At 48.1% G+C, this 72089-nt stretch overlaps 1 protein-coding gene across 3 annotated transcripts; it reads right to left on the bottom strand.

Annotated features, from left to right (window-relative positions):
- Window positions 1-31694: 31694 nt before the first annotated feature.
- Window positions 31695-67609, bottom strand: LOC142560505 (serine protease 33-like). 3 transcript variants are annotated; one of them, XM_075672662.1, is made up of 10 exons: window positions 67342-67608; window positions 63061-63242; window positions 57747-57978; window positions 54900-55056; window positions 51906-52082; window positions 48078-48210; window positions 44559-44730; window positions 41563-41705; window positions 40094-40300; window positions 31695-31984 (listed from the first exon to the last, which is right to left on the bottom strand). In XM_075672662.1, exons 1-9 carry the CDS (start codon window positions 67424-67426, stop codon window positions 40142-40144), a joined length of 1440 nt encoding a protein of 479 aa, XP_075528777.1. In that variant the 5' UTR covers window positions 67427-67608; the 3' UTR covers window positions 31695-31984; window positions 40094-40141. The 3 variants fall into 3 exon arrangements, with proteins under 3 accessions (XP_075528777.1, XP_075528779.1, XP_075528776.1); XM_075672664.1 differs by lacking the exon at window positions 31695-31984 and having other exon boundaries at window positions 38881-40300; window positions 51906-52073; window positions 67342-67609; XM_075672661.1 differs by lacking the exon at window positions 31695-31984 and having other exon boundaries at window positions 38881-40300.
- Between the last annotated feature and the right edge of the window lie 4480 nt (window positions 67610-72089).

Here is a 72089-nt window from a genome sequence, read left to right as displayed (position 1 = left end):
ACCAGGGCGCTACGAGAGCCGAAGTTACCTTCTCCTCCCAGTCTTTGTGCCCGACCGGCGGCGCTACGACAGTGTGCGTCACCTTAGCCCATTGTACAATCACGTGCTCGTCTATTGAGGGGTTCCTTCTTGCCCTCAACTGCGAGAGTATAAAAACAGCTGCCCCCGGACGCCAAAAGGAGGGCTCCGATTTCTTCTGTTGAGTAAAGTGCTCTCCCGTCTCTCTACTTCGGTCAACCTGACCACCAACTCTTTGCGATGTTAAAATAAACAAGTTGTTTTGTTGTTACCAGTCGACTCATGCTTTGCCGGGACCTTCGGATGCTTCCAGTTGTACCCCAGGCCGCCAGGCCAACGCTACCCTTGGGGCTTGCGACCCAGGTACAACCACGGGCGTCAGCGCCGAGTTCCCAACCAATCGCGCCATCGGTGCGATCCAAATAGTGCGTGTGTGTGCGTGCGCGATTAATCTTTATGCCAGAAGTTGGCAATTAGCAAGCGACACTCAATGTTATACAAACCTTTACTTCAGTGCGTGGAAATCAAGCAGTTGGCTGCAGGAAAAAAAGGCATTTCCAGTATACTCTATCGCACGTATAGGAGCAACAAAAATTGTAATTGAGTGTTGTTTGCGCTCATATAGCAGCTATCTACAACAAATACCTATGTAAACACGCACGTAACAATACGCGCGTAAGTGTTTATTCTGCATTTTACAGTCTATATTTTAGTTTCAGATTAGAAGTAAAACAGTAATAAAATCAATGCTAAGGCATAATGATGCACAATTAAAGAAAACATTCGCAAGGAGTAAAAATGAGAACTTCAAATTGGAATTGAAACAATCGCAGGACTACTGAAGATAAGAATACTGCACAGAAAGAGTTTTCTAGCTAAATCTGCTCGGCAAAGCAAACCAAACTAACACCTAATGTCGTATGACATTCATCTCTCGTTCGCTGCTTTTCGCCGCTTCTTTTCTTTCTTTTTCTTCTAGAACAAGCTCATTCTTTTCTTTCTTTCTTAGATTGCTGTGGTTATTCAATGGAATGCATGTCGCTGTACACAGTATGTGGGCATCATCAAAGGCTAGGCAAGTCCGCTAGCTGTAGAGGTACAGGTACAGGTAATGTACTAGCTCAAAAGAGACCCTCTTTGGCTTGGCAGCAAATGAAACTACACAACATACTTTTCACGCTTTATCTGATCGAGCACAATTTATGCTTTAATAAGCCCATCGGCAATGCCTGGTTCACAAAATGCTATAAATAATATGCACAGATATTATGGCAGTCTAGAAAATAAATTTTTTTGCATCACTACAGTCTCGTTACGTAGTGTTTTTTGGGGGGGTTTTCTTGAACTCGAGAAAGTGTGCCTTGACCTATACCGCACTCGCGCATTGCACAACGGCACTATAGGAACCGCAAAGGCACGAAATGGCTGAGGAGGAAAGCGGCTGCTGTGGTTTCTCCGTCAGTCGTAGTTGAGTGACGTTACGCGTCGAAAGGAAGGTCGCGGAGAGGCTCTATTGTTTGCACTCCGTTTCACAAGTCGTTCACAGCACTGTGGAAGCTGCTGCATGACTCCTTAGCCAATAGGAAGGTCAAAAGTTCCTCGAGGTGTGTTCAGCCGCGCCGCATCGCCTGCTCTGCTGCTGCTGAATTCCCTGTACACGATTTGCACGCACAAAGGTGCTAACATGTCTCGTATCGCTGTAACATATCATGTATGAAGCAAAAAAAAAAAAAAACCTCTCTAATCCCACCATTAATCAGGCAGCTACGCCGAGAACTGTATTGCGCTAGGCATGGACATTGCCTGTGTACGCCCCGTACATTTGGCAATGCTGCAAACAACATGTAAGATGGAGTTTATGTAGATGGTGTCGGGCCCGGCACACCGACGAAACAGCAGCGTTAGCCCGTGATGGCATGGAAAAGAGACTGAACTATGCCTTCGAAAATAGCCGAATATCTATGGTGTGTGCGCTGCTAACTAAGGTGGCCCACATAGGGACACTGACACCTAAACGCGACACGAACCTTGCGCTTACATACACTGATGTCATATACCAACAAGCCCCCTAAGGAAGCATGCGCTTCTGAACGTTGAATCTCGCTCTTCACGAAGGAGACACGTCGGCGGCAGGAAATCCCTTTCGCCTTCCACGCTATATGTTCTGAATTTATGCCACTGCCTTCTTTTGATTATGTCTGTGTTAACGCTTACGGCGCAATCTTAATGATTCGTACGTTAATGTAATCTTTACGTTGTTGTGGTTCTTCAAATTTCTTGAAATGATGATTGAACATGCCATTTAATGGTCGGCTATCTTAATCATGGTATTATCTTTGTTAACGCTTACCGCGCAATCTTTATCCTCACGTTAATGTAATCTTTACGTTGATGTTCTTGAAATGATGATACTGCTTCAAAACATGCCATTTAACGGTCGGCTGTCTCAGTCATCGTATTATCTGTGTTAACGCTTACGGAGCAATCTTAATTATTCTTACGTCAATGTAATCTTTACGTTGATGTTGTTCTTGAAATGATGATCTTTAGTGCTTACTCTTTAGCGCTTATTTTTTTATCCTTCTCTCTCTCACTTATCGCTTCCCCTTGCCCCTCCCCTAGTACAAGGTAGCCAACCGGAGATAATCTCCCGTTAACCTCCCTGTCTTTCCTTTGCCTTTCTCTCTCTCTCTCTCTCTCTCTCTAGTAACCTGTAAAGTAAGCATGGCGGGAAACCTGCAAGGAGTACAGACATCATGGCGACGGCGGGCCCATGTTCACGCTATGTCAGAGTGATGAGATGGGTCATGATCGAATTGCATGCTAAAGACGAAATATGAGTGCAAGATAACGTCAACCTGGTAGGATCATACGGTTGCGGTATACCGAAGGCAACGAAGGTGAGCACGGTGACGACTTATCAATAGACACACACTCAAGTTGTAAATGAAAGAACTTCACGGTGCTAGAAGAGCGACAAAGCGATTTCAAAGTTGTAAACGCAATGCTGCATTTGTGATGTTGTTGTGGTAACTACATTGCACATGCAGGTAGGTGATACCACGTCGGTCTAAATACTTGGCTCTTAAGTGCATATATTTCGAAGTGGGTTGACGAATCTAGCCTAAGCCATGCAGGCAAAGAGCGGACGCGTGAACTTGTAAAGCCTGAATACCGAGCTCAAATAGTTCGGCAATAATAAATCCCAGGTGAGGAACTTGAAGGAAAGACGCCGAGATTCACGTCGAAATGTGAGCGAATATTCACAAGAAAGGAATTACGAAGACAAGTTTGAACCACCTGTATCACGTCGCACAGCATGTTTGATCACTGTACACACCTCCTTGGTTTTATTCTTTTATCCGCGCGCAAAAGCGACCCGAGTATTTGCTAAGGCTTCTGGTGGTTCTAAAGAAAGGAAAGAAAGAAGAAAAAAAGGAAATCGCTGCACGATGATGGATCTACTCTCTACAACATGATCCGACCTGCGCATAGACGAAAACAAAAACAATGTGAGCGTTCAAAAGACCACGTTAGACTCGTCCCACAACGAACGCAGTGGCCCTCGGCGTCACCAGGCGGCAGACGTCTCAATCTACAGTCGGGACCCGCGGTCATTAGAGGACTGATGCGAGGTGGAGAGGGCACGGTCGTTGCGCGCGGGGGCTAAGGCGAGCGGGAAATGGACGGCGGGGAGGAGCCGACGGAGGAGGAGGACAACAGAAAAATAACGTCCGCACGAATGACCACAGGGTCCGTTGCGCGTGCCCTCTTATTACCGGGGTCGCCCCTTTCAGCGACAACAATGAGTGTGCAGTAGGCACATGGCTCGAGCTCTCGCCGCGTATATGGTGATGTACGCGTGTCTTTTGTGCAAACACTGCCGGCCCCCACAGCGCGCGCGATGAGGTGGCCGAGGCAGCAGCACACCCTCCGCCTCCGCACCATGCAGCCCTCCTCTTCCGCCAACGGAAGCGACGGTCAGTCAGCGTGTGTGCGTTACCGTCCCGGACACCGCAACCGCATGCCCCACGCATGCGGCCACCCAGAGAGGAAGGAGCTCCTTCGACGACGGTCTTGGAGCGACGCACCGCGACGGTGAGGTGTGCAGTACATCGACGCTGTCGCGTCCGCTGTCATCACAGCGGCGTATATGCAAGCTATAGTCCTCCGACTGAATCATCCCTCCCCCCTCTCCACCTTACGGACTGTCAAAGCACGGGGCGCGTATTAGAACACTTGAAACAATTGAATAAACAATGATAATGACGATGATGCTTGAAAAGAATGAAGGCATAAATGAACGTAATCACACAGAAGGCCAAATAACGTTTACGTCGCGATGAAAATTTTCGTTCTCTTTGTAAAAAATTACCTTAATTTTCGTTCATGTTTTTTTGTTTCTTCATAACTTTTTTCTCATTGTACTATTCATATTTTTCATGCCGATGCTAGTTTGACTGTTCTCCATTCCACGTTTCTCCTTGCGTTTTCTTTTTTTGTTTTGTTTTTAGCGGAGTGAAAACTTCACTCACTGCCTGGATGAAATATTGAGCTCGCCTGATTTTTAATTGTTTCTTTTTTTTTTGCAGTTAGGTAGCTCTGCTCATTTGAACTTGTTTTCAGAGCTGAACTAGCTAAGCCGCCTTCACCTTGACTTGAAACTAACTTTGACTCCCGTTAACTCAACCCTTTCAAAACCGTAAGATTTGGTCGCATTATCCGAAAAGTCGAAATAGCAAGTGGCAGCAAAATGAAAGAATGCGATCCTACGTCATTGCTTGAAGTAGTCTGTCACCGTCGACAGACTGTTTCAATGCTCTTTTACAACTATACATGTTATAGTCGGTCATTGGCCCCCAGACGGCAACACTGTCGCTGGCACTGACAAAATCCCGAAAAAGGACATAACCCACGGCACGGCCAGTTTGCCCTTACCGCTGCAGGACAGGTTGCTGCCGTCACCGTAGTCACCTGTAAGAGCAGCAGTACCGTGTGCTAAGTATTGTGCGCTTTCAAACTTTCAGTAACCACTGCTCAGACTCCATCACTTAAGAGAAAAAGGCCATGATATCTCTTTTCAGTGGATACCAGGTCATTGCGGTATCATTGGTAATGATGACGCCGATAAGGCAGCTCGGACGTCAAACCAAGAAGACCGCTGCGTCCCCATTCCGCTCTCAAGGACCGACGCCGCGAGACAACTTGGCATTCTGGCACGCACGATCTCCTTAGCAGAGTGGAATACCGTACATACAGGGCGCACAAGACTGCACCGACTCAACCCATCACTTCAACTGAGACCTCCAGCCGGTGTGCACCGGCGTGAAGCGTCTCTTCTGTGTCGGTTATGGCTTGGAGTGGCCTTCACGAATGTCTACTCAGCACTAATTGGAATGGCTGATAGTCCAGCATGTGATGTTTGCGCATGCGAGGAGAGCATTGACCACATATTGTGCCATTGTCCTCAATTTCAAACACAAAGACAGTATTTGTCCGACACATTGAGGAAACTAGACGATCGTCCTCTGAGTGAACAGACAATATTAGAGCACCGTCCCGACCGATCATCGGCTCAGAAGGCAGTGAACGCACTTTTGTGTTTTCTCAGAACTTCTGGTTTGCTCGAGCGACTTTAACTGAAGTGCTGTCCGTACACGTGTCTACACCTTCTCTCTCCCTTCTTTCTCTTCCCCTTCTCCCTTCCCCCAGTGTAGGGTAGCCAACCAGACTATTGACTGGTTAACATCCCTGCCTTTCTGTATTCTTCTCTCTCTCTCTCTCTCACTGCTCAGACACACACACACACACACACACACACACAAAAGGGGGGGGGGGGGGCTAGTCTAAGGTGGTCGAATTAACCGAAGCGACATGCTTTCGAGTTCGAACTAAACGAGCTTTCCGTCCATAGCAATATGCAGTTTCTCGACGGAGAGAGAGAGAGAGAGAGAGAGACAAAGGGATATAGATTCTTGAATTAAGCTATAAGCCGAATTAACCGAGGTCAAATCAACGACAGTCGGTTGTATACTATACTTTGATGGCGAAAGTGGTTGGGAACTCCGGCAGCTTCAGAGAGGAACGTTACTATCTATGGCGAAATCCTGCTAAAAATCATTTCTTTTGTATATTTATGTAACACTTACTCACAGGAGCGCATTACAATACTCAGCCATGCACGACACTGACAAACGACATTTCTGCCTTCAGTGAGGGGAACGAAAACATTGCCCGTGATGAAACCGAGGATAAATGCAACTAGAGCAGGAGAAGTACACACTCGTACGGTAGGCTAGTTGTCCAAAATCAAGCGAGCACATAACTGTGCTTACAATATGTGGCTACCTTTAACCAAACCTCTCTGCTTTCTATGTTTCGAGGCTTCATCAATTTTTGGAATACGGCAAACGTAGAGTACAGTTAAAGAACAGGTTTCGGTCTACAATGCGACCAATATAGAAGATGACACGTTTTATCATTTCGTGAAACGGTCCTGAGAATGCGTGTAGCTCCACATAGCATAAATTCTGGGAAAATACGGCATTTCTCGAAAATCCGTGCTTAATGTCCTCAGGCACGCCAGCCATGAACCTTGAGGCGCTTCAGTTCACGGAAAGTCGGTAAAGAAAGGTATTTAAAAAAAGTCTAAACTCATCGTTCAGACAATGGGCGTACGCGAATAACGTTACCGAAACGCAGATCATCGGTTTCACCCAAACGGTCTGCAAGAGGGGCAAAATTTACCTCTCACTCGTGCAAGACGGGGAGAAGCGCATTCGTCGCGTGACCTTCAGCCCCGTCGGCTTCACACTAAGACGCAATGTTCCAGAGATCCTCTCCGCACCGACTCCAAAGGCCAAAGACAACGCAGTACGATCTTCCCTTTCCCGTCTTACGCACACTCGGCTATACACGGTCATAACTGCACACTGTACGCACGCTGTTCGGAGAGAAGCTTGCCGCAACGGCTTTCTTCGGGGGTGACCGTGTCTGCCTCGTCGTACTTTCCCATTTTGTCGACGCTTCTCTCTTTTCTTTTCCCCCAGCATTTCTTAGTGCTTTTTCACTCCGCCTATACCATCTACCTCTGAAAGGAGAGGCGAAACCGTCACTTTTACGACCAATGAATGAGACTGGTCGGAAGTTAAACACGCGTGCACCTACGTGCCGGCGAGAGCGTTTCCTGTGGGCCACGGCGGGCAGCATTAGACCGCCTATACGACCCGCGTGAAGCTGCATTTTTTTTTTCTGTTGCTACGTACTTCACACGCGCGCACAGTCAGAGAAGCACACGCACGTGCAGACTCGGCAAGCCGGGACCACACGGCGCGACAGAACGTATACGGTGCCGGTGCGCCAAGTCTGCGCGGACGTACATTACCGCGGCGTAAAGCCGGTCTTCGGCGTCTTCTCCTCCCGTAACATGACGGCTGCCCGGGGGCTTTACGGAACTATTAAGTGAGGCGCCAGCTACACGCTTTCTCTTACTTACTTTCTTTCTTTCTTTCTTTCTTTCTTTCTTTCTTTCTTTCTTTCTTTCTTTCTTTCTTTCTTTCTCGTGGTGGCCGAAGTTAAGCGGCTTTTCCTCGCTCTACAGAGGTGTGTGCGCGTATTCATGTCCTGCCTCGAAGCGCCTTAATAGACGGTAAGTATCGAGAGAGACCAGCAGGTGTCGCGGATGAAGTGCGCGCTCGCTGTAATCTTTGAAGCAGCGTATAGCGCGCATTTTTTACCCGCAGTGATCAAAAGCGCCTGCGGTATACGACGGTTGTGTCTTGTACACAGTTTGCGTGCATCCTTGGAGGTGTAGTATAGTTGTAGTAGCAGCAGTGCAGTAAAACATCAGCGTTGGCAGTAGAAGTATAGGTATATATCGCTGCTTCATTCTGAGAGAAATTGAATAAAGCACAGTATTTTTTTGCCTTTGTATGGAGTGGATTGCCTTCACTACTGAAGCCAGGGCCAATATCTGTATACAGTCTTGCTCAAATAGCTAATGCAGCGGAGAGATAGAATGGTGACAGCGAATTACATCTGTTGTCCATTGGAAGAGCTTTACGCGCCTGTATCCATGTACGCTATCATTGAAACATTTGTGTACAGATTTAAACAAGTATAGACATCCACGCTTGCGTTCTTTGTACTACGGAGAACCTGGCCGATAAGATCCAATGGAACCAACGTCATGCTGTTGTTCAGTCAATCCTATGTTGAACAGCCGGCCCTGGCACAGTGAGAACTTGCCCGTTAAAACGTTACGTGTCTGGAGAGGAGAGGAAGAAAAAGGAAAAGAGAGGGTATAGTCAGTGCAAAGAACAGCTAGCATACCTCATGTTAGGGAAAGTGGTTGAAGGGGACTAACACTATGATGTGAAAGGTAGATAGATGATACAGTGAAACTGTGCAAATGAACGTTATACGTCTTGCAACAATTATCATACAGGTGCCGCCAAGAAGAGGAGCCATGCGTTTAAAGTAAGGGGGGGGGGGGGGGGGAGGTTCGAATAGCGAAATTTTCCAACGAATACGAATACTCCAAAAAGAACACGCTTCGAAAATCCAATCGAATATTTTAACTCATCTAAACAAAGTAAAACATAACATCTCCCATGTTGTGTGTTTGGCAACAAAATGTCTATTTACGTTATTTGATGCATCTAATGCTTTTATCAACAAGGCTGTAGCTCATTTGAAAAGCTTGAAACGAGAACAAAGGAAATGTGACTGTATCCGGCGCGCTATGTCAATGGCAATTATTCAACAAACAAAAAGCACGTCAGAGGAGTAGACGCACGAAGAACTGTATAGAGATCATTGAAGGAGCAAATTAAGCCCAATACCATACAGCACCGCACGTTGTTCTAAAGAGATCAAAGCATGGTGACATTGCCCAAATAATAAGTAGATTTGCCGAAATAGAAGGGGAATCTATAGGCTGCCTAAGGCGAGGCATGAGTGTTTGGCGACTGGAAACTACTGTGCATAAATGATTTCCTCCACATGTTGGCTCACAAACTTGTGCGTCTGCTCAACAGCGGCGACTCTCCTGCAGCAGAATCATTTGGGAGACCGTCGACTTGCATCAGCCTTTCCTCCTGGAGAAATGAAAAAATCTTTGTCTCTCTGTATTCGAACGAAATGAATAGTGGACAATGTCGAATATTGAAGTCTCGAATCGAATACTAATCGAACAGCGCGACCTATTCGATTTGTGTTCGAAATACGAATGTTCGCACATCCCTATAGCTTAAAAGCTCTCTGCGCTAAAGACAGTTTAAACAATGTCCCAGGATTCCTTTCTCCTACAAGGTGCCGATTGTCCAGTTCAGAAAACATCATATGCATGCACATCTTTGAAAGCCAGGATATCTAGATGTCTTCGCATGGCGTGGTCGCGCTTGCAAAGATTATATATGGCAGCGTACAGCTAGCTTGACGCACGGAGCACCGGCAAGCTGGGAAATCGGGTGGTGTGCCTGGGCGGCTGATGCTTCAAGTATACAACACACTGCTGCTGGATTTCCGGCCTTATGAGTCTGAAGCTACATTTTGCAAATGATTACCAAAGCTACGCTCGAGACAGGCCACCACGTCTACGCCACGCGTCAGGCGTGCCCTGGACTAGCGTTCCGTGCGTTACCACTGCAATGAAGCTTTTCGCATTTATTGCCTTCTAAGCAATAGTATTGCCTTCTAAGCAATATAGGAAGCAATGAAATGGCATATAAGTAAACCAGTCTAACGTCTGGTTCTCTAGCCTACGAAAGGGGAAGGGGGATAAGGAAAGACAGGAGAGAGAAAGATCAACTTTATTTTGCAAATGGCTCTTCCCCCGAACCATCGTCGCATCTTATATGTACACGATGTCGTGTGGCGCTTTTGGGTTGGCTCAGGTGACCTAGCGGTGTGACCACGCGGGAATGAGCACCTTCAATGCACCTGATGCGGAACAGGACGTCGCATATGCATGGCGGTTGTAGGCGGGCCTGCGCTGTCAAGGAAATCTGCAAGGACACGCGCACTTCGTCCCAATTGGGATCTATATGCCGATAAACCGCCTGAGGAGAACGAACAAACAGTTGCTTGCAATGCTTGGATTATCGACTAATGCTATTCGCGTGCACGACAGCAAGGCAAAAATTGTCGGGCGGAAGGACGAAGTTCCACGACATATAGGATCCCGAGGCATATTTCCCAAGTTCCTTGCGTGCAAATGCGAGATGTCACAGGGGGATACTGATGGCATTGTGAGAACCGGAGGTGGGCGTCTCTGACGTTGGCACCACGGTCCTCCATCTGTCTCGGCTCTTGCACGAAGAGTAAAGTACCCAGTACTCGAATGAGACTACTGAATAAGGCTACTAAATAACTTCGACCATCACCACCAAGTCTTCACTCTGTGTGCGGTGAAATACGTGGTCAGTCGACAACGCGCTCACACCTCGACGAGCCTTCTGAATAAATTTTGCACCAGGCAGAGGCTGCCCGCCCTTGGTACGTTCTGTGGCAGTATAGATGCGAGGAACCGAGGTTGTTTCCCGTTGAACGAACTATTCCAAACAATGCTTAGTCCCACAGTGGCGTGTAGCCCTTTAACGAGGGTAATAAACACGAACAGCCGTTGCAGCTTAGGCGCACGTATCGAGAAGGGCGAAATCGCATAACCAGTCTGCAATTCTGGTTCACACCAATCGTTCGCTTGTCATTCCGACTCGCTAACCACTCACGGCGGGTCAAGGGGACCGTTCTGGTCGGCGACGTTACCGGTCCGCGCGCGCGCCTCGTCAAAGGGGCCCCCGCGGCATCCGAGACGCCGGAAGTGGTCGGCCGCGGCGGAAACCGCGGCGCGTGACGTCGCCTAATGACGCGTGACCAGCGAGTACACGCACGCGTACACACACAGACACGCACACATACGCGAGCGTACACGCATCGGCGGAACCTTCTGCCGCCGCGACGAGTTCCCATGGCGGGGGAAGGCGGCCGTTCGCATTGTGTTCCGAGCCGTACACCGTGCGTGGCCGATAGATTGCCGACCGAGAAAGCTGCTCGTGGGGAGAGCGGAGTATGTACGGTTAAGACGACGGAGAAACGGATGTGCGGACCTGTATGGCGTGTACTACGGCAACGGCTCAATTAGCGGTCATGAATGAATGAAGGGGACAGGCGGCAGTCGTTTCACCGTCGCCGTTGCTCCTGCTATGGGGTTATGTGTATACTTGTATGCAGTGCTGCAGCTCGGGTGCATACCGACGCTGCTTCGGGCGACGCTCTGCATGCCGAGGGGCCGTTCGTGATCCATTGTTCAGACACAGATCTCGTGGGTCAGTAACGTTTTTGCACTGCAAGGAAGGCGAAATTGGAACAATGTAACGAGGGCAGTTCACGGTCGACGAGGTTTAGTAATTCAGAAACAAGTTAAAAATTTCTCACTAGGGCATGCCAACTTTCTTATTTGCTAACTGTAGTTTTTTACGCGGTAACTTAGCGGCTATGGCGTTGTGCTGCCAAGTTAGAGGTAGCGGGTTCGATCCCGTTCGCGGCGGCCGCATTTTGATTGGGTCAAAATGCAAAAGAACTCTTGTGTACTTAGAGTTAAGTGGACGTTAAAGAGCCCAAGTCGCTGAATATTATTCTTGAGCCTCACCTCCCCTCTAAGGCGTGCCCAAACACTAGATTGTGGTTCTGGCCCGTAACAACCCGTAATTAATTAATTAAGCTTCTACAACTTCGAAAACATGTGTCTGTGCTCCTTTGAAATCCCAGCATCGCTATTAATGTACCTTCATTGTGCACACTGGTCGCGACCAGATACGAACAGCCACTCGAACTTGTTGACCGCTGTGCTCATCGCTTTTCTCCACACCCACGTGCATCGCTAGTATACACCTACTATAGAGCACCTGATTAATTTCGACCGTCTGGCGTTCTTTGACGCGCACCTAAAAGCCGGCAGAGGCCGGCCGATGGTCGATGAGAGAGAGAGAGAAAAAAAATGATTGCATAGAAAGGCCGGGCGGTTAGCCAGAGGCAGTTCCGGTAGGCTACCCTGCTCGGGTGGAAGGGGTAGAATGATAAAAACAGAAAGCGAGCGGAGAGAGAGGCGCGCACAGACAAGGTAAACGCGTCGACTCCGATAGTCGGAGACCCGTCACCGATAGCTTAATCTAAGTTCACGAGCATTTTCGCATTGATCCTCCCATCTAAATGTGGTCGCCGCGGCAGGGAACCGAACCAACGACCTCGGGTTCAGCAACCGAACGTCATAGTGCACTGTACCACATGGGCGGACGGATACAGAGCTTGAAGCCAGCAATTCCTAAGGTTATCTGAATCTCGCTGACCATGCTCCCTCATAACATTTCAAAGCTACGCATGTGTATACTGTGAAGCAGCGCGCGGTTGGGAGTCGAACCCGTGACCTAGAGCTAATCAGCCGAGCACCTTTGCAGTTGAACCACCGCAGCGCAAACAAGCACGTTAACGCCTCCCCATGCCGCTGCTTACAAGCATTTTTCAACAACACAACACCGTGTCTGTATGTTTCCCAGCATTGCACGCATGGTCGGGTTCCCGCATTTCCTAACATCTCGCAAAAGCAAACATTTCCGCCTATATCTTCTCCTCTCCTTTGCGTGCACGTGGATATTGCGAACGAGCTTGTATATAGCGAAACCAAACAGCGCACGAAGGTGATCGTCAGTAGAGGCGGTCAACCGTGTCTGAGCGGGATTCTCACGCACCGGGACGCGCATCCCCCGTTAGCGCGCATGAACTGACGACTGTGGCGGTCCACGACGATGCCTTATGGCGATTCACGAAGGACGCAAAACAAACATCGCAGGTGGCAAAGATGTGCGGTCGTTCCTGCCAATGTATGTATGTCCGTCCAATGGGAAAGGGAAGACCGGATTTGTGTTACAAAGCTGGCAATTTTCCTTGTGTGGTGCTTGAAATGAGGAAATGTTTAACGTGCAGGGTTCTCCAACAGGAGAACGACATAACAAATACCAGTGAGTGATGTTCCGACTCGCATGGATGCAGTAATCACGGTACAAACACAGATGAGGAGTCTTCTTTCATATTTAAGGAGGGCGTACGTACACCCGTGAGCGAAAGTACACGGACCAGAGGCTCGCCAAAAAATAATGATAATTATAGATAGATAGATAGATAGATAGATAGATAGATAGATAGATAGATAGATAGATAGATAGATAGATAGATAGATAGATAGATAGATAGATAGATAGATAGATAGATAGATAGAATTTCTTTGTAATTCAGATGCACAAGCTGAAGTTGCCGAGCGTACTGGAACATTCGCCAATGCCAAGTTTCGACTGCAGTCTTCAGTTTCAAGTTACATACATAGATAGGCGGCGACTATAAATGTCTTCATCGCGGAATTAGATAGATTCGATAGATAGATTACATAGATTAGATAGGTCCGTATATACTTTTGCTGTGGGCATGGATACGCTCTTATCCCAGAAATCTGCATGGGCAGCTAAAGGAGAAAAAGAAGGCACATTAGTTTCTTCTTGCAATATCAAGAATAGATAATCTCGTTGTCGCTCTTGGGGTTGTACGGCCACGTCTTAAAGGGCAAAATATCGCGGGCGAGAGTTTCATTATCTAAATGGCATTTCTCATTGGATCCAAGAAATTAGCAAGCAGGAAGCAACTGGAGAGAGAGAGAGAGAGAGAGAGAGAGAGAGAGAGAGAGAGAGAGAGAGAGAGAGAGAGAGAGAGAGAGAGAGAGAGAGAGAGAGAGAGAGAGAGAGGTCAAGCCAGGGAGGTTAACCAGAGGGGAAGATCCGGTTTGCTACTCTACGCTGGGAAAAGAGGGTAGGGGGGTGTAAAGTGACAGGAAAGTAGACAGAGAAAGACAGGAAGCGCAGATACGCAATCACCGAAGCAACTAAATAATGGGCCCCTAAGATAATGAGGAAACATGCTATGGTTCAATCGGTCGAGCAGGTAAGCTGTTTCCAAAATAAAAACATTGCAATTTCGCCGCACTCGTTGACGAGGCTTTCCAACCGTTACTCAGCTGGCTTCTGTTGTTCATTTTTTGGCTCAGACTGTAGACAGCACGGGTCAAGTTACCATGATCTTTTTCAGATTACAGCAAGGCTTTCGATCGCGTTCCACACAACAAATTAACCTAGAAATTACATATGATCGGCCTTCCTGATTTTCTTATTCGCTGGGTTTCCGCATTCTTGAATGATCGCAGGCGATATTTTGAAATCAATGGGGAAAAAAATCAGGCACACTTCCGGTATCATCAGGGATGCCTCAGGGCAGTGTCCTGGGGCCACTTTTATTCCTCATTTACGTTAGTGATTTAGTCGCAGTTATTAATGAACCAATAAATACCGGCTTATTCGCAGTTGATTGCGTTCTTTATAATGATATTCATGTCGCCGGAGATCAAGTTGCCTTTAACATGTCCTTAAATAATATCCTTACTTGGTGTGACGAATGGGGTATGATACTGAACAATGACAAAACTGGGCTCCTTCGCGTCACAAAGTGACTTCGCCCCCTTAGAGAGACAGAGGAAAGGGGAAAGGCAGGGAGGTTAACCAGAGGGGAAGATCCGGTTTGCTACCCTATGCTGGGGAGACCGGGGGGGGGGGAAGGTAAAGTGATAACAAGGTAGAGATAAAAAATTTTCTTATTTCAGCTCTAAACGCTTAACTGGGGTGTGCAAATATGAGTACCTAGGTGTCACATTGACAAGCAACTTAAGCTGTAACAGCCATGTTGCTAACACATGCTCAGCTGCTCTTCGCGAACTATGCTTTTTACGTCACATGGTTATAGATGCACCACCACATGTAAAGCGTCTGGCGTATGAGCACTTGATTCAGCCTCAGCTTGAGTATGCTTGTATTATTTGGGGCCCGCATACCAACATTAACATAAATCCAGTGGAAGGCTGTGTGATTTACTTTCTCTTTATACGGCCATCAGCATTCCGTCTCGTCAATTATGGAATGTAATCAGGTTTCCTCATTACAATTCCGGCGCAAAGATAAGCGTTTAAAGTTTTCGTATTCTTTATTTAATCGGAAGCTTTTGCCCGACCCAGCCCCGTACTTATCCTTACTTGCTACCCAGCATACTTGTCATACGCACCCACTAGCTCTAACTCTTAATTTTGCCAGAACAAATGCATTTAAATTCTCATTCTTTCCGCAAACAATTAGTGACTGGAATAATCTGTCACCTGGCTGCCTGTGCTCTATGTATAATTAGAATTCTTTGTTTTTGCAATCCAATTGATAATAATGTTACTGTTTCCGTATCCGCATTTTCTCAGTATTTCTTAGCGCTTGTGACGATTTGTTATTTTGAATGTTGCTATTTATGTCATCATTCTTTTAGTTGTTCATTGGTGTATATTGTTGTTTATGAGCTTGTGTTTCGCCCTTCCTGCTTGGGCCACGTGGCCTGCAGTGTTTCTGTAAATAAAATAAATAAAATATCCCGCTACACAAGATACTTCCTTATACATCATCCCCTACTTCAGTAACACTCCAGTTTACTAGAACAAAATATTATGGTGCCGATAATTATCATTTGCTTTAGATACGAGCGGCCTGAGCCGAAATTGCACTCTGAATGATTTGTTCTTTCTTTCTATTTCTTTTTTTTTTTAGGCTTCCCATAATTGAGGTTGAAGGAAATACTTCTGGAAATGAGGCGTCAATGATCACGGGCCATCTGGTGCGATGAGCGTGCTTAAGAAATCATCTCTCTTGTGCAACGTGGATCCTTCGTTACGCTTCGCGCCAAGCCCCAAAATAGATTGACTGCTACAAACCCTTTCATCGCGCATGCGCATCAAGAAGACGTACACGCACCGCTTTCTTAGTCAAATACACGACAATATTGTCATATTTTCAGGCATGCGTGGACTGCGACAACCCGGACGCTCCATGAATATATACAGCATCGAATTCCTCCTTCAAAGACCCAAATAAAAGTCAGCCTTACAAACTATAGTGTTCTTGTTTTACGATATGTCTGCCATGGCCTCATCATGTTTCACCAAATCCAAAGGCTATAAATTGGTAACGTATACAACATCAAAGAAAAAAAAAACAAGATTATGATGATGATAATGATGGTAATGATGATGATAAAAGAAAAACCTCAGTGTCCTTCCACTTTGTGAAGAAGGATGACCAGCGAAGTTGTGTATCTGGGCCCCTTAATGGCTACCTGCACCTCCGCCGCGGGTCGGCGCGGCATTGCACTATCTCCGGGATCAGCCCACGTATGGGTAGGTTTTTTTTTTTTTTTTACCACGCCAACAACGGCACGAAAATTTCATTGGACGGTAGAGGCATACAGCTTCGCTGTAACAAACGCGGAGCGATTCGGCCGCAACCTGTCAGCCGTCCTCCTTTTCTTTTTTAACCGCCATGCCGCATCTCCAGCGTTCAACAAGAGCACTGAATCCCTGCTGTCCGCTCCCGCCCTGTCCTTTTTGCACATCATGCAAGCTGCGTGCGCTCGTCAGCTTCACGACCGGTTTTGATACAGTTTCTGCCGCTGTCGGCACAAATTTGCCCGGGCGTGCGCTCCCGCGGGCGTTTACCATGACGTTTCTCAGAGAGCGACGCACCAAGATCGGCACGCGTATAACTTGCAGGTCGCACCTTCGTTGTAATTACACGGTGATCAGGGAGGCATAAGCGTGTAGTGTTTCTTCGAAGCCAACTCGAGGCGCTCTAGTCAAACCATAAGAGACGAAGGCGTCTGTATAGCAAAGACGCCGCGAAAGGGTATAAATGTATAAAGGGGTTTAAAAGCGAAACCGTCGTCGCTTGACAAAAAGATAAACAACCAGTAGAGACACAAATGCAGCGAATTGCCTGACTTCGCGCGGTTAAGTGCTTCTCACGTGATTGCTGTTCCTCGGAGTCGTGAGTCACGAGAAAGGGAACGCAGAGGAGGTGTTTGCAGAAGTCGGGGTAGGGGGTGGGGGGGGGGAGCCTTTAGAAATAATTATTGCAGCTTTCACAACTGGCTATATATCTATCAATATAATGTTACGGGCTTTAATGAGTTCCGTTAACTTTGCCATAACAGCGAGCAACTGTTCAGCCTCTTGATGCTGAGCTCTTCTCCGATATTCACTTTTTCATGTCTTCCCACACAAACCCTGCTTTCTTGTTGTTGTTGTTGTTGTTGTTGTTGTTGTTGTTGTTGTTGTTGTCGTCGTCGTCGTCGTCATCGTCGTCGTCGTTTTTTGCCATTACAGTCAATCATTGCCACTTTATTGCCTATGCATTTGACGTCTCTTCTCCTTACTAGTTTATTGAAGGCTATCAGTATTCTTATTATCCGTTCGGTGTCCTTAAAATAATTAATACTTCAAAGATATTGTGTAGCCAATTTCTGCGAATATCAGTTATCATTTAGGTCATGCAACAGGTGCCGCCAAAATAATAATTTGTAAGCAGGCCATGCGTACCATAGGGTACCAGCTGCCTCAACTAAATCCCATCAAGGATCTTAGAATAAAAGAAAGAATAGCGAAGGCTTCTGCGCAAATGGAATCGATTGTACGGCAAATGTTGTCTGTTCTCGACCGTAATTATAAATGGCCAAGCATAACTGCAAGACGGTTACGTGATTAATGGCTTCGATGTACGACATGCGAGCTAAAAACCGGGAAGTGGCAAAAAAGTACGACGAAAGAGGAGGCGGTGAATCATCATGCGCACGTATCTTCAAGGGAAAGCGCGCTATCTGCTAATTAGACCGGAAGTGACGCAATGCCACTTTGACACACGTCGACACGCACCGTCGCGTGAGATACCGAACTAATTCTACAGCTTCGAAAAAGTGCTGGAGATATTAACGCCCTTCGAAGCAACATTGGATATATAGTATGAGAGATACCCTCTGTCTGTGTGTGTGCGTGTGTGTGTGTGTGTGGGCGCGCGTGAGCGTGTGTGTGAGTGTGTGTGTGTGTGTGACCCCTTTCTTTCTTATTCTCGCGACATTGTTCTGTTTCTTCTGTCTTTTAAAACATTTCAATGCTCCCGTTTGTTCTCAATTGTATTTAAGTCCTCACCGCTAATGTACATAGTCAGCTTCAGCCGAAGACTTGAAAAGCTTCACCGTTCGGTTGGTCTCATCGTCACCGAGAATCTCCAGGAGGGGCGGCGACGTTATCTTCTTAAGAGACCGAGTGCCTTCCGGGGACTTGCGTAACCCATGTGACGGCTACATATCCAACAACCACCTCTATAGCTCATTCAACATTGCAGCGCTTTTCATCTATATTGCATTTTCTACCTCCATAAGGCCAAATTGTGATTGCCTCGTTTTTCTAGGACAGAAGGCGTCGGTGTGTCGTCTTTTGGGGGCCACTTACACCATGCATGCTACATCTGGGCCGATCCGGAGCAGCAGTATACGTATATTAGCCTTCACCATGATCCAATGTGCGATTTATGCACGTTGCGTGGACTTGGCACGTGAGATCGTACCCGTACGCGCCGCATTCGTATGATGTTGCCTGCATGCACAATACTTTGTGTAAAATCAAACTGGTAGTGTCGCTACTGTGCCCACACACACATATATATATATATATATATATATATGTATATATGTATATGTATATGTATATATATATATATATATATATATATATATATATATATATATATATATATATATATATATATATATATATATATATACCTGCATTAATTGCATACCAGGGCAAATAGCAGCGCATACTTAATCTGCAAGTGCAACCTCTCCGCACTCCAAGGTATCGTGCGAACGGGCGCGCTAAATGTATCTCAGGGTTCGCACCTTGAGTCACAATATGTACTACTATACATGTAGTACACATATAGTGCCGCCTGTGCGTCCTGTGCTATGGAGACGCATTTAACTTATATGGGAGGCACTGGTCTGAATGAGATAGCTTAATTCGGTATGTTGTGTAACGTGTATGTTACGTATCGTATGTCTTGTGTGTATCATTTCATTCATCATCGCATTCATCCGGCGTAGCATGTGAGGCGTGCCGCCAGGCATACATCCGCTCCTCAACCCCGTTTTTTTTTTTATTAAGTAGCCTCTCTCTCTGTGTTATCTTTAGCACCGACTGCATCGCCAAAATGATTATCCCCGTATCGAGAAGCTCACTCCGTCACTTTTTCTTATACCTACCGTTTGAAACATACACTTATCTAATCTTCAGTCTTGTTGAGCGACTGCACAGCGACACGACGCTCTAACGACGCGGTAAAGAACCATATCTAGCCCCACATTCCCCGAGTGACGCAACTCTCCAAGTAAATAGTCGATGTGGTATGTCTATATAGTATAACGATCGCAGTGATCCCCCAGTTCAGTGTACACAGCCCTCGCCCAAGCGAAACAGCTGCCCCCGGCTGCCGGCCTGTCGAAAGAGCCAGAAAACTGTTAAACCCCATCCTGTCCCTATTTCTAAAATGTCTATAGGAACGGCAATGCGACGGCCCAAACGAGATCGGACACGGAGCGTCACGCCGTGCTCCCTATGTATTCGTCAAAGGAGGTACACACTCGCACGCCGCATCTCGTAAGCCAAGGGCTACGCGCGCCGGCTGAGTAACTCGATCACCATTATTTCCGAAGGGTTTCCATTAAGATCCGCCACGCACGACGTTCAGCACACGACCGGCGCGCGAGCGCCACCTTCAAGGAGAAAGCGTACAAACCGACACCGTCCCCGCCCCCACCATTACGTGCGCGCCGCTATCAGGAGAGGCGCTAAAGAAGTACACAAATACAGAAAAAAAGAAAGAAAAGGAAATCACTTTGAATGGCTTACACACGTATCTCATGCGCTGATCCAGACATCCAGACCCCCTGGAAGGAGTGAACAACAGAGAAGAAGAAGTAGAAGAATACAGACGAGATCGAGACGTAGATGGCTCACTTACGTGGGAGGTGCGGGTGGATCAACACAGAGTGAAGAGGGGTTTCTTTCCTGCGCGTTCGCCGGGCCGAAGGAAGCGAGGTGAAGCGCGCCGCGATCCTTCCTGCTTTCCTTCCGGAGAGATCACCCCGCTCCCTCCACGCCCATCCAGTCTTCTTCTATCCGGCCGCTGCATTTGCTGCGCGCAGACTACCTTGAGCCATGGCATATACGCCGCCGCGCTTCGAGTGCATGCCTTGGTTACCGCCCTTGCTTACGGGAGGAAGGGGAGAGGGAGCTTGCTTCCTATACGTCTCTTTCTCTATCTTGTCGTTCACTCCAAAAAACGTGCATCGTTGTGAATGCTATGAGATGTGGCTTCAGGATGCCGCGGGTGGAATACGCGATTCGCTCGTGAGAACTCCCACAGAACTGTTAATCCCACGCTGCGAAGTGCTGCAGGATTCCGCACATTGTACCGCAACGTTCCTACACGGAGGCTGCGCGGAATCAACGATAAATTCTTGTCGTTTCCTTGAGAAATACGCGCGGCAACTTGCACGGGCAAATGATACCGAATTCATATGATACGGTTCAAAGCAGGCCCTCCACTCGACGCCACATTGACTATGCCTATACATACCGCTGACCATTGCGATCGGTCACTGTAAGGGCACGTACCAATCCCGCGCCGTTGGCTTCGTGTAATCGGTCACGTGATCGTCTGGCGTCACCACTATTATAAATTTTCCTTCGAAAAGGAAACCGTGAACCCAATGTTTGCGGTATGCCTGCAAGGTACGGCTGTTCGGCCAGCATGCAAATGATGAAGGATTACGCGGATTTGGTACGTAGATTTGCCTCAGCTTCGTGGCTGTGGCTTGGAAAAGCTTAATGACTTTGAAAATTGATAATATTGAACAAAAATATTGCAAAATAAATTAAAGTGATTCGCAATGACTCCGCATGTGGGTAGGGGTTATTTCCTTAGTTGTGTTGCGAAAACAAGTATATGCGCTTGAAAATTTAGAAAGCCGAAGCGTCACAAGAGACATACACAAGAAAGTTTGAAGCCACAAGCACGAATGTTAGAAAAGTCCACACACTAACCGTTATTCCCGCGACAACGGAACGATCGCGGCGTGAGAGTTACTTTTCGTCATTTTCGTTGGAAACTAGGACCTCTAAGCATCCACAATGTTGCACTGATTTACTGCGCGAGCAGGAATTGATATGCCAACCCATGCCAGGCGCTGCGAGAGCGAGAGAGAGAGCACTTGCTTCCGGTGGCTCACAACGCGCGTACGCGGACGTGGAAAGAGGTGACAAGGTAGCTACAGAATCAAAGAAGGAACGGCGAAGGGTGGGCTGTGAGCGCGAGGAACGGCGGCTGCAACAGCGCAACTGCTCCCATTGTGCCTGTCATGCTAACGTCCCAATCCCGGGCCCGTAATCATCGGTTGTCAGCGGCCGACTCGTACACGCGCGAGCGAGCCGCCTTAAAGCTCTCTTTCTTTCTGCCCGGTCGCTGCAGCGAAGGCCCGCGGCTGTTGGCCTTACCGCGTGTTGCGCCTTGCATACGCGGGCGCCTAGAGCGGCGCGCCCACGCGGATGCCGCGCGATATGTGCCGCAGCGGCGACGGCGGAAGCGAATGCGCGCTTGTGTGAACGCAGGCAGCCATCGTGAAGTGGACGCACCGAGCGTTATACGACTATTCGTTTGTGCATAACAGCGTAATACTCGCCCCTTTTTTGCCGGAATGGATCAAGCCTACGCAAATTCGGAGAAGAGGAGACTGAAAACGCGTAGGTGGGCACGCACTGACGTGTCTGCTAGACGGGCCCGCGCTATTGCCACGGTTCTTGATGACGGACATGCTGTAATTAAAAGAGTTCATACGTTTAGGCCGGTATATTGTAATGATTTCTTGTTCGATTAGCAGCGCCTATTGTGTACCTGCCCTCGCTACGATGTACAACGCCTCTCTCGGTGGGCAACCTTACACCGACTGGACTCAAGACCGTTCACCGAGTCAAAGATACTCGGACCGTGGCCACACCCGTCACTGGCAAGAAAAGCGATTCGAGCACTAGTACAATACTTGAAATGCACCCACTTAAGAGACCCTTTATAGTGTCCCTGTGTATAGTGTCCCTCCTACACGAAATCAGTGCTTACTCTCTCCCTTTCTTCCTCTTTCTATTCCCCTTTCCCCCACCCCCTGTGTAGGGTAGCAAACCGGGTACTCGTATGGTTGGCCTCCTTGCCTTTGCTGCCCTTGCTCTCTCTCTCTCTCTCTCTTGGTCGATTCTATTCCTTCCTCGTCGTCCACCGCTCGCGGCCAGCCGATCTCGTCGATAATATATGCGCTGCATAGGTGGAACGTTGCTCGTGCATATGAGGAAGCACGAATAGGAATTCTATTGTAATAGAATCGGTAGGTTAAGCTGTTCTTGCTTGTGCTTCGTCTTGTTAGCATTTCGCGGTTTAAGCTGATTGGAGGCGTCCGGACACCAGAGTGGTTCTTCCATGTGCGCTCGCTGAGCGGAGGCCCAGCAAACAGAGACGCACAGTCAAATCTGGAAAGAAATATCGATAAGTAGTTGCGGTGAGGTCCCGTGCTACCATATAGTTCCGATGCGAAAATATTGGCGGTAACAGCGAAGGTAGCACGCATCGCTGATTATAGACCATCACCTTTTTTCGTATATACAGGGTGCACCAGCTAACTTTATCCAGAGTTTAAAAATATGCCGATGCACTCTAAGACGACGAGACCAAATGCAATGTTGCTTACTATTGCATGTCACACTATTTCTTTTATTCTGCTTATGTGCATAATTAGTCAAGATTAATGGACCAAGTTCTGAAGCCACGAACTCGGGCATAAAATTCCAATTAGAAATGTGTAAAACTGTTCAGAAAAAGTCCTATTAAGCAGTTTATAACTTTCTATCTATTAAGCATTACTTTTTTTCCGCTTACTGCAGATGCTTCAGAAGTTTTAAAGAATACCACGCGACATGCCCTCTCACGTACCTTGATTGCAGCACTCCCAAACTTTCCGCGTACAAACGAACATAGCATTTACCAGCGTGTGCTGCCGCGACAGGGCAGCGACGCAGCCGTTGGCTGTGCGACTGACACCAATAACCGTTACCGCTTGCGCTGCGATAACGATTGCCCTGTCGCCTTTTAAGTAGAGAGCAACGTCGCTGAAAAAAACGTATCCCTAATGTGTCTAATCGCAGTCAAATCTGAGGGCCTATAATCGCAGTCTAGTCGCCTTCTCTAGTGTTCGAGATAGAGCGTTTTGTGCTAACTTGTCCGATTAATTGGGAGGAAATACGACAGCTTACATAGGTGTCTGGCTCGCAACATGCCGGGTGATCCTCTGGCCTGGGGACGCTAATTTCATGTAGTGCTGCCAGACGCGTCCTTAGGCGATCGTGATATCACGGCAGCATTGGCATAAGCTTCGGCAATTGGGAAAACCTCGGGATGTTCTATGGATAACGTTCCAGCGCTCTATACAAGTTCGCATCGCAGTTACTGCAGCAATCATGCCTTCATTTTCGGGTAGCATGTAAGGTACTGATACTTCTATCTCAGCGTGCACGCCACCGGCGAAACATGAGTGTCTGCCTGCGTGTCAGTAAGTTAATAGGACAGCCAACCAAAGCAAACACGGGTCTTCAGGCCCGTTATCAGGAATGTAGCATGGCGGTGCAAAGCCTTGGCAACCATTTTTTTTTTATTTGCTGCCTGTCATGGATGCTGTATGTCCTGGTTTACTAAAGCCGACAGTCAACATAGCCGCTGTATACGAGGAAAAGTGGCGTTCTGGCTGTTAAATAAAATTAGATGCCAACTCCGGTGCTCAATGGAAATTTCCTCACAAAGCGAAACGGGATGCCTTAGGCCCTCGTTGCCTCTGCGTACGATAACGCGGTTGTGTCAGGTGTCGCTCCGTCCAGCTTGAGGCCTTGGTTTACGTGGCGGACGGCCGAAACCAAACCGCTCTAAAAGACGCCTGGAGTGGCGCCCGGCATGTTAACTGCCGTCAGGAAGTCGTGTCACGGCGGTGCACACGTTGCCTTATACATAGGAAAACATAGTGGCACAATGTGTAAAGGAAAGTGTCATCGTTAGTCTTGATAAAATTATTATGCCCGAAGATGACCCAACCTGGATTGGTACAAGTGCGACTGCGAAAAGCTTCAAGAATAAATGAGAGAACCATCAGTCAATGCCAGAGCAGATAGATATCCTAACTAAATGGGCAGGAGGGCTCGCCGAAATTGTATCTATAGTTCCTTGAGCAAAAAAGGGCAGTTCTGATTGAAGGAGTGATATACCTCGATTCTCATGCCGTCTGGTGAATTAAACGTCCAGAGTATACGAACATGGACAAAGGCGCACAGGGCAGACAGTTAGGATCAAGCTTTTTCGGCCTCCCCCGACGTCTCTTATAAAACTTCAGCACGGACTGTCGTCACGAGCGCAATGGCCTCTATAATTTTGACGGAGTTTGCATATTACGTGGCGTCGACCAAGTTTCTTGCACTCGCACAGGCTCGAACGCACCATGCCCGCACGCACCCTTTGCACACGTTTCTTTCTTTTATACCTCAACACTGGCCAGGCAAACAACACACACACACGCAGCGCGCCCGTAAAGAAGCCGAGGCGTACGCGCACCGCCACCGGCCGGCGAGCGCGTCGCTCGACCCCCCAGCGAGCCCTACAGCGAAGGGGCCCGCCGGCGGGCGTGACGCCTTAATTGCCCCGAGAGGAGAGAGCCGAGCCGTTCGCGTGGGTGCCGCAAAGGAACGGGGGACCATCGGCACGTGCCTCCGCTTGAGCGCTGCCTGTCAAGCGGGCGCTCCTTCGCCTATTCCTGCCAGGCGTATAAAGCACGTCACTGAGGGGCTGACGGACCTGTGGCGCGCCTGTGCGACCGCATATGTGCGAGTATGCGTGTGTGTGTGTGCGGGAGTATACGTACGTACGTACGTACGTACGTACGTATGTATGTATGTATGTATGTATGTATGTATGTATGTATGTATGTATGTATGTATGTATGTATGTATGTGTGTGTGTGTGTGTGTGTGTGTGTGTGTGTGTGTGTGTGTGTGTGTGTGTGTGTGTGTGTGTGTGTGTGTGTGTGTGTGTGTGTGTGTGCGTGTGTGTGTGTGTGTGTGCGTGTGCGTGCGCGCTAGTGTATATGCGCGAATTGCGTGTGCGCAAGTAAAACTCTTGCTTGGGCTAGTTGGTTCATGCTTGAAGTAGTAAAGGCAAGGCGCAGAAGACCAGGACTCAGGAAGAAGAACACAAATGACAGGACCGGCGCCACTCGAGGCTGGCAAGCTGAGACGGCGATGAGTTTTGACGCACAAAATGGCAGGATCGGTGCGAAATCTTTGTTGAAAGAAATGGCCCAATGTAGAAGAAATATGCTCAAGTAAAACTCTTGCTTGGGCTAGTTGGTTCATGCATTTGTGCGTCAACCTGATCGCCGTCTCAGCTTGCCAGTCTCGAGTGGCGCCGGTCCTGTCGTTTGTGTTCTTCTTCCTGAGTCCTGGTCTTCTGCGCCTTGCCTTTACTACTTCATGCGTGTGCGCGTTCGTGCGAGAGTGTGTGAGTGTATATGCGCGAGTATGTGTGTGTTTGTGCTGCATGTGCGTGCGCCATCGTCTCTCGTGGGATCTGGCTGACTCAATCGGAGCAATTCACTGCGTCTTCCGTCAAGTCTAGAATATAAGTCTGGCTGGCTATACTCCACAACAAATGTGGCCGTATGCAGTCCGAAAGCCTCATTTATTCTTCGCACCTTGGCTCTGTTATAACGAAATATATAAGAATTTCTGCATGTCGATATGAAAATATGGACTTTCACTGACATTATGACGCTTTCGTTAGACCACCGTACCCTCCCCTAAATTGCAGACTCAACTCACTCCTTGTGGTCCAGGATTGCAAAAAAAAAAAAAAAAATAGCGAGCCATTCCACTCTGTGAAGATGGACGACCTGCGAAGCTGTCGTACTCATTTAATGTCTTGATGGGTGGTCATCGAGAGGAAAGGTACGCGCACACATTTATTGTGTTGGTCGGTGGTCATTATTTGTCTTGATCGGTGAGCAATTCTGCTCCGAGGAGCCAGCGGAAAGGAGGAACGCGTGACATTTCTACGGGGTACCGCCGCCCCCCGGCGCAAAGTAGACACGCGCGGTGTACCCGCCGCCCTATAAGAGAGCGGAAGGTATCTAGGCACGCACGGGCTTCGAACGACGACAAAGGGAGGGCGCTGAGTTTTTGCTCGCGCACATGAAACTTTCACGGCAGGCTAGCCGTAAACAGCTTCCCTGTAGAAAAACAAAATTACGGGGCTTCGAGCGCTATAATCACGATTTGGTTATGAGGTATGTCGTAGTGAATAGTGTTGACCACTGGGCTTCTTTATCGTGTACCCAATGCACGGTCTACACGGCCATTCTTGCATTTCACCCCCATCGAAATGCCACCGCCGCGGCCGGGATTCGATCCCGGCCGCGGGATCGAATATTATATTATAGTAGCGTGCCGACGCCATAGCCACTACGCCAGCACGGAGGGTCACCCTTGCCCAGTCGCTGATCAAGTGCCGTCGTAATTCGTCCCATGAAGACAGGACCGCCTCTTGGTTCTTAACAGTCCGCGCCTAGCCCTCGATGGCCAGTAAGGCGTGGCGCAGCTTGTGCTCCAGAGTACAGCGGTTGGAGTCGGCGATACGCTGGAAGTGATCAAACTAGTCTTCAGCATCCTCGAAGGCGCCTTCATGGAAGGATGTGGGGATGGTTAAGGATGGTGTTGGTCGGCACAGTTGCGCAAGAAGGAGTTTTAGTGTTCATGCTTTTGACGCGGTTGGGTAAAGGCGCGGGTGGGTATTAGCCTTGAAGTCAACAGCTTTCCCATACGTGAAAGGGAGTCAGCTCGACCGTACTTCGCACTGGGCTTGAAAACGGGTTTAGGTCTGGGAGCGGTAGCATGTCCACAGCACTTCCGCCAAAAATGTTACGTATATAGGTAGACGACGGAGGCTAGCAAAATAGACCCAGGTAACAATACATTCCGCATTAGTGTGCAAGAATAGTAGAGAAAACGGGTGGAATTAGTGAACTGCACGTTGTTCGGACTTGCTCAGAAGGCTGTGTGGTGAGCCTATAATTGACTTGTTCCGAGGGGTATAGCTGCGACAGTGTCATGGCTAAGCAAGCAGCGCAAAAAAAAAAGATATGCAAGAGTACACGTGATAGAAGCAAAGAAACTATCAAGGTGCAAGAAAGACAAGAACACTGAAAGCCACGCGACACTAACGTCCGCAATCGACGACAGTTTCTACACTTAGCAAAAAGAGATGAGACAGTGGACCTTCACATCTGCACACATGACTAAGCGTCAAAAGAAGACGTATCTAAAACAAGATGTGTCTTCTTGAAGCCGACATGATGCAGTATGAAAAATGAACGGTTGATTTTCAATTCTGGTGTGCTGTGCTTTCCTCCTGGTATAGTTCTTCCTCAAAAAAATAAAAAGTTCTTAATTTGTCACGTTTCAGTTTATCAGGTCAGATCAGGTTACATATTAGGCCTAGCATAGCTGTTTACTTAATTCATTTCCCCTCATTTCACTACTGATGACTGAAGAGAGGATCAATGAGCATTTGGACAGAAAGCGAATCGTCAGCTGTCTTGAGTTATTGTCTGCCGTTTGTTTTTCACCATGCGTGCCGAATTCAGGGAGGCATTCAAAAAGCTGCTTATCAGCCGGATCTCTTATCATCGATCATCGAATTCTAGTGCTCCGCTACCCAATTAGCTTAATCTATCGCGCCTGATAACCTTAAGTTCATCACCAGGTCTGCAGGACGGAGCCTTTCAGACTCGCCTATAAGTCGCTACAGGTCTCACCGTGGGCATTACGCCCGAGGCACCCGCCCAAATATCTGGTCAGGTGTGGTTGCGCGGAGAAAGCCTCAAGAATAAATGAGACAACCGCCAGCATATGGACGGGAGCAGACCCGCTAACTAATCGCCGGTGCTCAACTAAATCGCATTCCCTCCTCGCAAAAGGATGCGCGCGGCTGCGCGGCCAATTCTCAGCCGAGGAGGAGGGGAAAGGGGTTCGGCCGCAAAGGCGCTCGCCCCATTCCTCTCTCAGGCCACGCGCCCCGCGCGTACAGAGAACTCATCCGAAAGGCGCAGCCGATCAAGCGCGGCAGTAAAAGAGACCGCGCACATCGACGACTCGACGGCTCCGGCCGCAAGGGAGCGGCGCAGGCGGCGTGCCAGTTCGAACGCTACAGGGCCAAGCATCTCGGGTAGGATCGGCAAGGTAGATCGCTGAGAAGGGGAGGGGGGACGGGGACGGCACTGGTCTTGCCGCTTCCGGTCGTGTCTCCCGGCACGTGAGCAAGTAGCGGCAGCGAGCAGGTACGCCATCGCGCGCGCGCGCGCCCAGGGAAGGACGAAGAGCGGGGAGTCGGATAAGCTGCAGGCTGCGAGAGAGGCTGTGGAAGGTGAAGGGGGGCCGTAGGGCGAAGGAGGGAGGGCGGTGGAGTTGGAAGACGACGTCCCACGCGCTCGCGCGACGAGCGGGGGCCAGAGGTCGAGAGTCGTCGAACCTGCTGCCCGCCGCCGCCGCAAGCTGTTGCTTTTGGCTCCTTGCTTCTTTTTCCGCGTCTGGTCGTTGGTGAGGAGGCTCAATGGAGACCCGCCGCCGCATGAATGAACGATGCCGGCACGCACGCGGGCTCTCGCGCGGCCGCCGCCGTTGCCTTTCCCCCACCCCCTCTTTCTTCTTCCAGAGGCAAGAAGGCGAGAAGAGAGAGAGAGATGATGCGAACGCGTAGTATACACACAGGTGCGCATCCGGTGGGTTGCTTCGACCGCCACAGGTCTACGGAAGGAAGGGAGCACGTACTACACGTCTCCCTCGCTGCTTCTTGTACTTCTTGATCCTGCAGCCTGCTCTTGCTGTGTGGCAGCTCGGCTTCTCCCCCACTATGCCTTCGCGCCGCCTGTACGGATGCTGGGCACGGCAGCGCTTCTTTTCCAACCTGCCTTCTCTTTCACCGCTCGCTTGGTGGCCGACCGGTGGTGGTAGCGGGCGGGCGCTGGAAGGCAGCCGGCTATATAACCACGAGCCACGAATCCGCGCGTAAGCGCTCTGTACAGTGCTGCTCCGGTCATGGAGCACTCATTAGGATCGAAAGGCGAGCACGTTTGCCACTGTGCTGAGCGCAGGGAGACTTTGTCTTCCTGGTAACCTAGCAGGTATACCATGGCTTAACGTATTTTTTCTCTTCTTCTTCCTTTCTTTTTTTATTCAATTAACCGCCGAGGTGACTCGTCGGTATTTACGCCGTTCTTCTCTAGAGCACGAGGCCGCGGGTTCAATTACGCCGCCACGGTGAAGGCACTCATGTGGTGGCGAAATATACAAAGACACATGTGTACCGCGAGCCTAGGCGCACGTTATACCAGCCCAAACTGTTCAGTAATAACGTGGGGACCTCCTCGGCTCTGTCGCTCATCACACCTGTCTAGCTTTGAGGTGCTAACTATCTCGGCATAACTGTCTGCATCGAGAGGTGTTGTGGAACATTTCCACAACATCGAAGCGGGTCCGTGTAATTAGCAGTGGTATACACGACTGGCCGCCTAGCATACCTCTAATCTGTCATCATCACTCATCCTCTCATTTCTTCCCCTTCTTTCCCCGCACGGAGTGCCATGTTAAAACACTCTTGCTAAATGCGGCCACACAAATAAACCATTCATTAAAGTTAGGAGCTCTAAATACTGCAATGTTATTTCTCTCTCTCTCTCTCTCTCTCTCTCTCTCTCTGGACTTGGCGGTGACATGGGATCTCGAACTCAAGTCAAGCTCCCCTTGGGCCACTCTGCGGCGTCACCGTGGAGTCGAGAAAGTGTTGTTCAAGGACTAACCAACTGCTCATTGAGGGAAGCTGCGAAACTGGAGGGCCACGCGGTGCATTGGAGGAATGCGTGAATCGCACACCGCCTCATTGGTCGCGTGTTTGAAAACCCCGATAGCGCATGCGCATCCAACTCGGCGTTTCGGCATGCGCATCCCTATCGGCGGCAGCACGCGTATGGTTGAGAGTAGAGAGAGAGAGAGAGAGAGAGAGAGAGAGAGAGAGAGAGAGAATAAACATTTATTTGGCAAAACAAGTAGGAAATTTTCCTCGATGAGTGGAGCCCTCAGTCCAGGGCTCCATTGCCACGCGCGACTTCCCAATCCCGCTGGATCAGCCGTTGCTGTTCCTGCCGGCTTGTGCTGAGCAGCGCAGACTCCCAAGAGGAGAAGCTAGGGTTGGTTAAAGGAGGAACACCCGAAGGGTTACGGCATTCCCGTGGTACACCGTGGGTTTGACGCTACAGTAGGGGCAACAGGAAGGGCATAGGGTGGGATATGTAGCATGTAATTTCGGCCGAAGCGGCCACAATGTGGCCATGTTCTGCCCTTCCGCTGTGAGTGACGCGTTAACGAACGCAGCTTCGCAGCACACATGCACAGAACTGCTTCGTAGCGCATAGGTCACACTTTTAAGGTCACCACGCCGCCACCAAATCACGGTCATGTTCTCTCATTTATTTCTTCCGTAAACGTACCGCGAGTGGAACAGCACCTGTCGGACGCAATTAGTCACCATAACTGGCAGACATCGGCACAGCGCCTCATTGAGTGATGTTGCCTGGCATATGCGTCATTCAACATGTCCCTCACCTTCCTGTGTTTTCAAGCAGTGATGTTTTCTCACGTTTATTGGTACATGAACATGTAGAAATTAAAAGCCTATCCCTTAGCAGTCTCCCTGCTGAAGTGCCTTACAGCTGTTGTAGCAATGCAGCGAATTCTTACAATTCATGTAGACCCTGAGGGTAATTCAAATAAATAAATAAATCACTGATGGCCTAGACAATAAATAGCCGTGTCGTGCCCCGAAACAACGCCTGCTGATTAAACGATAAGGCCGCGCTCCGCTGCCTTGTTTCCAGGATTCATTTTCTAATAGGTTGCACCACGAGTGGTCATTTAAAGCCGTCTCTATATCTGTAGCCATAAATAAACGAGCCAGGGTTAACAGACAAATTACAAACAATAGGCAACACAACCTGTCCTGAAGTTTCCGCTGACCAGGCGGTTCTGCACTGAGAGAAGGCCGGCAGGCAACCAACGAATAAACAAAAAAGATGCCTAAAGAAGAAAAAGAAAGAGCGCAACCAAGTGGCCCACCGCCTCTGGCCAGCCGCGGCGGTAGTGAGAACATGGCGACGACCGAAACTAGTAGTTTAGCAGCCCACTGCAACGAGTATCATACGCGCTGGGCCAGCACGAGCATGACAGCCGAGCGACCACCCTTCGTCCAGCCGGGGCCCACAACAGGTGGGGGGGCACAACGTTGTGTGGCGGCCTGTCCCGTGGTTCCTTCCGATCGCTGACACCGCGTCAGCGATAATGAAGAGGTTCACCGCGCATCACGTGCCCTCCAGACCGAGGTAGGGAAATATCGTGTGTGTGTGTGTGGGAGGGGGGGGGGGGGGGCGTCATGGAGCAATGGCTGTATGGAATTAAGTCTGGATGTGAAGGGTATAAGCGTCAGGACTTTTCTTTCCTTTATTGCGATCAACTTTTGCTTTCTTTCTTTTTCTTTTTTTTTGAAGCAACGATGGATGAACATGTGAAAACCTGTGCTGCGTATATTGGAAGGAATGACGTGTCGGAATTCGCTGCAGCGACGCCGAAGCTCGAGCGGGATAAAATTGGGTGCAGTTTCTTATTGCAGGCTATTTCCACTTCAATCGCAGCGCACATATTTGTAGACGCGATTTGCCTTTTCCAATTTCTCCAGCTCCCTACAGTTGCCCAACATGACTGCAATAAACGCAGCCTTCGGCTCTCGATAAAAAGTGCAGGCATCTCTTGTGGTACATGGATGCACTGAAAGAAATAAGAACCTTATCAGATACCGAGAAATGAAAAAGTGTAACGTGAAGTTGTGTGTGAAAGCAATGACTTATGTCTTGCACTCATTTTCTAGTTGTACGCATATGCTAAGATTTTTTTTGAACCAACACGAATGTGCATGCACAGTTGTCTACGTTACCATTTCGTTGGAATATGAGAAAGTTTCTGATTTGTTTCTGCAGACTACAAGCTATATGAAAAAAACGCTCTGATCCGCACAAGACTTCGCTGCAAAGTTACAGGCAAAAATAAATAAGAAGAAAGAGGAATCTTTGCATAGAACTGCGCGACTGGATGGACCAGCGGAAGCAAATCCAGATCTCAGGCTCTTGCACATGGCGCTGCTGACATACGTGCACATCAATCGCCGCTTCCAATGTACGTTGACGAACTTGAGCTAAAGGCAAGGCCTGATACTGTGTGCTATTATGAACCTTCTTTGTCGGGCTGCGGCGCGCGGAATTATAGCGCCATCTAGTACGCACTCGGCAAATCGCGGCTGCGACGTCCTAGATTTTGTTGCCCACCTCTGCACCTTTCCCCGACTCTTTTTGTTTAGGTTTTGCGTGATTAGACATCTGACACGCAAGAGGCTTCAGACAAAATGACGCCAATCAGTGCGAGAACGAAACTTGTAACGAAACTTGTAACTTGCCGTCGCAAGCAAAACTCCAGCTGACCGCACATCTCTTATGAACACATGACCCACAAAGAGCACGTTTCACACTTTTGCAAAAGCAGGGCTATATAAAAAGCAGAGCAATATAACACCGGCTGACAGTGAGGAAAACGAAGACGTTCTGTATAGTGAACCACTTGTGTTGATCCGCGCAACAATATTATTGGAGCGGTCCAGATTATTCATAGACAATTTCAGTCCTGATATTTGTCCAGTTCTCGAGCAAGGATCCTTGGAATAACATGTATAGTGAGATTATTCGCCTCCCAACTTGTTTGAAGAGATTCGTTGTTTCAACGGCTGCCACATCGAGACACACGTCTCTGACTCTCTAGAATTCTAAGGACTCCGTAATTTGATGTGATCTGTCAACGCCATCAGCAACACGGTTCCTCATGTTTACCAGCTGTTGTGCCAAGGTATTTAGAATTAAAGTGGGCAGCACGACCGATAACCCACTGACATTATCGCGCTTCCTGCGTTTGGTTTTGTGCGAGCAGCGAATATCAAAAAGCCTTAAGACAAGCAATAACGCAGAAACCTCTAGTGGGCGACATTAGAATATGCGTTCCCCTGCTATTATTAGTTGACAAGGCCGACAACAAACACGATTCTTCGACTACAGCACATTGCAGTGAATTAACCATGGACATTTAAAGAACCACAAAAGTGAAACACGTATTTAGGCTGTATTGGTATATTACCCTTCAACAACACACACACAAAAAAAGAAATACACTCTCACCGCGAGAAGAGCCTCGCGGTAAGCCAGAAAAGACGCAAGGTCGAAGATTCAAGGCAACGCCGCCTTGAAGTTCCCACACTAGCTTGCCGCGAAGTCACAGATTTTGACGGCGTCTGCTCGGGCCTCGTTTATCTTTTTATCATTTAAGATAGATAATGCATTGCATTCTAAAAGATCCCAAGACCTTAGCACTTTGCAAAAAGTTTCACTGAGTTCCACAACGTCCCAAATACGAATAAATACGAATATACGATTGCGAATACATAAGTACGAATAAATACACTTTGAAATCCGTGACATCACACTGACCGTCCGGCCCTTAGGTCTAAGAGCGGTATTAAAGGAGAAAAAAATTTGTATTTTCGCCCGAAGGCGAAGCATTGAAAGCGATAGCCAGGTTTACCGTAGCTCACGAGCTTCTCACACGGTGTTCAAGCGACACGTGGAGGCCACACAGAGTGACGGAGCACGCGAGAGAACTACGGCTTTGCAGCAGAAACAGCGCCCTGGCAGGGGCCAGGCGTCTCACAGCGCGGAAGCGATGAGGAGCGTAGGTAGCGGCGTTTCAGGAGCCGCATCTCGATGGTGCGCGAGATGATACCGACAGTAGAGAGAATGCAGAAACTACATTGGAGTTGTCTAAGTATGCGTAAGCATACCCCCCAATTTCAGTTAGTGCGTGCCCAAATTTCAAGTTGACATACGCCCAAATAAATTTTCGTCCGCCCCCAAATTTAAGTTTGCCCACCTTCAAATTTTAACTGGCCCATGTCAAAATTTCAACTTGCCCAACCTCGAATTTGACTTGGCCCAGCCCGAAATTTCAAGTTGGCCTACGCATACTACAACCCTTCCGATTAACTTTGTAAAGAGTTCTATGTATAGTCAGGTGCAATATGACCTGCAACACCGGTGCGACTTTTTTGTCATCGTAATAAAAAAGAAACTAAGTTTCACCTTGATTTCCTATTGTAGCAACCAACCACTCCCCGCGAATTTAACTAAAATATAATTCTAAATGAACACCTTCTTAGCTTCAACTGATTTGTTGTTTCTCTTAAGTGTTCCTTTAATACCGTGATTAGGCACAATCGTCTGGTTCTCTACTCCCGTCGCCTCCTCTTCTCCCGTATCTTGGCTAGCTGTCACTGTTACGTGGCGAGCTTTAGACACAGTACACCCAATATTAGCGCTCACAATCTGTTCTGCGTACAAAAGAACGAAAACAAAGTTAGGGTTCCGCGTACGCGCTGTATTGCTTGCCCTATACATGCTTTTGGTGTAAGCTAAGCGGCTAGCGTCCCCTGTTTTTGTAACTACTTACGAAACAGTGTGTTCGCGCTGAATTCGCCGAACTTCCGCTTTCATCATAGGTTCTAGAAATGAGAATGACGAAAGAAGCATGATAAAACCAAATGCCACGGCAATACAACGGCAAGTGCGGCGTGGCTGTTCCTATAAAGTGTAACAAACTCGGCTAGTTGGTTTACTTGCATGTTCGTGCGCTTTTACAGTTTCAAGATATTCCTACAAAGTTGAGCGGCACAGTGCCCCGCCATCTATAGGCGAGGCATCACAAAGCTTCAATTGGCAGCGGTCTTAGAACCAGCCACAGTGAATAGGCACTGCAGACGGCACTCCAGAAGACCCTTTCTCTTAAGAAAAAGGCAGGGAGTTTAACCATTTCTCTTTAACACGTACTTTTGTGGCTCACTGTCAGAAACGTCTGTGCACTGCACGTAACTCCCTGGCACAGCGAGAGGTGCCTCCATTCGCAACGGGAGAAGCATCGAAACGAAGCACACGAAAAGAGAAGGCGCCAAGGTACAGAGAGCCAGACCAAGCGCTTCCCCGGCCACCACCTCCCGCCGCCACCGCCGAGAGTGCGCAGAAGAGCTGCGGCGCTCGCCGGGACGCCACGCGACCGTGGGACGGTCGGTCGCGTGCCGCCAAACCGTCCGTCCGTCCCGCCCGGCGAGCGACACAAAGGCGGCGCGCTCGTCGTGCCTTTGGCAGCCGACGCGTGCACGACCGGCGGCCGGCCGAGGGCGTTAAACGCTCGTCCCCGCGTATATAGAGTGGGGGCGCGTGCGTCCGCCACGCGACGGGCGACGGCCGGGCCTGGCGAGAAGAGGCCCCGACGGGACTGAAGCTACACGACTGCTGTGCCGCGCCCCGTGACTGAGCTGTGCTCTCAAAGCTGGACGCGCGCGCCAGGGCGGGGAGAGAAAGAGGGATGCGCACCTCTGCGGCGACTCGAAGCACGTGAGAACGGTACAGGCCGAGAGATATCAATTTGCCCCTGAAAGCAATTTGATGCTCGTCGCCATTAGAGAGGAAGTCAACAAGCCGTTTAATCTTTTCCTCTTTGTTTTTCTCACATTGTTCTTTTTGGCAGCGGGTGGGCGAGAGGGTGTTTGGGACTTGCGTGCGTGCGCGTGGCTATATCGCTGAAAGGAGAAGCTGTTACACATGCAGGATGACGGTGTGATCCGGGAACTTCGCCGTTGGTGAAAATTTCGTTCTGCAGTGGGAATCGGACCTTGCGGGTGATAACTTTCCTTTAAGCGATAGCTTTTCTTATCTCGCTGCTCAGTTTAGCGCCGCTGGCGACCTCTGAAGTCGTGGACCAGTCTTGGTAATGGCGCAGTCGACAGTTCCAACAGGCATGTGTCACTGGGTATGTGCCGTCGTCGTCATGCTGTCGTCATCACCCTACTGCCGTCGTCACCCAATTGTCGTCACACAGTCGTTGAACTAAAATAAATCAAATACCGGGGTTTTTCGTGCCAGAACCACGATCTGATTATGAGGCATGCCGTACACTGAGGGACTCCGGATTAATTCTCACCACCTGGGCTTCTCTAAAGTGCACCCAATGCACGGTACACGCGCGTTGTTGCATTTCGCCCCCACCGAAATGCGACCGCCGTGGCCGGAGTTTTTATGTTGCAGCGCAATGCCATAGCCACTAGGTCATCACGGCAGGTGTCACGCAGTCGTCACGCCGCTGTAGCCACATCATCGTCGCAATACACTCGTTGTCATCCCACTGTCGTCGTTCCATCTACGTCATTCCTTCTTCCTCATTCGATCGTAATCACGCTGTCGTCACTCAACCGTCATTATGACGTCTTTGTCATGCCATCGTCGTCATACAATTGTCGTCACGTGTTCGTTGTCCCGCTGTCATCGCGATGCCGTCGTGATTGCTCCATAGTCGTCATTCCGGCTTCGTACAATCCAATCCTCCTCATACCGACGTCGTCACGCCAGAGTTGCCATAGGCTCATCGTCATCCCATTGTCCTCAATCCGTCATCGTCCCGCTGTCGTCGTTGTGCCGTCCTCATCACTTCGAAATCGTCATCCCATTGTCGTCACATCGCTTTCGGCTGCGCCAGTCAATGCTTAGAAAGTCGGCGGGTGCTCGAGCATCGGATAAGAGCGCAGTGGTTTAAACGAGAACGCTATGAAACATCCTTTACACTGGAATGTCATGAAAGAATCTGGACCTTCAGACCCACGAGCGATTCGGCGAGCTGAATACTGGGGGGCAAAAACGCATAGCCCACGCCACAGATAACGCTTAGGACGATTCGTGTTTCACTCGTGCTCGCAGCCGTCCTGCGAGCTGCTTCATTTTCCGTTATTATTATTATTATTATTATTATTATTATTATTATTATTATTATTATTATTATTATTATTATTATTATTATTATTGATCTATCCCCGCTCTACATTTCTGCTGAACTCGTTCGATCTATGTGTCACCGCTCCTGCACGCAGTTGTGACCCTGGTACACGTACACACGACAATAGAGCACACATACCCGTAAAACGTATACGCGGAATACATGTACCCGGCAATGGAAAATTTTCAACTTCACTCCCATTACCGCACCCATAAATAATTCAAATAAACCAACTGTCCACAGTTAAAAAAAAAAAAAAACGAATCACTGCAGTATGCTTTCTCCCCATGATCCCTTCCACTGCGGAGAAGCTAGCATTGACGAACGCTCACAAGCACGGGAACTACGCAGCCACACGTCTGCTAAAAAAAAAAAAAAAATGTTGATGAAACTATGGGCTAGATGAAAAATGGGCTAGAACCACGATCCGATTGTGAGGCGCTCAATGTTCCAAATTGCACACTAAAAATATATGTTTCTAAATCCGAAACGCCACTTTCGAAGGGTGTTGTCCGTATAATTTCGGCGCGCTGTCCGCATAATTCTTTCGTAATAAAAGTTGTACTTGGTCCGATATTTCCACTCAACCCATTAAAACTGTCTCACGATGTCTGTAGATTTCTGCTCAGTGTCCGCTATACATACTTACGTTATCAGTCGACTTAGTAACCCTAAATAATTTTTACGCGAATATTATTTTTTTTTTTTGGCAGTGAAGCTACTAATGCAACTAAAGTCTGTGACAACCTAAGAGATCAGTACAAGCTCCACCCACAAAAACACAGTGCAGATGCTCTTCACCTCTGAAAGAGAGCCGAGCCCGCTGGAGTCCTCTCACACCTTATAGTGACTTCGCTCTACTAATGTAACTGCTAGTCTAATTGAAAAAATAAAAGCTCGTTATTTCAAGCTAAAATATTTTTGACCAAACACTGATGTCAGGATTACCCACGAAATTTGACCAGACGTTCAGGTTTCATCCTATAAGACCATTGACGCTACCTATAAGGCAGGCCTTTACGGACCTTTACCATCCCTTTTAAACCCACAATACCTCTTAACGTCACCTACATATGTGAACTTGAGCCTACGGGAAAATTTCCCCATCACGCACTCACGAATGCTTGAAATAAAACGGCTGTTTGCAGTAAAACGAAGCGGTTCGCTGCAGTGGTCTTCTCCCCGTGAGAACGCGTGTTGCTGAAAATCCAGCTATGTCCAACGCTCGCGCGGAAGGAAGCTACAGACACGCATGCAAGGAAGCGTGTACTTTTGCGAATCACACGCCAAGGAAAGACGTTCCTAAATCCATATCGCAAGTTGCCGGGAAGCGTTAGACGCAGTCAAGGATCTTAGAATGCTATCGCGTTTCACTCTTAAAGGCGAAGCTTAAGCGTCCTCCATATTTTTCTTCCAAATCTGCAGGACAATACTGTGAGAAAGACCAATGTAATTTGAAGCGGAATGCGGGGGACCAATATTTCAAAATTTTGACATTCATTGTTTTCGCTGTCGAATATTTAGACGGCCCAAAGGATAGCGCAGAAGCTTCTTCTCGCTGCATGCTGCGGCACGCACAGTTATGGAACCAATAAAAAGAAGCTAATTCAGTTTCGCGAACATGTAGGCAAGGGCCATTCGAAACCAGTGTTACCCATCAATGTCGCGCGAGCGCATTGGTGATCACTCGCCAGCGAAACTTCGACGTGAGCACCGAACAGGAATGAAACGTGACCAGTGCGAAACAGTGTTGGTGCCTTTTTTTTTTTTTATGCGTAGCTCCAAATGGGGACCATCGGGCGAAAAAGCCGTTGCTCGGCGGCTGCAGGGTGAGGAAATAAAGAGAGAGGGCAGGGATGTTAACCAGAAACGCGTCTGATGGGCTACCCTACTCTAGGGGACGGGAAAAAGGGAATAGAAAGGTGAGATGGAAAGAGGGATGGGGAGGGGGAGGAAAGTCGCGGTGACCTCGCGCACACACGCGGATAGCCTGAGGGAGTCAAAAGCGTCACCTAGGTCACAGGCGTCTGTAAAAGCCTAAGTTAATATTGGCTGCGACGCCACGCTTATGGGCGCGCCTGGACGGAGCAGAGCTGGCGAAACGGAACACCAGCGCGCCAGGTGTTGCGTGGAGAGGGCGTTGCCACGACGCCACGTCACCGTCGCTCTCGCTGTGTTAACCGCGCGTTTATTGTCTGCGCAAGCTGTCGCCTGTATTCTAGCTGCGCCTCGGTAAGGCCACATCAATGCACGCCCAATGACTCGGCGCACTCGCTTGCCCGCGAGGGGTTCATAGCTCGGAGGACCGCTCAGCGGCGTTCAACTGAACATTAGTGCCCTTGCGTTGACAACTCGTAAGGTGTGCTTGGATGTCCTCGATTTTTTTTTTATTTTGTGGAAATAAAACCATTCTTTCTTTTATTTTTAGCGGAAAATCGCTAAGTAATGATGATAACTATGACTTGCGCGGTATTTCCTTTCTTTTACGTTTCAATTGTTCGTCTTCCTTGATGTTTTTGTACTACACTTTTAATACATCCATTGCGGTGGCGTGTCAGCGGCCGGAATGTGAAAAGAAAAATTACCCCCGATTTTCTCGAAGGATATCCCTTCTCAACATTGTGGTTCGCCTGGAAAAGCAGATGCCGCCAGATGACTCACTAATAAGGCATTCCGCGTGTCTTTAGTATCACTGACCAGGCGCATACATCTCTCTTGGGAGAAAATAGCTTAGACGCATTGATCTCAGCTAAAGCACCTTGAGGAACACTAGCTAGGCAATTTACGGGCTGTTTACGCACCAAAAGGTAGATAAGGCCCTAAAAAGGTAAATCATTAAAGTAAAGCAGGTAAAGCATGCCGCGGCATTCTCTCAGGCTTCCCTCGCCGCACAACCTTGTACAGTGTTCTGCATCATGAAACCGACCAGGGTTACACCAATGAGCACAGGACTTCAATAACCTTTCCACGGTACTGCGTGTTCCCCGATAAGTGGGACACGGGCGCGAGTCATAGTCCCGCCTCCTCGTTAATCCAAGACAGATAAGGAGCAACGGCCGTGTAGATGCCCGGCTGTCGCGGCTTGGCACATCCGACGCCGGTGGAGACGATGCCCACCAGGATCCACTGGCTTCCGTTTCTCGTCACCAGAGGTCCTCCGCTGTCCCCCTGAAATAGAAGGTCGTGGAACATGTGCTTGTCTGAGCTCCGCGCACAAGGAAGCGCACGCGACCGAACGCACGAACCTCAGAGCGATACGGCTGCTACAATTGCGAACGTTGACACGTCCTGCTGTAAGCTATAGCCATGGTGTTGGACTTGCGATCCCCTGCCCTGCCAGAGGATCGGAAGCGGCCAGTGTGGTCTCACAACCGCTTCGAACTTAGGAGTACTTTGCAGGTACGCCTCGCACGCGCGGCTTCTCCCGAGTGACGTCAAAAGGTGTCCTATGTTGGAGGTCTTCTTTAAATTTTAAGCCACTAGTTTGCCCTATAGGGTATATAAATCCGATGTTGTATGTGATGTCATTTCATATCAAATTTGCACTTACTTTGCATCAGTAAATTACATCAGAGCGTACTTTACCGCGAAGTGGTAATGTACCAATATGGCCTTTCCCTTCTCGCCAAAGTACACAATTCTTGCCGCAAATTGAAAATGGTGCGGCTCCTCTCCGAACGTACCATTGCAAGCGATTTATTCATTTGTTTATTTATAATTTTTTAAGGTTTACTTACCTATAACATGTCTTGGTTCGAGGACCTAGCAGAGATAGCATAACACAAATCATTGACAAGATAATTAAATTTAAATGATGTACAAAAATGGAGCGGTGGTTGAACAGTAGAGCACACTATAGTAAACATACTGTAAGTAGGTAAAACACAGTGCAACACAGCAAAGCAGAAATGGTACTTTCTCGGCTTTAATTACACTTTCAGCCTCCAGTTGCAACCTTCTCATCACTACACCTGGTCAGTATAACGCTTTCCAGCATGTACTAAAGCATCCTTTTCCTTATTTCTTTTATAACCACTGTAATTCAACCATACACATTAAAGTTCGCATAGAGATTTGCCATACATTTCTTCCGGCTTTCATTGAATGTGATGTTCTAAAGGCACCGCACTCAATTCTGCGCCGTTCGTAAAACATACTTATCATAGCTTTCTGGAGCGCTTACATGCGTAATCCATTGCAAAGGCCGCAATTAACCCACAGACTTCAAACTTTACCTGCATGTCACCATCTCCCACATTTCCTGAAGATGTAAACATTGTGAGTTGCCTGGTTTCATTCTCGATTTTATTTTAAGCAAACCGAGAAAATGGGCATATAACGTTATCGAGCGCTTATAGTTACACTAACGGCTTCGCGATTAATTAACCTGATTGTCGCACATCTCCGAGGCAACGTCGAGCATGCCTCACCGTGCAAGCATCTCGGGCACCGCTCTCGTAGCCGGCGCACAGCTGCGTCTGGCCGATCTCGCGGTCCGTGAACCAGGCCTGGCACTGCTTGCGGTCCACGATCGGAAGCGCCACCTCTCGCAGAAAATGGCGGCTCTGGGTCGCTGCACAGAACCCGAACAAGAGTTGGCAAGTCTTTGTCGCGTGTAGAGTGTCTCAATAACGGTGGCATCGTGACGGGAAGAGAGGGTGACGACAGCGCGCGTCGCAATTTTTTTCACGTCTTCGACGGCAACCACGTGAATCATATTACGAACTTATTTTAAGCGGGACACCGACAGGAATCGACGCGTCCGTTTTCCGCTGCTTGATGGGCGCGCCGCGATTTAGGCCGAAATACCGCATGACATGCATTTCAGCCATGAAAACGGTGCGGTTACATCACACCTTGCAATACGAAAGCAACGAATCCTCTCGATGCCGCGCTGAGAACACGTCTGAAGTGCGTGCTTTACTTACAGCTTATAGTTTAACTGTGCCGAAAAGTCTGCTGGGCCTCCATGCATTTTCATTTTTTTTTTAAGTGAATTGCCATCCTAGCTTCTAGCTATGTCATGAGTGTGCATCAAAATGGTGTCGAAAGGCGTTCAGCCGTCCGATCTGATTTGGACATGCGAAGCGTCGCCTCACCAGACATTGCTTGCACAAGTACGAAGCCTATTTTTCACCTGTGGTGTTTACCACAGATAAATAATAGCCCTGCCGTTGTTTACCGCGCTTGATGGTTGATTTACCGCATTGAACCGGTTCTCCTGAAATATACCAAACGCACCAAACGCACAGCCGATGCATGAAAGCAAGCGTTCGCAGTTCAGCCACCTATACGACATTATCTAGACTTTTACTGCTTTAGGCAGCTGATGGATATATATATATCTATATATATATATATATATATATATATATATATATATATATATATATATATATATATATATATATATATATATATAGAGAGAGAGAGAGAGAGAGAGAGAGAGAGAGAGAGAGAGAGATGGAGGGAGTTTATCCAGAAAAAAGTCCGGTTCGCTACCCTGCACAAAGAGAGAGATTTCAAGAGATATATGAGTAAAGGGAAACGGAGAAAGGTGAGTAGCGAAAAGGCAACCGGCGTACAGAATTTCTGGCGCAGCACACATGACTCGCGTGTGCCTTAAGGCACACGCGAGTTGTGACCATTGCATTATTTTGCTCTGACGGGGCCCGGCTGTCCAGCCTCTCTAATGCATTACACGACACCTGTCTCTCCCTCCTAAAACGTGCACAGATGCCTACAAGATGCGCGACTGTTTTATCACGAGCGCTAGCGAAACAGATAGGGCTGTAGAACCATTCAATAAGTGTATGATTTGGTTAACCGCCACAGCAGGCCACAACCGCTACAAGGAAGTTCGTTAACACCTCGGTAGCCCAGACGGGAGGATGCCAGTGAATATAGGCGACCGTTCGTGAAGCTCGTTCAGTTCCACAAGGCGACTGTACAATCAGCTGCCATGGAACGTAGTGTAGCTGCTGCGTCTGCTCTTGCAAGCGGATTTGTTAATCTGAAGATTTCTTCTACTAAAGCGGAAAGAAATTGCTGACACACAGCGTCGAGCTGACAACTGCTGCTAAACGCATCTGGAAGCCTTTGTTCCAAATCTCACCTTTGCCTATTGTTTGAATATTAATTAGTGTTCGAAAATAAATTTTTGTTTTCATCACATGCTCTATTTTACTTGTGTATTGAGCTGTTGCCTCGACAGATTATTTTTGCTCTCCCCTGAATCCACAACAAAGAATATGTTCAGTTCTGTGATTTCTACTCAATGCAGGAAGAGTCCAACTGAGTTCCTCTTGAAGTGAAAGCATTTTCCTGAATGTGATGTCGGCACTTGCGAGATATATAGGTTAATTTTGCTGCAGTGTGCGGCAATTCATATACCTTATTGAGCTTTTTTTTAACTTCCTTATCTGTGAAAAGATGGTAAGATTTAACCGTTGCTGCTCGTACGCGAGATGTACTAGAGGCAAGGACCGATAGTCAGGCGCAGACAAGCACATATCAAGGTTCCTCGATTATTTATCTTTGTCATTTTTCCCGTCTATTTACTTAATCCGCCCAAAAGATGTATGTTACGTGAAAAAACAAAGTGAAAATGAAACACAGAAACTGAACTAAACTGACAAAAGTGTCTCTTTGAACAACAGACCTTGCTGCACAGGCGCTGGGACAAAAGTTTATGGGAAAAAAAAATAGAATGTCATCGCAGCTTCAGATTGCAGATATCAAAACAGTTCAGCACTGCGTTTATCGTGTAGACTAGTACACACGTAGCGCACGTGAAATCCGAACTGCCCGTCTAGGATCGAGAAATATTCTGTTTCATTTTTTTTCTCTGTCTCAGATCCATGCATCCAACAAAACTTTAGATTCTGCCAGCACATGCAACCTTCTCCGCACAGCAACTGTCACAAATGCACGCGAGTCGGACGGGGTCGGAGTAGCTAAAGCCCCTCCAGCCCCTCCAAAGCGGCGGTGGCGCGTGGATGCAGGGGCTTTAGGAGTAGCGAGCGCAGTGCGCCTCGAAAAACGAGCGTGTGGCGTTCGATGGTCCGAAGACCCTAGCTGGAATTTCGAAGCCAGGATCGTCCTCTGAGTGAACAGACAATATTAGAGCACCGTCCCGACCGATCATCGGCTCAGAAGGCAGTGAACGTACTTTTGTGTTTTCTCAGAACTTCTGGTTTGCTCGAGCGACTTTAACTCAAGTGCTGTCCGTACACGTATCTACACCTTCTCTCTCCCTTCTTTCTCTTCCTCTTCTCCCACCCCCCAGTGTAGGGTAGCCAACCAGACTATTGACTGGTTAACATCCCTGCCTTCTTGTATTCCCTCTCTCTCTCTTTCTTTATCTCTCTCTCTCTCTATCTTTCTCTCTCTCTCTCTCTGAAGCCAGCGTGGGCCGCACACTTACGGTTCAGGGTGACTCCCCAACCGGCGACGCGGCAGAGCGTCCCCTTGGCCGGCCAGTAGTCGGGATCGAGCGGCAGGCACACGGGCTGCACCGAATCCGATACCGGGACGGGCGCGTTCAGCTCGATCAGGGCGAGGTCGTGCTCCTTCCGCCAGAGCCACGGTGTCGTGTGCTGCGGCGAGGAAGAGCGAAGCCCTCGTCGACGCCGCATTCATCAGGTGTCCCGCGCCATTTCACTTTTTTTTTTTAGCTCCGGAGCCACGATAACGGCGACTCGTTATCGTGACTGTCGTGTGTAGTCAAAACTGAGGATAACCTTAAACTTCGACATGAAGCATCTTAAAAAAAAAATGAAGGCGTTCGTGTGGATAAAGCCAACAGCGATGTTTTTAATAACCTCCTGGAGAAGCCTTCAGAATTTTCTGTGTTCGTTTTTGAAAGTAAGTAGTACCGTTTAGCTAACAAATCTTCGAATTGTTAACTTTACGGCAGCTACGCCAATGCCATGTTTGATTAGCACATTCGAAAACATAGATAGATAGATAGATAGATAGATAGATAGATAGATAGATAGATAGATAGATAGATAGATAGATAGATAGATAGATAGATAGATAGATAGATAGATAGATAGATAGATAGATAGATAGATAGATAGATTTAGCTAGGGGATCAGGTGGAGTCGTTGGAAGTACGTGCTTCCTGCAACTTTATTTTACTTATATATGAGCCAAGGAGCTATGAGTGATAAATAATACTCAAAAATATAAACGCCAGTTTACATAAAAAATGAAAAAGAACAGAATGGACCATGAATCTAGCGGCTGTAGCCCATCGCTTGTAAGCCGCAGCGGTTTTCTTTCACACACGGAGAAAAGGAGCTACTCAAATGCTAACCCGTCGCAAACAAATTAGTCATTCGCAAATGAGCTCTACAAACACCTCACATCGACATTGTGATCCTTAAGTAATAATTGAAGTATTTCTAATTATAGTTAGCATTAATTACTACATTAATAAGAACACGAAAATAGTGGATGCTTCTCCAGTTGGTTGCTAACAACATATAGACAAATGGAAGTTTATTGCAATATTAATTAACAACTGCACAGGTGACCGTAACTAGGAGAATTGCGCACATTATTACTTACAGGCAAAAAAAAAAATATAACAATTTTACGCTCCGTCTAGACTCGGTCCCTGAGCGTCACCGTTGTTGATTACACCAGCATCAAAGGCTCCGCATTTTTTAAAGCACGGTTCATGTTAACTCAGACACCCTACATCACTCCGTGCCCTACATACAAGCAATGATCTAATGAAATGGTGCGTTGGGCGCACCGCTATGAAGGCATGGTAGATGTCAGCACTAAACAACGGAGGATAAGAATCCACGAAAGGTGCGCCAACTGCCAACTAAGAGCTCACTAGGGGAACGAAAAAAAGAAGAAGAAAGACGAGATATATACACACAAACGCGCGGAAAAAAGAAATGGTTTATGCATTTATGTTACGCTCATCGCTTTTATACGGCGTAGTTGTTTCCTTGGCGGCATGCGACTTTTTATGTGCCTGTGTCCAGCAGTGGTCCGCGCCTACACACACACACACACACACACACACACACACACACACACACACACACACACACATATATATATATATATATATATATATATATATATATATATATATATATATATATATATATATATATATATATATATATGCCCGGTTTATTTCCTCAATAAACAATTTTTCCCCTTCTTTTTGACAAGCGAGCTCGTGGCATCCGCCCTCCTAATTATGTGCGTGTTTTTTCAGCGCCGTTTTTCATTGTTCGGGAAACTACGCAGAGTTAATAATGGTGATGACTACAGCTGGTGTTCCGGACTGCCAAGTCTGGTCGAAGGACCAGTATGAGGTTTAACGACTAGAGGGCCAACGTTTCAACCAAGTTTCATCCAAGCTTGCTGTCTCGAGCAGCGGCATGCATAACACGTGCTCTGGCTCGATGCCGTTGTGCAGTTTACGATAGCGGGGGAAAATAAATATGTACAAATTGAGGAATAACAAAGAGAGATGGAAAGAGCTCTTTAATGGATCCTGGGAAGGTTTACCTGGCATAATGTCCAGGAAGCTCTAAGCAAACATACACAAAGCACACGACACGTGACATACAAGCAAAAAGCAAAAAAGAATGATGAGCCATTCCGCTCTGCGAACGCGGACGACCAGCCAGCGAAGCTGTTTAGCACGCGACACAGAGGTGACACAGAATTTTGAACAAAGGTACGAACTCGTTTACTGTCTTGATAGGTGGTCATCGTGACGAAAGGTACGCACACACATTTATTGTCTTGATCGGTGGTCATTATTCGTCTCGATCGACGGGTCATTATGGTTTGGTCGTGGTGGCGATGGCCTTGTAGTCGCTATGGGGCACACCGATCGGCTCGGGTACAACGTTGGACACGTTCTTAGCCAGGGCCAAATCTATGCGCGACCAAAGGCGCTGCTCGGACGCTGCTGGTTTCATCTGGTTTCGTTATTGTTCTCCACAGCTGGGACGGCTACCGCCACCTCGGGGAGCCAGAGGCAACTAGTCACGCACGTGATTGGAGCGATGCTGCTGCCCCGAGGAGCCGGCGGAAAGGATGCACGTGTGACATTTCGACGCATGGAGTTTCGACGGGACAACCTAAAGTCCCTCAATGACAGGACAACCTAGGACAACCGCGACGTACCCGCCACCCCAGGAGAGCGGAAGGAAACTAGGCACGCACGGGCTTGGAACGAAGACAAAGAGAGGGAGACAAAGGAAAGACAAAGGGAGGGCGGAAATTTGCATGGCACGCGCACATGCAAATTTCCCGGCGGTTAGCTATAGACAGTTTCGCCGTAAAAAAGAAAAGTGTAATCGCCGGTGTGCGATGTGCGTTTTAGCAATGGGTTGCTAGCTTTATTTGTAACGGGTGATCGATTTTGGGGACAGTGTAATGAAAGGAGTAGATTGGCTGGATTGGCTGCGATTGGCTGGCGGAGTAACACAACCCGCACGGTCCGTGTGCATTGGTTGCCAACTGCTGTTTTTTTTTAAATAATGTATCCTACTATAGTAACTATTCTATGAAACTTTATGGGGCACTGTAATCTGCGGTCTCGATTGCTGAGGCCGCTCAGATTAATCCCTTGGGTATGTAATGTGCCATTGCTGCGTCAGTAGGGTTGTCACAAAAAGGAGATTATTTGTCGCACGGACCACCGCTTCAATCTCGCTTCTGTCAGTTCGTATAAAGCGTATGGGCGTATAAACAGGTGAGAATAGGCAGAATGCAAAAGAGTATAACACTTACTACACAAGCGCTAAAAATTACAAATAATAAACGCAAGTTATTGTTGCATCGTGTGACTGTTCAGTGCGATATCTAGCGCTCACATGCGCGAAATACATCATAGAAACTCTCATTGTTAAAATTTACGGATGGAGCAGATACGGTAGGTTTTGAGGCAGCTTACGTTCCACGGCTTGAAGCCGTTGTATCCAGGATGGATGACGATGCGGTGTACGTAGCGAACCACGCTCTCATCCTCCTGGAGGATGATGCCATGCCGGCGAAGGTTCACCACCCACCGGTCCGGCTTCAGCGAGCTGCACCCAAAGAAGTTTGATATGTAGCTTGCTCAGTGGTGGAGCTTCTTTTCTTTCTTTCCTTTCTTCTTTTGCGAGAAACGACAATAATCTGACTTTATTCAAGTTGAAAAATCAGATCCGTTCTATACCTAAAGCTGTATAGTTATCAAAGCTAATCAAGTCCATCGTTCCCCAGCACTTGACAGACGTCCTTAGCAGAGCGTTTACACTCAGCTTCAGTCAGGCCCGTGTATCGTAGCCATCCGCACATAACCGCTCAGCGCGAGCCAGCTATAGTGTTCGTACGCTCAACGCTTAATTGTACAGGCAGCGGAACGTTGAACGCTGTCTCCGCTCATCTACAGAGCTTATTGAGCGGAGAGTGAGGGTGCGTCTACTTTGCTGAACTAAGTTGTCGTTTTTTTAGCCAAGCTACAAAACGTTCTAGTACACTCTAGCCAAACTGGCTGCTCGCGTAGCTGACGTCTATAGGAGACGAGCTTGTGAAGAAATCAACGCGGTTGTCTGCAGCCACCTGAGCGCGATCGTACTCAGTCGCGCGCGATCATCGAGGGAGGAACAACCTTTACAGCTCGACTTATGCACGGCATAGTAAAATTGAGTATCATGCGCAGACAAACGGACTCACAGAAGCGAGGTCATGGCCTACATTACTATCTATACCTAGTCGTTCAGCGTAAAACGCTAGTTCAAGGGCCGAATTCACAGAGCTTTTCCTTCACAAGTGGTGCTCGCCATTTGGCCGGTCACTTTCGCTAATAATATGTCCGGAAACGTGATTGGTTGGCGGTGAGCGATTCTAGCGTAAGAATTTTCCCTTAATGCGTGCCCAGATCCTGCCGTGTACACGTTACACTCGCGTGGGACACTGCCATTCAGGAATCAAGACGATTGACGCCGTTCCGTCTCGCCTGCAGGCGCGAAGCCTAGACCATGCTAGACGCAGTGCCCTGGAGCACGTCATCGACGCTTCCTTCGTTTGCACAGCAAGCTCGTCAACTGGCGAGGATACACAATCGTGTTTAAAAAGTTCAACAGTTTGCCTTCGGCAGTCTGTTGAACTTCACTGCAATACACCAGAATAACTGAATGGGCCGCATTTTCCAAAAAAGATTGCAAGGAAAGCGACCTATGTAGGCTCTGTTCAGAAACACGGACACTCACACACATAATGTGGGAATGCACCTCACTCCCGTTTTCTCATACCCCCGTCAGCAGCGAAACTAACTGGACAGCCTGGCTCAGTTCCGGGGACGTCGACCGACGGCTTGAACTGGTAGACTGGGCGGAGAAGGCCAAGCAGGCCCAGGGCCTTGGTTGAGCCCGATTCCTCAGCCACCTCCCCCTTTCCCCTTTTCAATAAAGTTTACCACCCCCACCACGACATTTCAAAAGACCGGCAGAGCTTCGACAAGTGTTTGTTAGCGATGTTGAAAAACCACTTCCTTCAATAACACGCGCATTGTCGGCACTCATTGCTGCGTTATAGTAATGGTTTGGTCAGGTCCAAACACTTGTCTAAACGGAAGTGATAGTAAATGCCAAGCTAAGTCTATCGGACTCTCTCATTGGGAGCTGATCTTCAGAGGAGGCTTAACTAGCCGGCAAAGACGCAAACACGAAGGACGAGGGGTGACGCCACCTTGAAGTTCACGCACAAGCTATCCGTGCGTGGAATTTCCCAGAATCTGCACGGGCCCATTTTTTAGTCAGCGAAGATGAACTACAAGGTATTCCAGTAGAGCTAAACGTTGAAGTTAGCCACTTTAGTAAAGGCTAACTGCGCCAAAACGGCTCAAATACAAGAAAATACGTCGAAATCGGTGACGTCAGACTTGTACCCGCACAGGTTCCGGCGCAAACAAAGAAAAGAACGAAAGAAAGTTTGGACTTCATTTTTTCTTCTAGTAATCAACATCTTAACGCGAAATTAACGATAACGTATTCTTGAAAAAAAAATACTCCTGTAGTTTACTTGGTCCAGTATTTACCTTCAGTGTCTCTTTAAGAACGGGACACACGCTATCGATGATTTGCGCCATCTTGCCTAGTTCGCTGTTTTGCAAATGCAGCGCTGTGCCTGTTCGTAGTCCATGACAAACGCCTCCGCTTTTTTGTTATTCTTCTCAGGCAGTATACACACGAGGGAATAAAGTAGGTGTTGCGCTCAATGGTTAATTTCGGTGCGTAATTAATTATCTGCAATCCGAAGTAAAAATGCGTCATCGAAACTCCCCCTATGTCTTGTACTGCGCTTGGAGGAGAATGAATTATTGGCAGCGCAGTTAGAAAAAAAAAAGAAGAAAGAAAGAAGAGAAAGCTGTCGGCAATATAAGACAGCGCTTGTCATCAGGCGTTAATAAATACTTAGCGGCAAAGTTCGGTATGTATAATTCGCGTTGCCCAATTTTTGGGTCAGCATTTACAACAATAAGGGTTTGACAAACCTGCCTAGCAGTTCAAATTTTATGGGATTCTTCTTTTTCCTTTCAATTTCATTTTCCACAAACAACACTGGTTGACGAAGTAGTGTTTCGGGATTGGTGGAATGAAGGCCACGGAAATTGAGGCCGGGCCCTGCACACAGTTCCCAATGTTAAAGAAGAACAAGAGTTAGCGCCATGGTATCACTTAAACACACGCCTCAGCGTATAACACGCAAACATCACCAACAGTAGTATTTTAAAAAAAGGTGTGTCGTGGTATATTTGGCTGCTGTTGAGTAAATAAAAAAAAGGAAATAAAAGGCAGATGTAGTTTAATGTTGCAGCGCATATTCGATTTGTTGTGTTAAGAAGTTGCATTCTTTTTCTGTCTTTACTAAAAAATGTGCAGGCGAAATTAGCACTGGTTCTGCTCCCGCTATTCATATGTACATCGCTTTATTTTTTTTATCTTGCTGTTTAGTAGTTTTCTTTTTTTTTCTATGCATCATATTGTCCGCCTACAGTGTTTCACAGGGGCACCTCTTCCTGCATGATAAATGTGCCCATTTATGTATGTACAGGCCACTAAAATTGAATAAATGTTCACGTTCAAGTTGAACTTCAACTCTACACTCAAAATACACTTCTGCAGAGCCTGCGCCTATACACGACCGCGCGCAACCAGCGAACCAACGCGCGCGCTGACGGTGCGCGGAGCAAACGTGAGGTGGCGCCACTTGCCGGCTTTTGCGCCGAGTCTCGAGATAGTCTTTGCTGCAAAGCCTTCTTGTATTGCGCCGAAGCTAGCACCCGGAACGCGGATTGCATTTTTCATTTCTGCGTCGTGTTTATTGAGTCATTCATGTGTTTACAATTTTATAGAGGACGAGAATAAGCGTCACCATATTCTCCAATGTAACACAGATTATTACTTATCGTTGTGGAATGAAGCGCGCTTGAGAGCAATACCGCGTTTCCTGTTTTCTTTCTTCGCCGTACTGCTAGTACGCATTTCGGTAAAGTATACGCGAGCATCATGGTGTGGAGCGCGAAGTGTGTGTGTGTGTGTGCGTGTGTGTGTATGTGCGTGCGTGCGGGGGTGTGCGTGCGTGTGTGTGTGTGTGTGTGCGTGTGTGTGCGTGTGTGTGCGTGCGTGTGAGTTCGCGAACGCTTTCCGATAATAGACGTCATCGCTCTTTTCTACCGTGCGATGACCTAGCACTGAAGGAGACAAGGGAGATCACACTAAACATCTTTCTCACTCACACTTTGAAGCAGTGCGCAGCGCTGACAAGCCACTTGGGCGCTATCAGCGTGGCCGTGCAGCGGTACCCGTTCGGCTCGTCGCGAGGCATGCGCAGCTGGGCGATCCAGGGCCACCGGTCCATCGAGGCCTCTGTACCGCCCACGATACGGTCCGTGTCTGTCGGGGCGCTGCCGCAACTTGCCCGAACACAGAGAAACGGCAGGAGCGGAACGTCATTCACGGACACCAGCAACAGACGCGCGAACACAAGCACGAGGACAACGCAACCACTAAGAAAACTCGCCAACAACACGGCGTTTGGTATTCGTTGCAAAATAAGTTGTGTGGCATTAAATGTGCAGTATCATATATATATATATATATATATATATATATATATATATATATATATATATATATATATATATATATATATATATATATATATATATATAGAAGGCACATCTTGAACGAAACAAAATCGTGACCGAATACTTGGGGCGGTGTACACACGGCCGGTTGTGCAGTTATGTGTCTCTGCATAGTTTTGATCCTCGATTCTTGTGTGTCTTGTGGAACAAGGCAACTGCGTCGCAACTACGCAACTTCGGACTGTCGCTCGTTGCTTTGTCTGTGACATCAGGTGAGCCAAGCAGTTAGCAGTGAAATTTTCATGATGCGAAATAAAGCGTAGGTGAGGTCTGGGCTGCACTATCGACGAGGTGGCAGCCCCTTCCTATGGGGCTCCCTGTCATGAGTCTGCAGAACGACGGGTTCCTTCGAGTTGGCGAAGCTTAGTTACGGCTCCGTATGAAACATATTACGCAATGTTTCTTATTAAGAAAAACTTCACCGACGGTTACGACACTCCCTAATGCTAATTTTGAGCGCAGCTGTGTACGTGTTTTCATTTCACGACGTATTGGCGGGCGCGGACAATCTGTCTTGTGCGGCACGTTGCAAACGGAGCTAGGCGTGGCGCAACTGTCGCTAATCGGAAGATCGCGAGAGGACGCGTGTGTGGGACCCGGGGCGCGATTCTCAGCAGCCGTCGCAGACAACCTCCGCTCATGCAGCGCTTTGTTTCCGTACGGACGACGCGCGCTGCTCTGGCGCCATCTCGTAGCCATAGTCGCAGCAAAGACCCTCGTGCCGCGGCACTACGCTCTCCTTCTCATGATTTCGCCGTACCCTCCTCCTCCGTTTTTCTCCTTGCACTCTCGTCGTTCTCGCCATTTCTTTTTTTTTTTTCATTTCCATCCCCCTCTGCGCTTCGAGTTCGCTCTCAGCCTTCGCTGTGCCACGTTCGGTTACGAGATAGGACGCCGACGTCGACGCTCGCAGCAAAAAACGGGCGCCTAAGAGCGCTGCGGTCTAAAACACGCGCATAGGTATAGCGTAACGAGTGAAATAAGTACCTATACTGTGACGACTGTTATTAAGCAGCAGACCAATCATCTACAGGCAACTGTACGAAAGTGACTGCCTGTATCCTGTTTTCGAGAGTTCTGGCAAACCCCGATGTAGTGCAATATAATGATGCTTAGAATTAGTGCTTCTATTATGCTTATTATTAATATTTATTATTACCGAACGTGCTCTGCCAGAGGAGCAGAATACAGTAACACGGAGTTCAACAACGGAGATGCTGCTACTAATGCGAATGGATTTACCAGGATTCCCTTGGTTCTTTCAGCTTAACTACGATTATCTCGTGCGAAACGAGCGACTTCCTCGTTAAAACCACTGAAGACCGTACCAGACTGCGCCGCCTTAATCCTTTACGCATACTCAAACATAGTTACAATTAGGAATGTACAAGTGCATTGACAACTTGAACATGCAAGTACACACACAAAAGCGTTAACTTCAGCTAAGCCTCTAATGGAAACAGGTGCGCCAACTTCAGGAATGCGAAACACGGTCATGCGGAAACACTGCTACTCGCGCAGCAAATCACGTGCGGGAAAGACAGTTATATTGTCGACAAATTAAGCGAAGGCGTGCTTACGCACTCGTCATTTAAGCTTGCTATTTTCGCTGCTTCAATAACCAGCCTAGTGATTCAGTCTCTGTGTCTAGACACGACTCGCTTCAATATGGGCGAGTGTGTCCACTCGCGTGTCCTCGTTCTCGATGCGCGCTTACACAACCCTAAACAAGGCCGAGCGTCAACGCTTATCATAACTAAGGTGCAACGTTTGAACACGTCAATCTGTACTGTCCATCATTCCGATGCGATGGCAGTAGTCCTTTGTAAAAGCGATGCCCAACCACAAGGGACGCAATGTCATCGCGTCGCATCGAACAGGCATAGCGTGCACCCCCCCCTCTCTCTCACACACACACACACACACACACACACACACACACACACACACACACACACACACACACACACACACACACACACACACACACACACACGCACGCACGCACGCACACGCACACCCACACAATTCTAGTTTGGAAGAAGGAAAAATTGGGATGAAGTGCAGCGCAGTAACTGTCTCTCCGAGAAGGACACCTCAACCGCACTGCACAGGGGGAATGGGAGTGAAAAGAGGGGTGAGTGAAGGAGGGAAGGAGCAGCAGCGGCCGCACCGCTGAAAGCGTGGGGAGGGAGGTTCAGAGGCGATCAGCCAGGGGGACGTCCTCGGCGAAAACCGGTATCGCACGGAAAGAGAGAGAGAGAGCAAGTGCAGCTAAGGCAAGGAGGTCCACCAGACGCGCACCCGGTTTGCTACCCTACACTGGGGGTGGGGGAAAATGGAATAGAAAGAGGTAAAACGGGAGAGTAAGCGCTGAGTGCGCGTGGGAGGGACACTATACACAGGGACACCATAGAGCATAGAACATAGAAAAGGCAGTAATTGAAGGAGCGATGAAAGTTCAAACAAGTGCATTCGCGAGTTGGCTCATTCCGCTGAATTCCAATGCATCAGACACAGGATTGAAGATATATAACAATAAACTCGGACTGAGCGAACAAGAGCGTTGAGGTTGTAACGTACACAGCCGGACGAAACCCTCCCGTGGCGTTCACAGCCGAGACGGAGCAGTCCTCTTCATCGGTGCCGTCCCCGCAGTCGTCGTTCCCGTCACACAGCTGATCACTGTTGGCGCATCGGTGCCCGTTGCGACAGCTCAGGAGGTCGTCGGCACACTCCACTGCAGTATGCATGGTCCATTGAGCACAAGGTGATGAGAAAGTGAGCTTGTATGTTTCAAGTCCGCACTTTAAGATGAAAGCGATTCACTTATCTCCTGCTAAGCTCGGTGTTATTTTGGCCTATTACGTTCGCGGACAACTTTCTGCGGCGATGCAGAGAAATCTACCGACGCGAAGCACGCAAGAGTATAGAGCGCTCCAGAAAAAAATAAAAATAAACTTCAGCTCCCTTTCACTCTAAAGAAGGATGAAAAGCGAAAATGTGTATGTGGGCCCCTAAATGACGAACTGCACCTCCGCGGCGGGTCGGCCCGGCATTGTACTATCTTCGGGATTTTTTTGCTACACGCGGACACGATAGTGGGGAAAGTAGCCCTTGACAGCTTCGCTGAAGAGATAGAGAGAGAAAGAGAGAGAGAGAGCTTCCACGTTCTGATTCACGTAACTTTAAACTGGGGGAGAAAAGAAAACATGAACATCCGATTTGCAACAGCAAAACAAGACAAAATGCACCACCGAGTGTTCAGTTTAACTCACTTTCCTGATTTAAAAATGTTTTATTTTATTTTTGTCTCTCTCTTTCGTCTTTGGGCAGATGCGAAACCATCACACGTGGAAGCTACGCTCGTTCAGCGTATAGGCCGGCTGTCAACACACTGTTGTTGTTGTTGTTGTTGTTGTAGCCTGTGGCACGTGTGCCTCCTACCCACGATGGGGGATTGGCCAAGAAATGGGTGGATTATTCCAAAATAATATAGAGCATAAATTTCCTAATATCTATGGGAATAGCATTGAATAGGGTTGAATTACCGGTTAAAACAAAACCGGGAAGGTGCTGTTCCGGACTACTTGGCGCAGAAGCTCCGCCCCCGTAGCTTTCTCTTCATTGCCGAACCGCGTGTATATGTGTCACAAATTGCGAGCGTGTGGAACAGACACGTTTATGACGGCGCAAACACAATATGACTGTATGATTGTCCATGCAAAGAATGAGTTTCAAAGTGAACGACCCTTTGTTTTCGTGTTTAACTTCACCCTCTCTCTACATCTCCCTCCCTCAGCCTTAAACATTTCAAGAATAGTTTTACTTCAGCATGGCGTAATATCCGACGCTGCACGATGCAGGTATAAAAAACGACGGCCAGTCGTTCACAGAACTCTCTATGCCTATACTGACAATCCCTTCGAGAAAACGCGACGAAAGAGAACCTGAATAAGAGCTAGGTAAATTTTAAAACAATTACCTTATTCACGTCAGGTTACGAAGACAGCCTACTCCAAATTGTCTGTGGAAATACGAGCTGGACGCAAAATTGATATCAGCAACCTCTGCTCCGTTCTGAATGAATTTTCTTTCGTTTAAAAGTAAAAGTTCCGTTCCAGTAACGGGCGGCAGTAGAATATTGCACAATAGCGTCCAACACTGCGGCATTTTGAGATCGAGACTTGAGTTTTCATTTCTGTGACACCGTAACAAAACCAGACATCTCTGTTCTTCCCTTTTTTGCTCTCCCCAAGTGTAGGGTAGCCAACCAGAAAAGGTCCTTGGTTAACCTCCCTACCTTTCCCTCTTCGATTCTCTCTCTCTCAGTTGCGCAAACGACGCCTGACAAGTTGCGCTTACACTCCTGTGACACCCCCGTGACCAACGTCTGTTAAAAGCCCGCAATACATCCTGTAACGCAGTTTACGCTGCTACCCATCTCGCTTGGTCATTGCAAACAAGCTCGATTGATCCCGTAGCCACACGTGCGATGACCACGATATGTGGTTGCAGTTTGGCCTGACCATCGTCATCATCATCATCTTGTTGTTGTTCTTCTTCTTCTTCTTTCCATTGCCCGTCAGTAGCCTGAAAGTGCGCCCCCGCTTCACCACTCAAATAAACACGCCAATGGCGACCCTCACGCACACAGTGAATGAACTGGCATGCATCCTCACCTCGGCAAGAAATTCGTGAGGATGGGCAAATATTCGAAACAACAATTAATCGAATATTGCCTTATTCTGTTCGGTCTTCGAATCAAATAGTCATTATGCGTAAATACAAATATCTTTTCTTTTTCTACTAGTTTCCGAATACATCGAACCGCCCAACTGTGCGATATCAAAAATTAAATCTGCGCCTAAGCGCGACAAATTTCATCCCAGCGGCCACAGCGGATGTGAGACGCGAGTCGCGACGTAGTGGAGCTCGTTATCTCGCTCTAGAAAGCAGGACTTTTGCGGTTAAACCGCCATCATGCGCACTAACCATTGAGTCCTGTAATATGCGAATAAACTGCTTCACTGCTCTTAAAGGCTTCGTTTGGGCATTTAATAAACGACATTTCATGACGTGCAACCTAAAGACAGAAACTTGCTAACGCTGTGAATATACTTGAATGTGAATACCGTTTTATATTTACGCAGAAAGTGGCTGCTCGTTATTCGAAAAATATTCGACACGCATTTCTTTTTGTCAAGTCAAACCGTAAGACGTCGTAAACAAAACATGCGGAAATAATTTATATATGTAGTTTCCCGCAAATATTTCCCATAGATCTTGCTCCAACAGATCATAACAGCATATCAGTCAAAAAAGAAAAAAAGAAAAAAAGCTGTTACGTTTTGATGCGAAAATGTTAACTTTCAATTAAAGGTTAGTGAGGATCAGACTCGCGGAGTCACGTGAATCGGCATGGTTTACCCGGCCTGTGGGCATGCTCGAAGTAGAACATAAAGCCCTCGCCCACGTGCATTGCGCGGAACTCAAGCTCCAGGTGCACGGCCCCGGCCGACGTCATCAGCTCAGCGGGCGGGTCGGCACCGCACAGGGTTGCCAACAGAGGAGCGTCCCGGGAAGCACCGTCATGCACACGCAGCACGCTCTGCAGGCAGCGGTCGTCCAGCGAAAAGTACTGGCTCACCAGGCGCACCACCTGGCGGAAAAATAACGAATAAGACAACATTGTTCCTTCTGTGCATTATACCCAAGGAGGTTATATATAACCTCCTCGCATATACCTGAGGTGCTATCTTGAACTCTCTCAATTTGGCCATTTCGTCGGCTCTCATTGACTGACAAGGCGGCCACGCGCTCGCCGATTGGCTGAAAACACAGGCACGGTTAAATTTGAGCGTCCAAGGGTGCTATTCTGGACAATGTCAAATTCTGCGATGGCGGCGTTTTGAGCCGATCAGAAAGGCCTTACGTAGCAGCCCCGTGGGCCAATTAGTGCTGACAAGTTGGCGAATTTGAAAATACGGCGGAATTTCGCAGCGTCCAGAATGGCACCCCTGCTGGTACGCAGATTGCAGGGCGCAAAAGAAAATGATAAGAGGCCGTTGAATCTTGTCGTCTGCAACGACTTGGCCCTATAGCTCGTTATTGTTCATGCGAATCTGATTAGCATTGTTGCTATGCTAACCTTATCAACATCTTACAACCTGGCGGGGAATTAGCTTCTTGTGTTTTCTGTGGCATCAACGTTCCCCTTTGGCGGCTTCTTGTTATGTGTTTCTTCCTTTTCTTTCATAGTGCCTTTTTATAATGTGTGAATATATGTAGTACAGTTAACTAAGGATGTGTGCGTTTGGTGACTTTACAAATGCTGCTGGGTCCCACTACTTTGGTGTCACCTGTTGGTATATATCGCTTTCAAATTACTTTTACAACAACGATGCTGCTTACGATGCCAACCATAGAAACCAGCTTGGCGGTAGCGATTATATTAGGCTAACAGAAGTAAAGTCGCACTGGATTTCTTTATCGTTAGTGTTTGTGCTTTGCGAGCGTCGCAGAAACATTTGTACAACTCCCAAGCAGGTAACCGAATCATATACGGAGCATATGTAAGGTATCGCTACTTTCGTGGCACCACACATAGACGGCTGGGCACAGGGGAACGTCGAGAGTCAGAAGAATACATAAGAATTACCGCTGAAAAAAGTAAACCTAAGATCGACGAACTCCTCTGCACCGCCCCCAACGCCTTTCTATGAAACAGCATCTAACCCCTCCCCCCTTCCCCATTCCCCATCCAATTTCTATTAGCTGGTTTTTCTTCATGTCACAATGTGCACGTCTGCTCGCGATATATCGTGCAACACCTAACACATTTTGCGTGTGAAGAGGGCTCGTATAGCGTTATTCGTTTCGTAGAATAAGCAAGGGTGTGCGAATACGCGAAATTTCGAATACGAACCGAATTCTTAGCTATTCCATTAGTATTTCATTGGAGAAATCATAATTTGAAATTGTCTAACCTAACTGCATTACTGACAGATTAAACAATCTAGCACGGAGAGTTGAAAGTATAAGAGGAAAGACGAAATCTGAAACTATAAGGAAGAAATACGCACTGTCGCTATATATGGTAAGCAGGCCAGCCATAGATAGAGTAACTATCACACTATTTAAGACTATTGAAGCGAACTTAAGATTAAAAACAATTGAAGACAACCGAAACAATTGAAGCCCGTACTCTCTCGCGCCGCACCAGCTGCGTAAAATAGCGACATCGGCACGTGACATCGCAAACTGGGTGAAGTTCCCAAAGAATGCTAATCGCCTTAAAAAAAAAACATTACCCGGTTTCTCCAGCATAGCAGCCCGATGCTCTGCACTGTGGAAAACCGCGGCTTCCGCCTCCTCCTTTTATTGCGATAGCAGTTCTACGGACGCTCGAGCCCCACTCGCCCCATTTACGTCGGCGTCGCCGTGAGGTCGCAATATCGACGCGCATGGTGGGTTACAAGGCATACAGAGACGCGAGAGCTGCGCAGTGTGTTTGCGTGACACCGTGGTCTGGGTCCAAAAGCCAGGTTGCCAAGTGCACACACTTTTGTGCTCCGCTCAATCCACTTCGCAGCGGCGCCAAGGCAGCGTTTCGTCTTCTGCTGCTGGCTTGGGTGTTGTGCACACAAACACTGGCGTATCCTCCAGAGCAGCTGTGTGCGCGTACCACACCGTGATGCTCAAAGTAGTCAGAGCGGAACTGACAACACACTTCAAGCTACCAAACGCTGGTGGCTTTAATTCAGTCTCATCTCGCGCCCTAGAGTTACTGCATGTGGGAGACATTATACAGTAACTATTATCGTGGACCATCGAGACGCGGCGCCTGCAACACCACTGGCGGCGCTCCTCGTCACGCCAACGCTGTGAGACGCCTGGTAGCCGTCGGGGCGCTGTTTCTACTGCGCAGGTGCAGCTGCCTATATATCGAAAAGCGGCGATATATCGAAAAGAGCGCGAGGAGAAAAGCGGAGGAGATGGTTGCAGCGGAACCATGAGGCGGAAAGCGGACGAGGAGAGTATGGCGTGAGCGTGAGAAGAAAAGAGCAGTGTGCGCAAGACGGGCTTTGCGGCGGCGAAGGCTACGATATGGCGCCAGAGTAGCACGCGTCGTCTGTATGAAAACAAAGCGCTGCATGAGCGGAGGTCTGTCTGCGGCGAACGCTGTGAATCGCGCTCACGCGTCATCCACGCGCCGCCTCTTGAGGTCTCCCGATTAGCGAAGCAGTCGCGCTCCATTTCGCTCTGTTTGCAACGTGCCGCACGAGACATATTGTCTGCGCCAGCCAATATATTACGAAATGAAAACCCGTATACAGCTGTGCTCAAATGTCGCATTAGGGAGTATCGTAATCGTCGGTGAATTTTTTAATAATATATATTATATATATATATATATATATATATAAAGTGGCACTCACTAGGATAATGGAAGAGGGAATAGTATGGAGAGGAATTTGACATCCCACAAGCAACGACGGAAGAAGTAAAGAGAGCATTGGGAGCTATGCAAAGGGGAAAGGCAGCTGGGGAGGACCAGGTACCAGCAGATTTGTTAAAGGGTGGTGAGCAGATTGTTCTACAAAAACAGGCCACCCTGTATACGCAATGCCTCATGACCTCGAGCGTACCGGAATCTTGGAAGAACGCCACCATAAACTTAATTTATAACAAAGGGGACGCCAAATACTTGAAATATCATAGACCGATCAGCTTACTGTCCGTTGTCTACAAAGTATTTACTATAAGGTAATCGCAAATAGAATCAGGAACACCTTAGACTTCAGTCAACAAAAGAACCAGGCAGGATTTCGTAAAGGCTACTCAATAATAGACCATATTCACACTATCAATCAGGTGATAGAGAAATGCGGGGAATATAACCAACCCTTCTATATAGCTTTCATTGATTACGAGAAAGCGTTTGATTAAGTCGAAACCTCAGCAGTAATGCAGGCTTTACGGTATCAGGGTGTAGACGAGCCGTATGTAAAAATACTGAAAGATATATATAGCGGCTCCGCAGAAACCGTTGTCTTCCATAAAGAAAGCAACAAAATCCCAATAAAGAAGGCTGTCAGGCAGGGAAATACGATCTCTCCAATGCTATTCAAAGCGTGTTTACAGGAGGCATTCAGAGACCTGGATTGGGAAGAATTGGAGATAAGAGTTAGTGAAGAATACCTTAGTAACTTGCGATTCGCTGATGATATTAACTTGCTTAGTAACTCAGGGGACCAATTGCAATTCATGCCCCCTAACCTGGACGGGCACAGCAGAAGGGTGGGTCTAAAAAATTAATCTGCAGAAAACTAAAGTAGTGTTTAACAGTCTCGGAAGAGAACAGCAGTTTACGATAGGTAGCGAGGCACTGGAAGTGGTAAGGGAATACATCTACTTAGGTGTGACCGTGGATCCGGATTATGAGACTGAGATAATCAGAAGAATAAGAATGGGCTGGGGTGCGTTTGGCAGGTATTCTCAGATCATGAACTGCAGGTTTCCATTATATTGAGGACGACGCAACGAATTGAGGACGACGCAACGAGCTATGGAAAGAAGAATGATGGGTGTAACGTTAAGGGATAAGAAGAGAGCAGATTGGGTGAGGGAACAAACGCGAGTTAATGAGATTTTAGTTGAAATCAAGAAATATAAATGGGCATGGGCAGGGCATGTAATGAGAAGGGAAGATAACCTATGGTCATTAAGGGTTACGGACTTGATTCTAAGAGAAGGGTAGCGTAGCAGGGGGCGGCAGAAAGTTAGGTGACCGGAGGAGATTAAGAAGTTTACCAGAGACAACATGGCCACAATTAGCACATGATCAGGCTAGTAGTTGGAGAAGTATGGGAGAGGCCTTTGCCCTGCAGTGGGCGTAGCCAAGCTGATGATATATATATATATATATATATATATATATATATATATATATATATATATATATATATATATATATATATATATATATATATATATATATATATATATATATGGTTCCTTGAAAATTGAAAAGCCAGGACGTGTGTCGAGTGAGAACATAACAACTTGCAATGTGATGAATGCACCTTAAATTATGAATCCGTTGCCTCAAACAGGTGCGACGTAATGCGAACGCATTTCTCTCGCATTTGCCGCTTGCCACTGATCCTGATCCTGCCACTGATCTTTTTCTGGAGTTAATGACATCTTAGTTGAAATCAAGAAAAAGAAATGGGCATGGGCAGGACATGTAATGAGGAGGGAAGATAACCGATGGTCATTAAGGGTTACGGACTGGATCCCAAGGGAAGGGAAGCGTAGCAGGGGGCGGCAGAAAGTCAGGTGGGCGGATGAGATTAAGAAGTTTGCAGGGACGGCATGGCCACAATTAGTACATGACCGGGGTTGTTGGAGAAGTATGGGAGAGGCCTTTGCCCTGCAGTGGGCGTAACCAGGCTGATGATGATGATGATGATGATGATGATGATGATGATGATGATTACTGATCCTTATTTATCCTCAGGTTTTAGAAAAAGTAAACATGCCAAAATTTATAGTGACTCTTACTCTATCTATCAAATGAAAGCGAGCAGCTGTCGGAAACTCTTCGCAAGGCTTGTTGTCTGAACTTAACCGAGTGCTTCTAATCACGTCGAGCCCTTGTTGGTCCTTCTACCTATATGTGCAGCGACGCTAGAGCTGTGTTTGAAACGCCTGAGTCGTGTAGAACTTGGCTGAATACCTTAGCCGAACTGTTGGTGTCCAAGGTCCAAGAACAACGGTGCGCGCCAGCACCTGAGGTTAGCTGCTTGATTTCGGCGTCAGCGTATGACGGACCGAGCAAGTAGCCCTGCCTGGTTGTGATGTACGTGCCACCATTGCAGGCGGCGCTGGCGTTGAACTTGGGCACCTCCTCTAGCCGCGCTGTGGAACAGGGAGCAAACAATCAGCACATAAATCATCCTTTGAAAAATAGTTTGCTGTCACAGTTGCACGAACCACACACTCAAAGGGAAATCTGATACCGCTTGAGTGCAGTGCGAATCTATAACACAGTAAACCAGTAAACCTTAACGGGTTCATCAATACGAAAGCTTCGCAGTTGATGGAAAATTTACCGTGTTTCTGGGTTCGAATGCGACGCCAGCAATCCTCCGGGATATAGTTGCTGAACTGCCTGAGGTGACCAGGGGCGTTAATCTCAAGCGATCACTTTCGGGGATACGATCACTTTCTCGACCGATTCGACAGCGGAGGCGGCACTGATGGTACGCCAAGCTCGCTGTCTTCTCACAGTGCCATAAACGCTGTCGGCAGTGTATACACTTCGACGCATTGAGCGCCGATTCTCGCGAAAGTGATTGTTCGAGACGACCACCCCCGGAGGTCTAGCATATGGCAGTGCGAAGGCTATTATTACTCGACGATTTGAAGTTCTCGAAATTTTTTTTGCGAAATAGTATCTGTGACAACCTGCAAGGTGGAGCGAGATTCACGAAATTAACAGTTGGCATTTAGATAAATGTAGCACGAAAATTTACTTAATCTCGAAGTTTACTGACAGCCTTTGCCGTTTCGTGTCACATTTGGGCGCCCGTAAAGTTTCCTTTTCCCCAATCTGCACCTACTATGCGATCTTATGCAGAATCCATGATACTGTTGTTCATCTGCAAGTATACAAGTGCACAGAAGCATAAAGAACGGTCACCTGACGAACTCACTACCGGGCCGGCAGTATTTCACAAATCGAGTCAGAGAAAGCGTACGCTTGGCGACACAAGTCTTCTACGTGTACCTCTAGGTGGCGCACATGAGTGAGCCACTGTTCCCATTCATTTGGCACTATGTTCCAGGTTCACTGCCCTCGTCGAGATAATCCAACAAGACTCAGAAAATTGGAGAAGTGAGGTGATTAACGGAAGTCGATTATATGGGATGTCTCAGGCTGGAACCGACATTTCGACGAGAGGAATTGTGATCGTCAGGGCGGGGAATTGTCTTCGTCAGGCTTTTGTCATTGTCAGGGCAAAGCACTGTATTCTTCTTCAGGGCGGGACTTGTCTGGGTCAGGGACTCCCCTGAAGAAGAAAATCCACTTCTTGAACCGTTTAGCCCAGAATGAGATATTCCGTAATCGACTACTGTTGATCACTCACTCGGAGCAAGTTATTTGACGTTGCTTCTAATTTGGTCCGTTCATTCTCGTGGTGCCACCGCGCACGTAGGTTTATGCCGGCGACCTCGCTGGTTCTATTCTAGCCATTGTCAAGGTAAGCACTTTCCAAAGAGTTTCCTCGAAGCACTTAAATATACTTTCTCTGGACCCACGCAATGGCCACGTCAGTGTTATAAAGCTGCAACGTCGCTCTTTCGCGCTGTCCTGACCTTCTGCGTAGAACATCGCCTCGCCGGAACGTGGCGACTGAACATTTGAACTTTCGGGCGAACATGCCACTTTATTTTGCCATACTGCACCATTATGAATAACAAATTAAACGAGAAAGAGTAAAAACATAGTTAAGACTGAGAAGACCGGTTTGGATTTGGTAGGTCAAAGTACTGCAGTTTCACTTTCGACATGACGAGGTTGAGATTATCCGTACTCAGTCCTCGTATCGCTTCCTTAAAGCAAGATCGATGGCTGCTGCAAATGACTGAACAAGAGACAGAATGAATGATGTCGATCACAATCAGTGCCGAAATCTCCTGCAACGTCGCGTTTGCTGATTCGACCGACACTTTCGCAACAGCCTTCACACCACGCCAGATCGCAATGCGCAATTCTGATAGCAACTGACGGTGCTCGTTAGGTGCTGGAGCAAGAACACCGTCGAATGTGGCGGAGATTTATATCAGGTGACGAGGTTAGGATATTTGCTCATTTACGAGCCAGTTCGGTCAGCACAGTAACGGAATATTTGGAGATCTATAGAAGGAGCCTTTGTTCTGCGTTGGACGTAGTTAGAATGGTGATGACGATGACGATTTTTATCGCAAGCCATGTGAGCAAGCCTTACAGTTGTGCAAGCGCTTGCCCAGGAGTAGTTTCATTATTCAATAAAATTGGTCTTGTATTGATATTGTATTGATATCACTTTGGCGATATATCTTTAGTGGCAACCAGATCACATTACGATGAAAACTGCGATGTTGAAATGCTAGGCAAGCAAAAAGGTAGTTCTGCTGTGAACACTATACTTACTTGCTTGCTTTGTAGTTCTGGTCAACAGGCTCTATATTGTGACAGGAATAATAACTGTAGGGTGTACAATGAATGATTTCGCTCTTTCGTAGAAGTCACTGATGTCAGTCAATACAAATTAGCGAGTGACATGGTTAAAATGCTGTATCAGTTTAATAGGCATTTCGATTGATCAGACTACAGAACTCAAGCCCATTTTATGTGCTATGGCGAGACAGCACAGCAATTTTTTTCAGACTCCCCAAGACCTCCACATCGGGGTCCATATAGTTCAGCTGGTTATAGTCATTCTAAAATTTTAGCAAGATTTGGTGGTTCAATGTGGCAAACCAAAAGTCCTATGATGGCCCACACTTAATTACTGTTCTGCAACACAGTATTCATCAGCTTTCGGAACATTAGCCAGAGTCATGACTACGAACTGGTGCACAAAACGCATGTGTTACTTGTATCCGGAACCATTGCTTTAGTGAAAGCCAAATAAATAAACTGTCACGAGGAGTTATAGTTCGATTGCGAAAACGCTCAGATAGCAGAGCACCGCAGCGAGAGGACACAGAGCTTCGGCGACACAGGCACAAGCCTTCCAAGCACTCGTCGTCGTCGTCTTTCTCTAAGCAGTGCCTACTGCTCATTCTTCTTCAGTACAAAACAAATAAAAACAAGAAACCGTGGCACTCAACAACTTTAACGGAAAGGGCACATGAAAAAAAAGTTGTTTGAACGTCGTCATCAACCACTTAGCGTAACCAAATGCGTCCCCTGGCAGCCGCCATGTTTTCGTGATGGAAGTCTTTCACAGCAAGAAAACTAAACACGGATTCATTTCTTAATCAGTACTTCTGTACAACACACTTACTGCACACAAGCATATAGCAAGAAATGTGCAGATAACTAAGTAGTCATATACAGCAGAACAACACGGTTAGTTACACCATGTAATATGTTGCGCGAGAAAGTGAAACGTAACTACGACCGATTATGAACAAACTGCTCCCGTAAAGCAGCCTAAACGTCATTAACGTCACTATATTTCTGACCGGTGCTTTCCTACACATGACTCTTCCAGGCCAAGCGTGTTTCTGTCGAACTTTCTATTTTATTAACCGATATGATTTGATTATAGGAAAGCGCAAACTGACAGCTAGCACCAGTACTAACGCAGTTTATGCGCACGCGAATAAATAATAATAAATAAAAGTATCTTGAAAGCAGCTCACGCGACGCGCAAGGTCCCCGATAAATGAAATTTTGTCGCATAAAGAAGCGTAGGCAGCCAATTGAATTCAAATGAACTCGTGCGCCACGTTCTGCGACCATCTGGTAAGCCATTTATTGAAGGTTGGCCCATGGTCGGGCGATTGCGGAAAGCGATGAAACGTTGCGAGGCGTTCGCTTCGGGCAAACAATAGCCGCGGGTTTCAGCAGCGTTCGCGCTTGTTTACAACAAAGTCGCCCATTCGTCAAAAGCCTCGCAGAGATGCAAAGAACATTCGTGTGCTTAGACATAGGTGCACGTATGAAGAACCCAAGGTGGTCAAAACTAAATCGGAGCCGTCGACTACGACGTCCCTCGCAAGCCAACGAGTTGCTTTGAGACGTTAAAATTCACGAATCGATCAATTTCCCCGTAACCCACGGCGTCAACACACCGAATGAATGGAAAGACACGCGGAAGCTCGCGACGCCCGCGGGGCATTCGCGATGAAAGAGCACGCGAGCGTATCGACGTTTCGCCGGTCTTATGCCGCCGGCGGGCTCCCCCTCACGCGCGAGAAAATCGTCTAAATCGAAAACAGGCCAAAGGTCTACGCAGCATACCTGAGCCCGGCGTAGCCGACAAACAGCACGCAGTCGCTACCAGGAGGAGTAGCCTCGACGTCCAGGTGCGGTAGCCTCCGCGCATCGCGGCCAACGTGTGAACCGGAACCAGCAGGGGGTTACCCAACAACACGAGAGCGCGGCGCGACACAACGAGCTTTGTGCGCTTCTCAGTTGTGGCCAGGTATAGACACCGTGTCGCCGCCCCCCTTCACCTGAGCGTGCGACGCGGTGGAGGAGTCCTCTTATCGCGGGGTCACGCCGCGACTGCCGTTCGCCCAGAGGAGTGACGTCGAGGAACCCCCCCCCCCTCCCCCCCTAACGCTTGCATGCCCAATATCACCACGTCGACGCGACGCGATGGCCCCTCTTTTGTTTCGCGTATTTATTTTCTTTTTCATGCTCGCGTTTTTTTTTTTTTTTCTGCGTACGGACAAGATAAAAGGAGCAGCGCCGCCGAGCATAGAGGAGATGCGCGTGTGTGCCAAAGGGAGCAGACGCACGCGTTTTTTTCTCCCGGCTATAAATGAGATCCGAGCAGGTGCGAGTTGAGCCCAAAGAGAGAACTTTCGGGCGACAATGGGTGTAAGGCATCACTCGGGTGCCGCCAATGAATAACAACGACGACGACTACAACAACAGCAAAAGTGTAGAGGGAGAAGCATGTATAAGATTACAGAGAGAGAGAGAGAGAAACACAAGGAAAGCGAAGGCAGCTAGAACAACCACACAAACGTCCGGTTTCCTACCCTACAGAAGAAGTTAAGGAAAGGAGAATGCAAAGAGGAAGTTAGGGAGAGAGTGCGTATTGAGCGCGCAACGAAAAGTGATCCAGAGTCCACCGATTCAATGTTGTCTGGATAGAGAGAGGCATCGGCCGTCGTACGATGGTTTGCTGACACGTATGCAGAGGACATTGAGAGGACCGAGCAGTAAATTTCCGGAGTCCTCCACTACGGCGTGCCTCATTATCAGAAAGTGGTTTTGGCACGTAAAACCCCATATATTATTATTATTACATTGTCAAATCGGAGAGAGTAAAAAGCTAAAGGAAACAAAGTTATCAGTGTCTGCCAAAGCACCAGAAGCTGGCCCGACGACAGTACCACGACACCGCGACGACAGAACGACGGGTCAAATATCGCTGAGCGGTGGTTGTGTCTTGGATAACTATACGTTGAGCATTTTTTTTTTATTTGGTGACATTTGTCACGGCGACGTGATGATAGTTTTCGGAGCGTTATTAACGAACACATATTGCGTTCCTAAAGCATGCGATGGCGTGCCTATATAGTAGAGCAGCAAGTCGGGCTAGTTGGTGCAAGTTAATCTTGCAATAAGGGGCGTACTGCAGCTATAAATAGACGGAGAAGAGAAGTGCACAGAACGCGCGCGGGCTTCTGCTGTCCGTGTGTTTATAGCGCAGTGCCCCCCCTTGTTACAACATGCCTGCGGATTGTGATGATTGTGTAGTCTCGACAGATACGCGCGCATGCATTACAGGCAACCTTCCATTTATCAGAATGACGTTACTCTACCCCGTATCTCTTTCTCCGTGATTTCGGGCGCACTGCGACGCGATCGCGTGCGCTCAACACAGCTCGAGTTTTCCGTAATACGCCTCCCAAGGGCGGATAAAGTCTGCCTGCAGCGTTGTAAATGAATGCGTGACCGAATCGCGGGATCGAACCTCCGCCTCCCAGCAAAGAAGCCCAATGCTCTAACCATACGGCCACGACGGCACGCCTGTTTCTTTCGAGACAGCTGGCGGGCGCGTCACGTGACATTTTCTCGCATTCTTCGCTACCTGACAGTTAGCGCTTTGACACGCAGCGCTGCGTTAGACTGCACTGCCTTCGGGACCGGCACACATTTTCTCGTCAGACGGATAGCTACAAAGTCAGTGAGGTTCACTTATAATGGCTACCGCATAAAAAAAAGGGGGGGGGGGATATGTGCGTGTAAACGGGGAAGAACGGGCACCGACTGTCAAACCCTGCCATGCATTCCGCCCACTCTCGAGATGTGCAGCAGAGCATTTAAAGCGGTCTGTACAGTTGCCCGCCTCGACTGGCGTCCCAGAATACCTTTCTCCAAATTAATGTGATTATACGGTCTCTCTATAGTGTGGTCAACAGCGATTTTCCTTACATAATGTAGCGAGGGTATAGTCGCAGTACAGGTATACCTAATTGGGCCCTCACAGCCCCATGTCGTCGCAACCACGACTATCGGCCATATCAATATGAAGCGAACAGGATTCAGTTAAGATCACGCATTCTCATGGAGGACATAGGTGTCGGTTCGAATAGCCGTGTGATGGTCCATACGGAAAACGGAGCGGCAGTTTTGTATCCAAGCTGAAAGACGGGTGTTTGGGAACGCAGTCGAGGGGTTACACTGTGTAAGTGCGAGCTCACGCGCGAGCAAGCAAACTTTATTAGCTGACTCCGTTGTCAGCACTGCCACTGTAATAGAGCCAACGAGCACAGATCATCCATGTTCTTCAGCATGGCCACTGACGACGATGCCCCCGTAGCCTGATATACACACTAATAAATGACGCTGCGTTCTTCGTCGATCGTGCGGTGATCTAGAATCTTCGTTTCCGAAGATACTATTCGTTAGTTCAGTGAAGGAATAACAATTGTAGACTCTGGGTAGCTTCTGAGGATTACGTGCAGACGATGTAATATGCAGCATGACGATTTCTTGTCACTACTAACTCTATGCGGAAACTGAGAAATCTAATCGCATCTTCCATGCATGGTAAAAATCTAACCTACCCAAAGGTAAGCCGCCTAGAGAGACACTGTATAGAAAGCCACTGTAATGTTCCTAAGCTTACACTATTCGGTAAACCTAAACTTACTTACTCATGGTAATAACCCTAGCTGACCAGACTTGCAAGCAAAATGATCGTCTCGACTTCCTCTCTCGTCTGTTAATTCAGACTAAACTTTGGGGTGTTGCGCGCCAAAACCCCGATCTGATTATGAGGCACTCCGTAGTCTGAGACTTCGGCCTAAATGCGGCCACCTGGGATTTTTTTCACGTACACTCAATGCATCCTTTCATTTATTGCCCAATGCAGACCCCACTATCGTATTTTAAAATTATTTCACTTTGTTTCTCACCCGATTATCTTCTTTGTTTTACGTAACCTAAACTAACGTGTAACCTAACCATCATCATCATCATCATGAGCCTGGCTACGCCCACTGCATGGCAAAGGCCTCTCCCATACTTCGCCGAGCACCCCGGTCCTAACCTAGTCTAATATAACCTAACCTGCACACAACAAAAGAGTTCGCATCGGCAAGCTGGAACATCGGCGTACGTCCACTCCAGGGCATCACTGCTACGTGCATCGCGCCCGTTGCGTCGTCGTCGTCGCCCGCTGCGCTGCGATGTTGTTCTCGGCCGGAAGAGTGACGGGAGCTGCACGGCCAGGGGGCCAAGGCTATACCGCGTGTACAGAGGAGCGTTTTTCTCGGAAGGCCTCGCGCCACATATTCACCCACGTGAGATACGTACCCGGCGAACAAGAGCATCCGTGATTTGTTCGCCGCCCGCTATATGTGCCTCGTCACGGCACGGACGCGTGAGCAATGTGCAGTCTCGTCGTCGCATCTGTACCCCGTGATAAAACCGAAGCCCGACCTTGAATCCGCGGGCTTGTGCAGATTCTCTGTGCGTACGACGATGGGTACTACTGCAGAGGTCGTAGCCAAGGTGGATGCACCGGGCACCCCTTGCTGGGTATCACGGATACCTGACATGAAACGACGTGCGAAAACACCCACCTGCCCCGCCTCCCTCCCCCTGTCGAATGCGCAGCCCCCCCCCCCCGTCTTTCGAAAAAACTTCCTGGCTTTGCCAGTGCAGGTTGCAACATCCCTATAGGTGCTGTTGCGTTTCGCCTGCGACACGTGGTTTTGCCGGCGCGACTGCGGCGGGGCGGCAGACATTTTGGCCCGATCGTCGTCGCCGCAACACTCATCGCCAGGTGTTTCCAGGCGCGACTGCGGCGATGCGACCGCCTAGGGATCATCCTCGCATTCCAGTCATTGTGCCCGAAACAGGCGATGCCAAAGCAGGGATCTCATTCCAGTTATTGGGCCCGAAACAGGCGATGCCAAAGCAGGGATCTCGTTCCAGTCATTGTGCCCGAAACAGGCGATGCCAAAGCAGGGATCTCATTCCAGTTATTGGGCCCGAAACAGGCGATGCCAAAGCAGGGATCTCGTTCCAGTCATTGTGCCCGAAACAGGCGATGCCAAAGCAGGGACCATCCTCTCATTACAGTCATTGTGTCCGACCGGCAGCGCCACGACAGGGTGCTACGAGATCGTGCTCGTCATGGTACTACGGCATCGCTACGACAGTGTGCGTCACCATTAGCCCATTGTACATTCACGTGCTCGTCTTTTGAGGGGTTCCTTCTTGCCCTCAACTGCGAGAGTATAAAAACAGCTGCCCCCGGACGCCAAAAGGAGGGCTCCGATTTCTTCTGCCGAGTAAAGTGCTCTCCCGTCTCTCTACTTCGGTCAACCTGACCGCCAACTCTTTGCGATGTTAAAATAAACAAGTTGTTTCGTTGTTACCAGTCGACTCTTGCTTTGCCGGGACCTTCGGATGCTTCCAGTTGTACCCCAGGCCGCCAGGCCAACGCTACCCTTGGGGCTTGCGACCCAGGTACAACCACGGGCGTCAGCGCCGAGTTCCCAACAGATCGTACCAGCAGT

This window comes from Dermacentor variabilis, chromosome 10, assembly GCF_050947875.1.
Source record: "Dermacentor variabilis isolate Ectoservices chromosome 10, ASM5094787v1, whole genome shotgun sequence".
Classification (NCBI taxonomy): domain Eukaryota; kingdom Metazoa; phylum Arthropoda; class Arachnida; order Ixodida; family Ixodidae; genus Dermacentor; species Dermacentor variabilis.
The sequence above is the reverse complement of the archived record's forward strand: the minus strand, read 5'-3'. Positions and strand labels throughout refer to the sequence as shown.

What these genes read in the sequence shown, in the direction of transcription:
- LOC142560505 (XM_075672662.1), bottom strand. Translation starts at nt 67,426, where the DNA reads ATGCGCGGAGGCTACCGCACCTGGACGTCGAGGCTACTCCTCCTGGTA. An exon ending in GTCGGCTACGCCGGGCTCAG is followed by an intron (nt 63,243 to 67,341) that starts GTATGCTGCGTA and finishes CCTGTTCCACAG; the next exon opens with CGCGGCTAGAGGAGGTGCCC. An exon ending in ACGGCTTCAAGCCGTGGAAC is followed by an intron (nt 44,731 to 48,077) that starts GTAAGCTGCCTC and finishes TCCTCGCCGCAG; the next exon opens with CACACGACACCGTGGCTCTG.